This window comes from Triticum aestivum, chromosome 5A (assembly GCF_018294505.1).
Source record: "Triticum aestivum cultivar Chinese Spring chromosome 5A, IWGSC CS RefSeq v2.1, whole genome shotgun sequence".
NCBI classification, from domain to species: Eukaryota; Viridiplantae; Streptophyta; class Magnoliopsida; order Poales; family Poaceae; genus Triticum; species Triticum aestivum.
The window spans coordinates 367,879,935-367,945,625 of NC_057806.1; the positions used below are offsets into that span (position 1 = coordinate 367,879,935).

Consider the following 65,691-nt stretch of genomic DNA (forward strand, 5'->3'; position numbering starts at 1 on the left):
AAATCAACTAAACCATAACCGATCATCACGTGAGATGGAGTAGTTTTCAATGGTGAACATCGTTATGTTGATCATATCTACTATATGATTCACGCTCGACCTTTCGGTCTCCGTGTTCCGAGGCCATATCTGCATATGCTAGGCTCGTCAAGTTTAACCTGAGTATTCTGCGTGTGCAAAAACTGGCTTGCACCCGTTGTAGATGGACGTAGAGCTTATCACACCCGATCATCACGTGGTGTCTGGGCACGACGAACTTTGGCAACGGTGCATACTCAGGGAGAACACTTCTTGATAATTTAATGAGAGATCATCTTATAATGCTACCGTCAATCAAAGCAAGATAAGATGCATAAAAAGATAAACATCACATGCAATCAATATAAGTGATATGATATGGCCATCATCATCTCGTGCTTGTGATCTCCATCTCCGAAGCACCGTCATGATCACCATCGTCACCGGCGCGACACCTTGATCTCCATCGTAGCATCGTTGTCGTCTCGCCAATCTTATGCTTTCACGACTATCACTACCGTTTAGTAATAAAGTTAAGCATTACATCGCGATTGCATTGCATACAATAAAGCGACAACCATATGGCTCCTGCCAGTTGCCGATAACTTGGTTACAAAACATGATCATCTCATACAATAAAATTCAGCATCATGCCTTGACCATATCACATCACAACATGCCCTGCAAAAACAAGTTAGACGTCCTCTACTTTGTTGTTGCATGTTTTACGTGGCTGCTACGGGCTTAAGTAAGAACCAATCTCACCTACGCATCAAAACCACAACGATAGTTTGTCAAATAGACTCCGTTTTAACCTTCGCAAGGACCGGGCGTAGCCATACTTGGTTCAACTAAAGTTGGAGAGACAGTCGCCCGCAAGCCATCTCTGTGCAAAGCACGTCGAGGGAACCGGTCTCGCGTAAGCGTACGCGTAAGGTTGGTCTGGGTCGTCTCGTCCAACAATACCGCCGAACCAAAATATGACATGCTGGTAGGCAGTATGACTTGTATCGTCCACAACTCACTTGTGTTCTACTCGTGCATATAACATCAACATCAATAACCAGGCTCGGATGCCACTGTTGGGATTCGTAGTAATTTCAAAAATTTCCTACGCGCACACAGGATCATGTGATGCATAGCAACGAGAGGAGAGTGTTGTCTACGTACCCAACGCAGACCGACTGCGGAAGCGATGACACGACGTAGAGGAAGTAGTCGTACGTCTTCACGATCCAACCGATCAAGCACCGAAACTACGGCACCTCCGAGTTCGAGCACACGTTCAGCTCGATGACGATCCCCGGACTCCGATCCAGCAAAGTGTCGGGGAAGAGTTTCGTCAGCACGACGGCGTGGTGACGATCTTGATGAACTACAGCAGCAGGGCTTCGCCTAAACTCCGCTACAGTATTATCGAGGAATATGGTGGCAGGGGGCACCGCACACGGCTAAGGAATCGATCACGTGGATCAACTTGTGTCAACTTGTGTGTTTAGAGGTGCCCCTGCCTCCGTATATAAAGGAGGAGAGGAGGGGAGGCTGGCCGGCCAAGGGGGGGAGGCGCAGGAGAGTCCTACTCCCTCTGGGAGTAGGATTCCCCCTCCAATCCTAGTCCAACTAGGATTCCTCGGAGGGGAAAAGAGGAGGAGGGGGCCGGCCACCTCTCCTAGTCCTAATAGGACTAGGGGAAGGGGGTGGCGCGCAGCCCATCTAGGGCAGCCCCTTCTCTTTTCCACTAAGGCCCACTATGGCCCAAATAGCTCCCGGGGGGTTCCGGTAACCCTCTCGGTATTCCGGTAAAATCCCGATTTCACCCGGAACACTTCCGATATCCAAATATAGGCTTCCAATATATCAATCTTTACGTCTCGACCATTTCGAGACTCCTCGTCATGTCCGTGATCACATCCGGGACTCCGAACAACCTTCGGTACATCAAAATGCATAAACTCATAATATAACTGTCATCGTAACCTTAAGCGTGCGGACCCTACGGGTTCGAGAACAATGTAGACATGACCGAGACACGTCTCCGGTCAATAACCAATAGCGGGACCTGGATGCCCATATTGGCTCCTACATATTCTACGAAGATCTTTATCGGTCAGACCGCATAACAACATACGTTGTTCCCTTTGTCATCGGTATGTTACTTGCCCGAGATTCGATCGTCGGTATCCAATACCTAGTTCAATCTCGTTACCGGCAAGTCTCTTTACTCGTTCCGTAATACATCATCTCACAACTAACATATTAGTTGTAATGCTTGCAAGGCTTATGTGATGTGTATTACCGAGAGGGCCCAGAGATACCTCTCCGACAATCGGAGTGACAAATCCTAATCTCGAAATACGCCAACCCAACATCGACCATTGGAGACACCTGTAGTACTCCTTTATAATCACCCAGTTACGTTGTGACGTTTGGTAGTACCCAAAGTGTTCCTCCGGTAAACGGGAGTTGCATAATCTCATAGTCATAGGAACATGTATAAGTCATGAAGAAAGCAATAGCAACATACTAAACGATCGGGTGCTAAGCTAATGGAATGGGTCATGTCAATCAGATCATTCTACTAATGATGTGACCTCGTTAATCAAATAACAACTCATTGTTCATGGTTAGGAAACATAACCATCTTTGATTAACGAGCTAGTCAAGTAGAGGCATACTAGTGACACTCTGTTTGTCTATGTATTCACACATGTATTATGTTTCCGGTAAATACAATTCTAGCATGAATAATAAACATTTATCATGATTATAAGGAAATAAATAATAACTTTATTATTGCCTCTAGGGCATATTTCCTTCAGTTGCAAGCATCCACTGCACATGCACTCACAAGTTGGCCTTTATATCTGCCATTCAGTGTTGTGCCATCTACTGCAAGATAGGGCCTACATCCATCCAAAAAACCCTGCCAGCATGCTTTGAAAGAAACAAACACTCTTCTAAAGCACTCTTTTTGTCTAGTTCTTCCAGCTATTTTGTACTCTACAGTGTGCTTGTCAATGTTAACTACACTTCCAGGAGATGCTTTCTCAACTTTTGCCTTGTAAGTGTACAACAATTGAAATGAGTCAGTCCACTTACCATAAATGTTGTCCAGTGCCATCTGCTTTCCATAGAACACTCTCATGTATGGGACTTGCAGGCCATATTTTTTCTTCAGGTTCTTTTTCAACTCTGTAATTCCAACCTCTGAATCCTCTAAAACCCAATGCTTCACTACATCAGCAACCCATCTGCACTTAGCTGACTTCAGTCTTTTCCTTCTGCTTACACTTGGACAAGTATGTGCAGACTGGTTCACTTTGACCTACAATATTGAAAGTTTAATTACATGTCAGACATACTTGCTGCAATTAATAACTGTAAAATATTTGCAATGTAACTACATATACACCTACTGTTTGTACCTGAAACAATGAGCTATTTCTCATTAAGGAGGCATGCATCCTCCATCTACACCTCTTATAAGCACAATGAACAGTCAACCTGGTAGGATCACTCTTGTCTACTACATACTCACTCTGAGTTTTAATTGAAAATGTAGCTAGTGCATTCCTACAGTCTAAAGCACTGGAAAATATAGTTCCTTCTTTTAAAGAAGGATCATCTCTGTTGTACTGCACATCTGGCCTTCCATCATCAGAATCCTCACTATATCCCATGTCCTGGTCCTCCTCCAACTCATCTTCACCTGGCTCATCAAACATTCCTTCTGGTGGTGGCATATAATCTTCATCCCCATCATCATCTGTCTTCTTGGCCTTCTGTTTTGTAACAAACTGAGGGAAAAGCCTTTCATCCTCATCATCTGTAGGCCAGTCATCAGGAAGTCCCTCCTCAATATTTGAATCAATAGAATCTCTGCTCTGAGTAGGACCTGCATAAATAGGCACTTGCTCTGATGGTGTTCCTGGTACCTGCATAGAGCTCTCTCCTGCATCTGAAGCTCTCTTCTGACTGCTAACACTTGTTTTTCTCCCCTTGGATATTCTGCTCCTACCTCTAGAACTAGTAGATTTTGATTTTCTACCACTGCTCTCTGTCAGTCCTCTTTTTCATTGTATGACATTGATTTCCAATTTGACTGGGAAATTAGCATGAATTCTAACTCAGCATCACATTGGACTGGGACCCAAACTGAACTATCAATATCCCAGTACCTGAATTCAACTACATCATGTATTCCCCACGGGTATTTAGCACAGATATGAGATCTAAACTGCACAAACTTCAGTGTGCTCTCCACTACCAAAGGAAATGAAAATCATGTGTTCCCTGCTTTTGTACCAGCAGGAACTAGAAGAGTTGTTTCCATTCTACAATCCAAACATATATAGTCCACCCTACGAATGACAATGAAAAACAGAAAAAAAAATCGAACCAAATGAGCACTACGAATGCAGATGAACACTAGGAATCAAATCGAACTACAATACGTATAGCAGGCTTCAAATCTGAAAGTACTGCACTTACCCCTTCGGATTTGTGCTCCCTTCATGGCCGCCGCCGACGCCGCAACCACCGTCGACCTCCATCCACAACGGTTGGCTCCGAATCACAGCACGGCTCACATAAAGAGTCAGGTCCACCGAATCTCCACCGTGCCCGCCATTGATCTAGAGTTTTCCATGGTGGGGATCGAAGCCGCTAGGGTTCGAGTGAGGGGCGATTTGGGGGAGAGAGCTAGGGTTAGGGTCGAGCGAGAGAAAGAGCAGAGAGAGAGAGAGAGAGAGTGAAGCGAAAAGGTAAGAGAGGGCCCACATGTAAGAAAGAGGGGCAAATATGTCAAACTGACGGCAAGTTAGCGGTCAAACAGCCTTGACTGGACAGAAACGGAGCGGAGGGGCATTTCTATAAGTGGCACTGACGGCAGAGGGGCAAAACTGAGCATACCCGAAAACTAGGGGCAAAACTGAGTAGTGGGTTCGAGTTAGGGGCACAGATGTAAATGTCCCTTTTTGAAATTACTACGTCCCCCAACAAGAGTTCCTTTGAAAATCAAAGTGTTTATGTGGTTTGTCCATAAACAAGTTATTTTAACCAAGGACAACTTAACAAAGCGTAATTGGACAGGACCTACTAGGTGTAGTTTCTGTGATCGGGATGAGACGATCAAACACCTTTTTCTTGATTGTCCGCTAGCCAAAGTTTTATGGCGGACGGTCCATATTGCTTTTAATATTACTCCACCGAGTTCTGTCAGCACATTATTTGGAACGTGGCTTAACAGGGTAGAGCCCGAGTTAGCGAGACATATTCGCGTAGGAGTTTGTGCCTTGTTGTGGGCTCTCTGGAATTGCAGAAATGATTTGGTTTTTAACAGGACAACACACATTCACTTTTTGCAGGTTATTTTCCGAGCCACGGCGTTGATCCGTTCTTGGTCGCTACTCACTCCGACGGAGGCCAGGGAGCGTTTGGTTACTGGATCTATCTGCTGGGAGATGATTGCTCGGGATATCTTCAACCGGTTTGGATGGCGGTCATGTAATAAGATAGGCAAGTAGTTTACCTATCTCTCTTTTGCCAGCTGGTTGTGGCGTCCTTTATTTGGTTAGTTTGTCTTCTAGCCCTTTTGGCTCCGTGTGAGCTCTTTTTTATTATCTTTTGGAGTTATTAAGACCTTGTCGGAACCTATTTATTTGTTTAATAAGATGGTCGTATGCATCGTTCTGATGCAGAGGCCGGGGAGTCCCCCCTTTTCAAAAAAAATGTAGAAATCGTGTGTGTTTGTACACCTCATCGCACGTGCATGGAGAAGCACTACCATGTGTTTTTATTCATCGCACACGATTTTGTTGTAGGGAATGTGGGTGTTGATTTATCCATCGCACGCAATGTCATATATATGTCAAAATCGTGTGTGTTGGTTTGTAGCCGCACACATTGTCTGTGTCATAATCGTATGTGTTGCATGTGTTCATTGCACGCGCTCTGATATATGCAACCCTGTGAAATGCAATGACCAGAATAGCAGGTTTAGCTCATTATTTAATCGTTACAATAATCAAATTCACATTCCATATCCAACAAATTCACCATAATTTTATATTCAACACACAACACATTTCATATGCAGCAAATGCCCACCATGATTTCATATAATTGACATCATAGTGCCAAAGTATGCAAGCACCAATAATCATGTACCGTAGAAGCACTTCACATGTAACAACTAAAACTTTTGAAAAGTGGCATCATATACGGTAAATACATAGATGGATCTCATATGAAAAATTGCTGAGGCAGAAGGCGAATCTTAAAGATGTGCGCAACTGTAGTGCAACACATGTGGATGATTGCCCGCCCATCCTTCGCCCTTTTGAGGAAGACTTCAATATTATACTGTTGGTGTTGTATGAATATCATCCTTACCTCTTGAGCATACACATGGTTTGAGAGATAATCATTGGTGAACTATTTCAAAAACACTGAAATCAAAGATATTCGTAATTTTCTTGTCTAAATATCCAAATATTGTGTGTAAGAAAGACAAGGTTGATGAGTGTATATATTTTTTACACTCATTCCACCATTGTTTAAAACCGGATATTCATGGATATTCCAAGATAATGACTCTATCATTTTTGACACTTCAATATTTTCTTCGTTCTATGTTCTCTCTCCTAGGATTTTCCAAGTGTGTAAAAATTACCTAAACCTGAAATTCAAGGACGCAATTTGTATGTATATCTTCACACAAAAGCTATGACAGATTTCCCATCAATTCCTCTCGAGGGTGTAGCTCTTTTACCACTTTATCAGCTCTTTGTGCTCAGTGTGAGTCTTCCTTCATCTAGTCACCCCTATAGACTTCTTTCGTTGCCCCATCATAAGAAACTAGACTGCATTAGTTGATTCAGGACGCAAAAAGTATATCACTGATTCTTGTTAATTAGATAGTGACCACATCCTTGTCATAGTTGCCTTTGCAATTTATCAACCACAACCACATCCACATCAAGCTTGTTCTACAAAGAACATTAGGTAATACTTTCCAAAGCATGAGTAATTCTTCACAAGGTGTGGGGAATTAAAAGACAGTGACCAAATAGGTGAGTCGACAATTAAGCACCAGTTTAATCTATAGAAATATATAACTTTATCTGCGGGAAGATGAAAATTTACATAAGTCCTTAATTACTTAGTAGGTTAAGAATATAGTGGTACAAATATTGAACAAGATACTGTAATATTGATTTATGGATAAAATGACATTATCACATTAATTAGTAGAGGAATTATACACTATCATAAACATTAGTTAGTCCTCTTGATGTTCATGTTCATACATACTTTATAATCCGCATAAATATTCATTTCCAGATATTTGGACAAAAACTGAAATGTTATTTCCTCGGATTTATAGTAGCAGGCACATGACTTTTTTTTTTACAAAATCCAAAGAAGAACAATCAAACAATTATATACCATAGTTCCCAGCTTTCACGAAAAGCCCCTCCCGACCTTATTCTGGAGTATGGGCTGGATTGCACGGAAGGCGTACAGATTGCAACATATGAATAGGCTGAATGAAAGCAAGGTTCAAGGTTGTACTCAGTATGGTTGCTACAGATGAATAGGCTGAATTGCACGGAAGGCGTACGTTTCAAGCTAGCAACCTCTGTAGTACAGTTTGTCTGCAATCTTACAATGATAGTGCTCCTTTTCATGAGACCGAGAAGGAACTAAAACCAAGCCACGCCCTCTTTGGAAAAACTGACATGAGGCTAAGCTTATATATGAACCAACTACCACACAGCTAGGAAATTACTCACTCCGTTCACAAATATAAGATGTTTTAACTTTGTGCTGAATCGGATGTATATAGACATATATTAGTGTGTTCGTTCACTCATTTCAGTCCGTATGTAGTCCATATTAAAATATCCAAAAACATCTTATATTTATGAACGGAGGGAGTACTCCCTAACTGTTCCCACTATTTTTCATACCAGAGGGCTTATTTTTGCCAACCTACGGTCTAAATGACACCATAGGAAAATCTCCTATAAGATTCAACTACTACAAAATTCCCATGTCATTTTTTTTAAGGGAAGAACCAATGAAATTCGCGTGTTAACCCCTCATGCGACAACTTGCACTTTAACACTTGATGGAGACCAGAGAGAAAGTCGCCCCCACAGGAGAGGATCGAAATGAATAATTAAGCCTGGTGTTATTTTCAGCACGAGACACTGAATGTTCTCTGAGAACAAATGTCAAAGCGCTGAATGTTCAGAAATTCCAGCATGACACGGTCTTTGGCCTATCTGCAATGCTTGCAAAATCGTGCAGTATCTTCCTGATGCACTAGTAATTCATGGTGGGCAACGAGGTCAAAGCCAAAAACAGCTCCGGTACTTGTTTCGTATTACTGCGAATTACTGCTAAAATGGGTGGTTAGCCACCTTTTTTGCCCCCTTTGTAACTTGATAACAGAATTTTGTTCATATATATATATATATATACTAAGCCTCAAATGGTCACAGCAATGGATAACGCTTTTTTTTTCTTTTCTAGCAGGCAGTATTTTGTGCTAAAAAGATAAAATACTACTCCTAACGTAGCCTTAGAAAACTAGTAACCAAAACATGACAACAACGCAAAAGACAAAATCCAGATTCTTGCGGCCAGGGTGTGAAAGAATATTGGAGAGAAGGCCTATTTCTATTCGGAAACGTCCTCCATATAGAATAAGAGAGGCCTGTGCCGTTCTACATTTTGCAAGGTGGTGTTAGTTACGTGTCATTCTAGTCTCTTCTTATTTCAGATCCTTCTTCTACTTTCCCTCGTCAGATTGCTAATCTCTTATATGCATGTACCAAATTCATCTTGTAGCACCGTTTTAACGTAGTGAACATTCTCTCCTGACGACAATGATACGCAAGGCATCTGACCTTTACATAACAGAACATGTGCGATAATGGCATCATCTGCACAAACGTTAAATAGCCAACGGCACAGGTGATTCTCACCAATTTTGGGTGAACTACTCTAGATCCAACACCACGTGCTGAGGGAGACTACACACGATGATGCAATAGGGCATATGCAGGCTGTCGAGCATTACTGCAGATACTCAAAGTCTTCAGTTATGCCCACCTGAAATTTCACGACAATACACGTCAGAAGAAAGCAGAACCGGTTTCTGAAATAAAATCATCTTGTCGAGGACATGGTGATATGGATTGCTGAGGGTGCAAACAAGCCCACGCTTCTCCCCAGGATGAAGAAGCCAAATCTCAAACTTTATTAGTAGTTGTTACGTGTGACATCAATCGAATCAATCAATCAAAACTACTCTATCTTCACCTTCGAAACACTCAATTCTTTACACACATGTTTCCATCTCCTAGCAAGCACAAACTAGTAAAAGGATGGCAGGAGCTTCTGAATTCTGGTGTCCTATTTGATTATGACGGGCAGCATGGCATGCCATTTATACTCTTAGTTTCTTGAACACTTAAATCGATCAAGCTGTTTCTTGAACACTTAAATTGATCAAGCTGAACACATACGGTGAAGGAGCTCTACTGGACAAAAAGGCTTTGATAGCAATGTATTATAAAAACCAAAGTATTGAAAACTACAGTAATTTAGTCAGTAGGTACACAATACCACAATTTTGACATAACAGAGTATTTTGGAGTATTTGTGATACAGAGGACCTGTTTGGTACAGTGACGTAAAATTAGCTCACTAGCTGTTAGCACTGCAAACAAGCCTGTTTTCTAGCTATTAGCTGGCTAGCCATTGCATCCAGCAACAGACCGGCCTAAGAACAGCGCTGCTCTACCTGGTTGGCCGTATCATGCATAAGAACGCAGAGATCCATGCATCCAGGTAGCTGCGATCCATTGCAACCCCATGTGGAAACATGCCATGCATGGCCTCTAGGTACCAGAGGCAAGCCATGCGACGCCTCGTACAATTTTGCCGCCGAGGGAGAACTCCAGAAACGACAAGGCGGTGGCAATGGCGGCATGAAAGCGAGGGGAATTGTTGCGGATAGTGGGGGAAGAGATAATGATGTGTCCCCTCGTTTTTTTACGGCTGCTCCATTTTAAAAAAAGAGGTCCAGAGGTCTCTTTTTTTATGCAGAGAAAAAACCATGGTTTCCTAAATACCACAGTATTAAAACCGTAGTTTATAGTGGCAACCAAACAGCTCGTTGTAACTAAAACCATGGTAATCTAAAAAACTGTAGTATTCTCATAATACTTAGAAAATACTTTGCTATCAAACAGGGCCTTCACAATTAAGTGGGCAAGCGGCTTTGAGGGATATAAACACAATTCCTCACTTAGATCCACTACTCCATGGATAAAAGATACATGACACAAGCCACATCTAGTCCATGAAGATGGGTTAGTCGCAGCCTTTTTTATGCCTGATGGCAGTCATAAGTTTGTTATGTTATTTATAGGAGAGATAAGCTGCAAAAACAAATAACAGATGGACATGGTTTATTGGCTCATAGTTATAGAGCTGATCCAAAGTTAGCTATCGGGTTATTGGGGTCAGCTGACCCAATGGCTGAGAGCAAATTCCTTTGTAAATATGTGATACTTAATACTCCCTCCGATCCATAGTAAGTGTCACATCTTTGAATTAAGATTGAACTAAGCTTAGTTCAAAACTGCGACACTTGCTTTGGATCAGAGGGAGTATTAATAGCACTCCCTCCGCCCCATAATATAAGAGCGTTTTGACACTACACTAGTGTCAAAAACGCTCTTATATTATGGGACGGAGGGAGTAGATGACAGTGACACCAGTGCAAGGGCAGAAAACGTACCTCCTTGTACATGTGTTCAAGCTGTTCTTTTGCTTGCGGGAATGTAGTTGAACACCATTGTTGCAAAGTGAAGATGTTGTCTGAAGTTTCATTCAAAATGATATTAGCCTAAGTGATGATAGGCAAGCCGAAAGCATATGAACTTCTCACGAAGTTGACAAGTGGAATTACTAGTACCTGTCCATCTGTTAGCTGCCGAATGGGCAACCTCAGTAGCGTCCTCTGCAATCATCACCATACAGTTTAGAATAAAGTAATTTACTGCAAGAACTTAGATGAAATGGGATGTTTGCATGGAAACACGGTCAGAGTGATGTATCAAAACAATAATAGATGTCCAAGTGCCAACGCCCACAGTAAAATTAGGAATGATGGATCTCATACTCATCGCCTCTAGTGCAGATGGATCACTATCAGCATAGGCAGCTAGTTCTTCCTGAAATGAGTACAGAATTTGTTGAGCAGCACATGGCACTGATAAGAACTAATTAAGAGATTAACAGATGTAAATGAACCTTTAACTTCTTATGGCGTAGCTCTACAGCCTTCAGCTCCTCCAAAGCGTCTTCTCTCTCATCCTAGAGGAATGTACATGAGTTGATCTACATCCTTCTTGCACAGCTCAATAGAGGAGATGGAGAACAACTTACAGTGTCTTCCCTGCCTCTTTTCAAGTCGTCTCTCTGCTCAAGAAGCTCCATGTAACGTTTTTTAGAGTTTGAAAGGTCAGACTCCAGCTTGTTGTAGGTAGTCCTCAGCTAAAAACAAATTCAAAGAAGAGGATTAGCCTGAATCTCTATTCTAACATACTAGAAAGAGTACTAATTTATTGAGATTTTTCTACTCTGCACCACTGTTATAAGTCGCCCTTAAGAAGTTACAGGTGATGGACTTAATTCGTATCATCATGCGTTGTCGGTTGTCGTGAAAGTCCAACCATACATACATGCAAAGTCAAAGTTTAATAATGACATTATGCAATGAAAGAAGAGCAGAGTTCACTTTATCATAGAAATACCTGATTTCCGGCACAACTGGGAAGACTCCAAAAGTACACCTGCAAGGATACTAATAAGTTCAGAAACTAGAAACTAGAGGCACATGGATGATAATGTAAGTTAAACAAACAATTGGCATGCCCTCTCTTTGTGATGCACACAATATGCAAAGTTACAGTATGTTCCACTCATGCACAATATCTTGAAGAATGTATCTTAACTAAATCATTGAAGAACATGATAAGTCGATAAACCTTTTGTGAATTAAAGATAGATCAACTTAATGCATATCCTATATGCAAATAGCTACATGACCGGGAATTGTGAAGACAATTATTCTTTTCCCATTCATGCTACACAAACATATAAGCAGAAATTCTACAATAACTGATAAGCAGAAGAACTTACAGAAGTTCCTATTTTGTCTCTCAAGACAAGATCATCATCCACCAGGCTTTGCACAACATCCTTAACAGACTGGCTGATCACTCCTTTTTTAGGACCCATCTTCTCAAGCTCTTTAAGCTGAAAGGGCAAAGAGAGTTAGGGATGTATGAAACACCAAAACATATTGAACAGTCTACACAGAGAAAAAATAACTATGTACTCCCTCCGTTCCAAATTACTCGTCGCAGAAATGGATGTATCTAGAACTAAAATACATCTAGATACGTCCATACTTGCGACAAGTAATTAGGAACGGAGGGAGTACATATTAATGAGTGTTTGTAAGGCAAAAACCAAAAGGCGGCATGCCTGCATGAGCATCCAAACCTAAACTTTAAGTACACTGAAAACAGTTCATCAAAGCACGATGACACTGGTATATAGTTGTATATAGTACTCCATCAGTGTACATTGAACCTACATGTGCAATTGTGCATATTGAACCTACAACTTTAACCTAAACTTTAACCATCAGTGTAATATTGATGACACTGCATCTGCATATTGAACCTACAACTTTAACCTAAACTCTGGAGTATTATACATACTGCTAGCACTAATATATACAGTTGTAGGTTCAGGTATTAATGGTGAAGAGTAGCTGGAAACAGATACTGATTTCTTGTGGAAAATACATAATGTAAGATGAGGTGACAATTTGATAGTTTAAAATCAATACATAGCGCGAAAACAGGAATGAACTGCAGAAATTAGCTTGGCATCTGGCATATCACTAGCTTGCTTCAATCACCAACTTTCCAAAGTATAATTAAACTACATAAAAGACCTGTCAATACATCTTCAAGCTAAAACTTCCACATTAGCACCAGAAAGAAAATAACCCATGAGTTTGTTGCTTCCGAACAAAAAGCAGTCACTGCAAACAGCTAATCTTGCTGTACTGAGGTAGAATAGTATAACGAAATCTCCACAGAAGATCTTACCAGATAGAAGTCTTGACTCTCGTAAAATATTTGAAGCATTTGCTCCCGCTTCTCCTCCAAGGAAAGGCCCCTCTTCTTAGACTAAGCACGGTACGGAAAATAATCAGCTAAACATCATCCATTTATTTATTTACAGCATATAAAGATGCTTGCAGATATAAGAAAAGGTCAGCGCAATTCCAAATTTGTCGTAGGAAATGTAGTCCCAACACAGCCCCATGGCACTGTAAACCCCAACTGCACCCAGCAGCATACCCAGTGACCCACAAGCAACTGACAGTCTGAGATTTGCCGTGGCAGCACGTATGCTACGCTAAACTGAATTATATGGCTGTAAGCTGCAAAATGCACCTTAAATACGATGGCCGGCAGCGTGATAACGGAAAACCTAGTGTCGGAAGGAAGATTCACAGTCCGAAATGTACCAACTTCTCCAATCTAAGACTCCTCAGTGTACAACCCAACTACCTCGCGCGCAAGAGGGAACTTCGCTTCCAGTTCAGCCGATTCACGGACCGAGCGGCTGCCCCGACCAAATTCGGCGGCGACTGGCGCGCGAGGCTGAAGGAAGGAGGCGGGAGGAAAAGGAACTCACCATGGCAAGCTATGGAGCACCGCCGAGCCGGTTGAGAGGGAGGACGGGGCGGCAGCCGGTCGCCGGAGACGGGAGGTTCGCGTCGCCGGAGAGTGAACGCCCGCCGAGAGACGCGAGAGCGAGAGGGGAAGGCCGGGTCGGTTTCGGTTTGCTTCTAGACGAGGGTGCTTTTGGACCCCGGCCTGCCTAGGAATTGGGTTCCTGGGCTGCGCCGACGCAGGCCCGCGGCCCGGGCCCGGAACCCGACTTGTCTCTGCCTCTCCCACCCACGGGCCACGCGGAGCCGAGTCGGCATCATTCCATCGTCTTATTCTCTCTCTCCTCCCCGATTCCCCACCCCCACCCCCACCCATCGCACCAAATTCCTATCTAGGGTTTGGTTCCCCCGTCCGGTCTCTCTCGATCAGGTAACTCTCCCTTGCCATCCGCCCTCCCGCCCGATCCGATCCAGCGATTCGAGGCCTAGCATCTCCGTCGATGAATTTCCCCCCATTTTTTGCGCGCCAAGTTTCGGCTGAATCGGCCGGTCGTTGCTCGTAGATTTATAAATTTGTTGGAATTTTTCTGAGGGGGAGGCTAGATTCCCCTCCTTCCGGAAGTAAATAAATAAGGATGATCGTCTAGGGTTTATTTCGGTGGATTATATGTTCCGTAGACCTGTTAGCTTTTGTGTGACCACCATGGTGGTGTCTTGATTGGAGCTTAAAGGATTGTGTAGCCATGGATAAGGGCCTCTTCGCCAACGACGGCTCCTTCATGGAGAGATTCAAGCAGATGCAGCAGGAGATGCAGGACAAGGAGAAGCCCGCAGCCCCCGCCACCACCGCTGGTGCTGTCTCCTCTGCGCCGGCCAAGCCTGTCAACCCTAAGACGCCCCTTGTCATTGCGGCAAACAAGAGGCCGCTCGAGGTGAAGAAGGCTGGCTCGGTTTTGTCGGGCGGGAAGCTGGCCTTTAGCCTCAAGAAGAACAAGATCCCCATTGTGCCTGTCAAGTTTGGAGCCGAGGAGGACGACGACGATGACGTTGCCGGTGTGGAGAGGGGGGATCATGCGAAGCGGCACAAATCCATTGATGCTCACTCAGCTGCTGCCCCAGCTAGGGTTGTTGGTAATCATTTTGTTTCATTTGCTGCTATTACTGTATTTCTTTCTTATGAATACTCTCTGAGATCATATGCCCTTACCATGGGTAGTAGCTATAAGGGCTTCGAATTTTGACAAATATTTTTGAACATTAGAGATGTTGTATCTTCTATGCACATGTGCACAATTGTGATCAAGATTGTCTCAAATGTGATGAACTTATTCTGAGCTAAACATGTTGGTGCAAAAAACAGTTGTTTCTTGGCTCTTGACCTGAGAATTGCAATACTTACAAAGATACACTGCTTATCTGATATTTTAATCAGCATAGTATTTAAAGCTTACCTGTCAACTTAACTAATAAAATCAATTGACATTGCACAACACCAGTGAAACTCTGCTTTTGCCTAGCCATGCATAAATTAGTAGCTTGTCAAATATGAACTTCAGTCCTCAGCATCTAATATGCTCCAACTGATATTATTTAACTGATAAAATCAATTTACATTGCACACCACCAGTGAAACTCTGCTTTTGCCTAGCTATGCATAAATTAGTAGCTTGTCAAATATGGACATCAGTCCTCGGCATCTGTAATATGCTCCAACTCCTATTATTTAACTAATAAAATCAATTTACATTGCACACTACCAGTGAAACTCTGCTTTTGCCTAGCCATCCTTACATTAGTAGCTTGTCTAATATGGACATCAGTTCTCAGCACCTGTAATATGTTCCAAATGCTATTAGCAGCAGAAAGTTGTGAAGGTTTTGGTTTTTCTTATGGCTGCAGCTTATAGATTAACTGTATCGACATGGCTGGGAAGGATGTTGATTGAAAGGGTTGGAAATATGGCGCTACTGCTACTGCAGTAATTTGCATTCCCTTGTTCACGTGCTTGATATTAATGAGTTCTTAAGTGACATGCAGCCTCAGCACCACCAAATGATATGACAGTGAGGCAGGTTGCTGACAAATTAGCAAGCTTTGTTGCCAAAAATGGGAGACAGTTTGAGGATATTACACGCCAGAAGAATCCTGGAGATTCACCATTCAAGTATGACGGCCATAGCTTTGCTTATCAACGCAAAAAAAATGCTTACATTAAATTTGGAGATCAAAATTGCATCATTAACTATTGCAATAATAAATTCTTAACCTTGGTTATTTGCAGGTTTCTGTTTGATAAAAACTGTTCAGACTACAAATATTATGAGACTCGGCTTGCTGAAGAGGAAAAGGTGCATGCTCAGACAAAGGATGCTCAGGCTTCAAAAATTGGTTCGTGTCAGACAATATCATTACTTTTGGTATCACTTATCATCTATGCAAGTTCTGATGGCATATGCTCTTGGTAAAATGCAGTTAATTCAAGCACTGCAAGCTCCATAGCACATACTGGTGCACACAGAAGCTCATTTGAACAAAGATCTAACTATCAAACGCCTGCTTCCGCTTTATATGGTGCATATGAAGGTAGTTCTTCCCAGGGAAGCTCATCTGGTCATGGTAAGTTACTTGAGGTGTCTTTGTGGATCACTTTCCTTTTCTTAAGCTTGCGTGCTACTCTGGTTTGATTGCTTCCACACTATTCCAAGGTTGGGTACGCATGTTACGTAATGTTCTCTTGAGTTCGCAGTTCTGCTCCGCCAGTTAATTGTCATCTGATTTTCTTCCCTGAGTTTTTTGACATGCTCTGTACTGTAGTATTCATGTGGCCTAATGCATAGAATGGACATATTATGATGTGCCTTTATGTGAACAACTGAACTCTATATCCTGTTATCATCCTACATTATAGTTTTCTTCAGAAGATGATATGTCTTTTATCTAGCAGTTCGATCCTTTTTTCTGTTTCGTAAATTTTAGTTGGTTGATGCTGTCTCATGTTATTACAGGTGGTCAAAGTATGTCTGCACCCTCAGATCCAGTAGCATTGATGGAATTCTACATGAAGAAAGCTGCACAGGAAGAACGGAAGAGACCACCAAGGCAGTCAAAAGACGAAATGCCACCACCTCCATGCCTTATTCAGGGTACATTTTTCACATTTATTGTTCGTCGCTCTGATGCAAGGTTGTAGAGACTTGATATTTACTATTCATCTTTTCTTTCTTTCCAGGTCCTCCTAAGAAGGGACACCACATGGGGGACTTCATTCCTCAAGAAGAACTCGAGAAGTTCATGGCACGCTGTAATGATGCTGCAGCACAAAAGGCTACCAAAGAAGCTGCAGAGAAGGCTAAGATTCAGGCCGATAATATTGGGCACAAGCTTCTCTCTAAGATGGGCTGGAGGGAAGGTTAGTCCTCAAATTGAAAACTAAACACCAAAGTTCCAGTTCTAGTAAATGCCTGTTTGGCATTAGGGTCTTACTTGGCCTGTTGGATTCTCTTTTATAACAAGAAATCCAAATGAAACAATGAATCCCGTATTTCCTAATAATCCATTTGGGTGGCTGGTGAATTGTTAAGTTTATGTCTGCATGCATTCCCGCTAGCCTCCGCCCTGTTGAACACTTCCGCTCAGTGACCTTATTAGTATGATATTGTACTCAATTCAGTTGTAGGTGCTAAATGTAGTTTACTGTGCAGGTGAGGGTCTTGGCAGCGAGAGAAGTGGCCGTGCAGATCCCATTATGGCTGGAGATGTGAAGCAGGACCACCTTGGTGTTGGTGCTATCCAACCTGGTGAGGTGTCATCTGAAGATGACATCTACGAGCAATACAAGAAGCGAATGATGCTAGGCTACCGCCATAGGCCAAACCCACTGGTATACTGCCCAGCCAAGCCATGACCTTCTTCTTTAATGAATGATCTGTTATATACTTTTGTCTCATATATGTTGTGATATTTCCTGCAGAACAACCCAAGGAAACAATACTACTGATACAAGGGGAGGTCAGCTGGGGGGAGACGTAAGAAACCAATTTTGCTGCACTGTTTTGCTCACAGAACTAACTGCTGCTTTGGGAAATGACTAACAGTATTGAAAGCTTTGTTCATCAGCAAGAAGCCCAGAGGTTGATTTATTCAGCAAGTAACTTGGAATGCCACAGCTTTGGGGCTTCCTGGGGTTCTGCAGTAGCTTTGCTGTTTTAGTGTTTGTTTAAGTACTACTACGAATGTGTCCTACGGTGGTGTTTTATGCCAAAGTTGATGTTTCAAATGGTGATGTATTTCTACCTCTGTTGGTGGACAATGTAACTTTGTGATTATGGATTTTCTGCTGGGACTTCCTTCAGTTGATTATACTGCTTCTTATTTTGGCCAGTGCAAAGCGTGTGTGTGGTTGTAGTTGCTGTTGGTTGCTTTTTTTAGCTACTCTGTCAGGGTTTATTAGGCAGCCTCATATTTTGGGTTAAAGTTTGACCATAGATTTATTAACTAATAAAATATAAAGTGTGCCACAGACATTACACTGTGATAACCTCTATCACAGTGTAATGTCTGTGACACACTTTATATTTTATTAGTTAATGTACCATATATATTATATTTTATTAGTCATATAGATGGTCAAAATTTGACCCAAAGTACAGAAGACACAATACACTTAGGCGAATGGAGTAACTTACATATGCAATGCTAAAGGAACTGAAATCTGGGCCCTGAATTTGCGAGTTCTTGGGCACTACGATGAATTGTATTGATAGACGTCATCTGCGGGGAGTGATGTCGAGGTTTTTTTTTAATGAAACTAGCAAACATGTCCGTGCGTTGTCATGGAAGAAAAAATATATCTTCAACACGGGTATCCAACCATCATTGTGGCTATCCTTTATCCCGGACAAACTTGCTGGTTGGTACTTTTGGCCACAACAATGTACATACGTGCAAATGGATGGATTTTCTGAGAGGCTTTATCCTTTTTTGGTGAGTAGAAGCGCACATACACAATGCACCAAGTCACGATGGACTTCATGCGACATCGCCGCTCCATGGCGGTGTCTGCTTGATTTCACCGGGTCCTCAAATCTTACAAGGTGGTGTCGGTGTTGTAGTATATGTTTGACGAGCATGATGTGTGACCCAGCAGTCGGTATTTTTGGACGAAGAAACACATCAACAGAATTACTTTGCGGTACATGCAAAGCCAATTTAGAGAAATGTCTTAATTGATCTGTACACTGGATCAAGTACGTAGCAAGAGCTAGCTGGACTGATTAAAATTTCAGCCCAAGCTGGACAAACACTAATAAGTTTAACCCAAGCTGGAAAAACACTGATTATGACTTTTTAGAAAACTCGCATGACAAATAGGTGTCTTCCTTTCTTTGCCGGGTTAGTTAGTTGCCGCGGGTCGATCTATTCCGATGGTCCATGCATATTGTGGCATTTTGGACTTTTTTATCATCGAATCACTCTCTTTCCCGGTGCGCTCTCTCTCTCTCTCTCTCTCTCTCTCTCTCTCTCTCTCTCTCTCTCTCTCTCTCTCTCTCTCTCTCTCTCTCTCTTACGCATTAAGAACAACTTACTGGTGAAGCTAAGCTAAATCATCATAAGTCAATACTTTAGCTGGCACAAAATCATCTATTTCACACAACATATGTATTCAAGATACTGCTGTCAGTTATTTCAAGTATTCATGGTGCAATTGTTTCAAGCATTTTTCCTAACTGATATTATTAGAGCATACTTACTGAGTCGTATATTTTGGTCCTTTATAAGATTGACGGATATATTTGAACACTGGAAAAAATAATGCATGGCGAGTAACCGGCTAGATTCTGAGATTAAATGGGAGATTGGCAATACCAAATCAATCATCATCTGGCCTTCTGTTTCAATAGCACTGAACTTCGATCATGGCATACAATTCAGTCAGGAAGGCATCTACTTGCAGAATAATATGCATGCATAGGAATGCATCTACTTGCTGAATATATGCAGTCCGCAATCAAAATATTGTATCACAATTTTTGTAAGCAACATCTAAGATTTTGTAAGCTCTGAAACTAAAAGACGAACAAATGCAAGAATTGAAAGATAAAAGAAGCTAACTGGGCATGATGCCATCGGGTTGTATGCCATGCTCGAGGCAGTAGAGCCCCTCGGTATATCTTGCCAAGCTCTCCCCCCGGCCAGCCGTAGAGCAGCCGCGAGCTGCTTTTGGATTCTCCTTCGGCGCCGCCCCAGATCAGCCAGCGGGGAAAGTCGCCGCGCCGCTGCAACCAGCCTGCCACGCCGCCTTGCCTAACGTTGCGTACCCAAAGGAAACCCACCACGGGAGAGAAGGAGGTGGTGGTGTGGCTGAGCAGTAGAGGCGGAGGAGAAGAGGGATCTGCGCTGCAGTGGGCGGAGGCCTGGTGCTCCCGACCGCCACAGTCTTAGGTGGTGCTGTCATGGGCCATGGCCCGGCGCGCTGCTGATGCTACCGTCGCCAGCTCGCCTCGCCGGATCCTGATCCGACCTAAAATCAGGGATAGTTGCTCCTTTCGATCCATTCTCGGTGTTCCTTCGTTTCCTTGTTGGGTTAATTCTTTTTCGCCTCCTTTCCTTGGGTACCCAATTCTTCTTGTTGATCCTCCAAACTGCTTAAGTATATGAACCGGTAGAATCTTTATCTTTACCTTTTTATCTTTACTAGCAAAAATGCCCGTGCGTTGCAACGGGAAAAAAAACGCTATATATGTAGGGGGGAGGGGATTATCACTTCTATATGGGTAAAGGTAAAGGTAGTCCTACCATTTTCAAATTGTCGGCATGAGTGCTAGAGCTATTATCCCAGACATTTTTATGCCCAGATAAATCAAGTACTCCCTCCGTCCGAAAAAGTGTGTCCCTCAAATGGATGTATCTAGCACCAAGTTAGTGCTAGATACATCCATTTGAGGGACAAGCTTTCTTGGACGGAGGAAGTACTAATGATATCACTTAATTGTACCAATAATATACTTATGTTACATCACCCAGAAAAATATTATGGTAAAAAGGAACGGATTGAAAAATAATTGGTTCGCAATCATATATGCATGCAGGGGATCAATATTTTGCTTCAAAGTTCTATGAAGAGTTTGTGGATCATGCCTCATTACATTCAGAAGAAGAAAATCTTGTCATCTGTAGGTGGGCGCTAGCACTCTGCAGGAGTTGTACCTTCGAGATTCATTTCAAGTAAAATTCAGAAGTGCAAAAACAGATCTAACAATAGTCACAGTACAACTCCAGCTTCCTCGTTTGTTAACTTGCCGTTGTTCTGATGTAGATTTGGCACCAGCCTCTCTAGCAGAAGGAAAATCCATGTCAATAATAGACTCTGAAAACTCAAAGTACATACTACATGAAATCCTTCTGAAGTGTGTTTCTGCTTCCACAATAATAATAAAAAATTCTACTTAAATGAGTGTCAAAAGGGATACTTATTGTAGATTACATGAGGAGCCAATAATTGTTTTTACCTAATAGAAAACAACATGTAGAGAATATTGTGTCAATAAAATCAATCCTTGGTGATTCAGAAATGGACGATGAACTACACGTACATGATGGACCCTAGACTACCAGTGTGACACTTGATGTTGGTTGTGTTGCCAAAGTTACAACAGAGTTGCTGCTAAATTGGTACTCCACATAAACAAAGTCCATCATTGCTGCTAAACTGGTAATCCACACGAACAAAGTCAATCAGCCATGTACCAAATTTATCTCTGAACTGTAAGTACGCGAAGGACACAAAACCTACTACGAAAACATAAGTGCCGAGTCATCTAATTCATACTACTACTTAGTCTAAGGTGATAAGAGTAATGGTAAGTAGCCATTGCTGGGAGATGTGATTTATTGTTGCATACTACATTGTACATGAACATTTTACAAATGCTTATAATATATAAACATCAATTTATATATATCTACATGGGAGCATTTCAGAGAACACATGGTGAGCATGAGTGTCTCACAAACCTGCAGCTTCCTAGATTTCGATGTCTCATACATGGTGGTGGGCAGAAGCTGCAGCATGTTACTCCTTAGCTTGGGGGCCCTGGTCATGGAGGACCCTGCTGGCCAGGGGGCAAGAGGGAAGCAGCCAGCAACACCCACGTAAACCTGTAGCTTTGCATCAAGGCGCCTCTCATGCCAACTACAACAGCAAATTTTACAGAGTTGGAAGCGGGTAGTGGAGGCTTACTCACATCAATCGGAAAAAAGGACAAAGGACGTCGGATCTTGATGATGGGTAGCTGGGACCGATGACGCGCCTGGACAACCTGAGGCAGCAGCACAATAGCTCTATCGTGTTGGCGTCTGGACGTTGATCCCTGGCACCACGGTAAGAAGGCAGGAAGGAGAGGGAGCTCCCAAAGGGCGACGGCGACCTGAGATCCCTCACGTCGGCAGAGCCGTCGACCTTCACGAACCAGAAGTGATGGAGAAGCAGCATAGTAGTACAGGTCAGTGCTTGAATGGATACTACTGAAATATGCCCATGGGATCCAAAGAAAATAAGACATTACCAAACAACATATACGGGTTGGCAGCACATAGGGACATATTCAGGAAATCAAGCATGTGATTTTCTTAGAGCTAGTAAATTAGTGATGTTATTCTTCGTACCAAAATTCTGATCAGCAAAAGTATTGGGCCAGCTGAGAAAATGGAGACTGTTTAACAAATAGTAGCATTATACATGTAATCTAATAAAGATACATTGCAACAGCTTTGCTTCTCATAGCAACATCTTTGCTTAGTTAGATAGTGGCAGTGTTTGTCCGCCTTTCAATCAATATACCAAATATGCTTACGATTAGCATGAAGGGAAATACTCACATCAAAATCCCATTCACTATAGAGGCCAGGATCATCTACATTCCCCCATATGTATGCATAGTCGATCACTGTATCCCGCGAATCCTGCAAATCCGAAGTACTCAATCCTCTTTTCATGGAACAGTCTAGTGAAGAATTGCTCTCTAAGTGCCAAACGAAAAGTGGTCTTTCATGATAGAACAAAACCAATTGATAGCAGTTTTATCTGTGTGCTCCAAAACAGAAGGCTCAATCATGAAAAGGGGTGTCAGGATAACTGATTTGAACTAAACATTCCACTGAATTTTGCAGCTCGACATGAATCCGGCTACCATGAGCTGAAGCAGAGACGTAGGCCGGCGAATGGACTTACGGTCAGTGAGATGCCAACAACTTCCCTCACATACTCTTCTTCTTCAAATGTGTCCAGCACATCGAGCTCCCCATCAGTGATCCCCTTCCAAACCTGCAGCGTAGACACATGAATAGATTTCCACTTGTTCTGCACTTCAACCGTTCCATACTGACAGTACTCGCAATTGTTCACATCTTAACTTGCAGTGGACAAACTAAGAAATTAACACCAAGTATACGGGATGTGTGTGCGTGGGACGCTCACCTGGGAGAGAATCGCCGCGAAGGACATCCCCGACGGCAGTGTGAGGTCCTGCACGTCTTCACCGGCGCCCTTGTCGTCGCCTTAGCTGCCCTCTCCTCTCTGAGCGGACAATAGTCACCGGCGCCGCCGCAGGTGAATCCCCTTCCGCGGCCGGGAGCGCCGGGAGGCCGAGTCGGTCGAGGACGCAGAGGAGGAGGCCCTGTCGGCCTTCGGGGAGTTGTTGGCGACGTGGGCGGTCCCGTCCATCGAAAAGGGGCCCGCTGGAGTTGAAGCCCCGCCGCTGGACCTCCTCCCGCGCCTTGTAGATCGCCTCCATGTTGCCCCCGGAATAGGATCCGGCCCCTACCTCGCCTCCTCGACCGAATCTGGCCGGAGATTGCCGCCGCCGCGCCCGGCATCGTCTGCATCGGAGCCCCATCTCGCTCGGAACTGGCGAGGAACGCCGCCGCCATGTACTTGGACTTGAAGCTCCGCCGCTGGAGCTCCTCCCGCGCCTCCTAGATCGCCACGGCCTCGCCTCCTCGACCGGATCTGGCCGGAGATCGCAGCCACCGCGCCGGGCATCGTCTGCATCGCGGCCAACCTTGATCTCCACCTCGTCTCGCTCGCTAGCAACCGAATAACAAAATGCAGGGTCCTTTTTGTAAGAACGACGTATATCATAGTATCCACTTAAACAGGGACTGCGGGTTGAATTCGAATAAACTGAAGGACTTTTATGCAAAATCGATAGCGACGACGGACGGGCAGAAGCACTCCGTGCTTTATTAGTAGGGAAAGATTTTTATTACGTCGTCGGATTTTTTTACAGAAAAGTCCTGCTGTTTCTGAGAAATTAACCCGCAGTCCTTTCTTAAGTGAGAAAGACGTTTCGTTCAGAAATTTTACAAATAAAACCCTGTAGTTTCACGGATTCAATCCGCGGTCCTCTTTCTCCCTCGCTTCCCGATCCCAGCCGCCAGGAGGCGCCCCACCCCGCACGAGCCTCGATCCGGTGCCGCGAGCTAAATGGGGGCGGGTGCGACGTCTTGCTCCCGTGGCGACGGCGTCCTGCTGATCCAAAGAAAGATGGAGCCAGGGCATGAGGGAGAGAGGAAAGAGAGGAAGGAGAAGGGGCACAAGGTGAGGGAGGCGGTCGCCGGCGATGGCAGCTCCGGTGACCGGCCGACGGGCAGGGAGGTGAGCTCCTGTTGAGGCGGCGGAGCTCGATACGAGCTAGTTCGTCCGGATCGAGCCTTGGCTTTCCCGAGGCGCGCGGTTGCGGGCTTGGATCTGGGTGATTCTTCTCCCCCGCCCTCCCTCCATGGCCAACGGCACGAGGTGCAGCGACCTCTTCCGCCCCCCGCCATGGCTCCTCTCTATCCCCCCACCAGCACCCTCCTCACCCCTTCCCCACTCCCGGCTGATCCCCAAGGCTGCCCCCTCCCTCTCTCATTTGATCTGGTCTGGACGATCACTGGACCGAGCTCGATACCACACTGCCTGTCTTGGATGGCCGGAACATGTTGTTGGCCATCTCACACTCTGGTTGCAGCAATTGGATGTGCCCTGTGAAACCTGCAACATTTGAGCATTGCAAGCGGCGGTATGGCAGTCTGAATCCTGACGTTCTTGGGAGTGCAGGTGAGGACAATCCTAATTTGTTAGCTCCAGACAACCGACAAAAGAATATTGGTTTCCATTCCCGTGCCAGTTTTCTACTGCGTGACTAGCTTGCAACCTTCGAATAATCTTGTTAGTTCTAATAGGTTGAGCGTTTGTTGGAAATAGGGGACTGAGACCCATAGCTCCTTAAAAAAGGGTGTATTTCCTCTCAATCACTGCACAAGCAAACAAGTACTTCCTGGTTAGTTGTATTCGTTTTGTTATATTTATGAGAACTGCCTTTTCAAACAGGAGAAGAACGGCTATCTTGCTTTTCTAAAATCAACAGGAGCTCAGTATGGAAAATGTTGGATATTCTCGAAGAAATACTTGCGATGAAGGGTAGCCATTGTTTGCATGCTTCCTCCCTGTGTAAGAATTTCATAACTATTGTATTGTAAGTATTGTGGTTAGCTTTTTTTTGGCACATCCATAAATAAACCAATTTCTGTATAATAATTTAGGGTGCATTTGGTTCCTAAGCCATCCTCTCAAGCTCCCACTTCGATAGTTGTGATCCTTGGGTCTGCGAAGCCAGGTTTGCAGAAGAAATTGGGGGGCTCAAGTCTGCAATCAAGGGAGCCTACATGGTGGTCTCTGTTGTTTGAAGGCAAGGTGCTCGGGAATGAGCCACTGGCTAAATCGTTTGGTGATCTCAAGGATGTGTGCTCTGATGTGGGAAACGTGGTCGACGACAAGCTCTGACTACTACAGGCTCCAACAAGTTAGAATTAATTTAGTTGTGGTTTTATATTGCAAAACACGGTGAAATTAGAATTTATCCGGGTTTCTTTGTTTAGGTGGTGCTGTAGAAATAGCAATGTCGATGCTACTGTCAATTGTTTTGTTCAGTTCGTACGTGCTACTAAAGATGCACTCGATCTGCCTTTGCTCGGTTCCTGAAAATTGCTACGTTGATTTTGTTTTGAATTTGCAAGCATGTAGATTAAATCCAAATGTCCAATGATAAGAAAATATTAACCTTTTATCTATAGAAGTGTACACCGAAATATCACCGATTTGCCAAGACTACAGATTTTTGTTATTATTTTTGTTAATCGCATTAGATAATTACGGCTATTTGGATTAGTCTTCAATCCTAATGCTTTGAAAATGAAAGCAATAGTTCTATATACCTTCTAATCACTGGGGTTCTTGTGTTATCCTTCCTAGAATTGTTTATTATCTTCAATCTTTATCTTCATGCTTCTATTCTGAACCAATAAACTTGAACAGCTACAAGAAGCATCTTTCCATGGAGCTTAAATACCTTTTCCAATACATAGTTAATCAACCGACGAAAGGATTGGGTATTGAGCTTCTTGTACTTGAGGTTTGTTGTCTATGTCGAAACTTTCTTGCTGTCTGAAGTTTAAATTGATGTACCATGTAGAAACTCTTCAGCAAATGGCAAATGTACAGTACACTAAGAACATGACTGATGAACAGGATGCTATGTCAGGAAGTGAAACGTTGTGGCTTCAAGGAGTGAAGTAATTGGATTGGGATCATGGAGTAAATCAAACGAGGATGCAACTCATGTTCGTGTAGGTGAGACACTTATTAACTCTGTAGCAAATAGTTCACATGGTACAGCTAGCTGTGGTGCAGAGGGTAGATAGTTTTAGTACTCAGACTTTCAGTTGCTGCTAGCTCTACTCTGCTGTCCTTTCGTAATGGCAATGTAGCAGCTGTGTGATACGTTTGCAACACGGAGTCTTCACTGCATATTACCTACCGGAACCGATATGTGTTTGTCGACATAAAATTCTAACTTGAATTTGCTATTCAGGTGGCAAATCCAATAATTTATGTAGTGTATTTGCATTTTGCAAGATAATTTGGCTGCCAAAGTGCTACATCGTATCTCACTGGACCTATTGAGTAAGTGGTAATTTTTCATTTATATATCATTCAAATTTCTATATGCACTGTTCATAGATTCCTTGCATTGTTCAGTTACCAATTTTCGTAAGGGTCATACTTATTGGACCATGGCACACCCTGCCAATGCAGGTTGCTTCCATGACCATACTTCAAATAGGGGTATATTAGTTTGTCTCTCATCATCAACTTTGGACCCTCTTTACGTGTGCATTTTTTTTCAAAGCGTACTCGTACAAAATAAACTGTATTGGTTTTCAGTTTATATCTGTCCATGGTTATGCTCACATCACAAATTTTGACAGCTAGACAGTTCCCGAGTTCAGTCCAACCGAAACACTGCATTTATCTTTCTCGATGAGTATGGCAGAATCCAACATCCATTCAACCCTAAATTGGGGCTCCATGGCTACCAACCGATGGAGCAAGAATGGAGACCACCCTCTCCTCCTCCAATTTGGAGCTCCACGGCCGCCATTCAACAGGCGCTGCCGTCGTTGCCTCCTCACCGCCTCACCTGGGAGAGCACAGGCGCCAACATCACCCACGACCCGCCACATGTTCGGTCAACAAGCTGTAGTTCAATTAGGTCTGTTGCTCCTCTTACATGCAGAGCCTGGGGAGATCATGGTCTTCTCTCATTCTCTTGTGAATAATATATGCACTGTAGGTATGCGAAAAGAAATATTGTATTGCTTGGAAAAAGATATGCGAAATTAGCAGGCATCAATTTGGCCATGTTTACAAGCTATTAGATGTGCATTTTTAAGATGCGGTAGTCATACTTTGTACTGGAATTTGACTAATAATTCTATTGCTTAATGCCTTTCTATTCTTTCTCATTTGAACCATAATGAAGATGATACGGTCAAATTATTTGAGGTGACCCATCCTGGTTTATTTTCTCATTGTCATATAAAGTGCCAAATATTAATATTCTACATTTGCTGCCAATATTTTAAAAATTAGCTTTATTTATTTATTGTTGTGCATCTTTTTCTTTTCTTGAGATGCTTCTATATATATTTGCTGCCCATGACCCTTTTGTTGGTTACTTAAAATAATCGACATGTTTTTTTTCTATACCTCACTCTTTCTTGGTGTTCCTGTTTTCCGTAGAATCAGCATGGTATATTTCATAGTTGATGCAGTTATGCCGTTGTAGGCGTGCTTTTCTGGTACAGGGATGAGAGTTCTATTTTTTTTAGAACATACAGTAAGGATAGTTCAGCAGAAACTTTCACAAAGTAATAGTGATGTATTGCCTATGCCCGTGATATTGTTCCAACTTTCAGGAAGTGGTATCGAGGAACGTGTTTCTTGATGAAGGATCAAAAGCAGATAGTTGAAGTGGAACATGCAAAAGTATGAAAATTCGTGGGCAGTCTGCTGCTTCTTTTAGGGGAGGTGATGGTGGTTCCTTTATTGGTATCAAATAATAGTTACACTGTTTATGAGATTACATTGAGAAAAGCTCAGGGTTCATTGGCCCAATTACAGTGGTTTTTACCGTAAAAACAAAAGCTAGCTAGCTCTTGTGTCATCTCATTCGCTTCTCTTCCATGGTGCTTGCATTTGATCTTCCAATTTGATTTACAATTTAAGCATTAGTTTGTGAAGCCGATGGATTGATGAAGCGCATAGGGGTCGGGGGAGAGACACGATGCGAGAGAGAAACTTTAGCGCTTGTTTCGACGCACATTCATTCCCCGCCCTTTCTCTTCAACGAAGCACATACTTATACGTACTCTAATCTAAGCATCACAGAAGTGAATTATAACTTGGAAACTGTTTTAAAAAAATTCTATAGGGATAACCCATTAGTATTTGATTGAATAACTTTGAAGCAGTTACTATTTTGAAAATAGGAAACCGTGTAGAAATAGAAGGCGGCAATCTTCATCCATGTTTTCTTAAGGTCCTGTTTTCTCCCGTTGCATCGCACGGGCATTTGTGCTAGTTGTATCTAAAGAAGCGAGGGTTTTTTTTTTGAGAAAGATCTAAAGAAGCGAGGTGGGACAGGAGAAGAGGTTCTGAGTTCTATCTAAGCTCCCACTTGCCTGGTTCATTGCTACACCGAAACAAAATCGGCCCAGTTGAACGTTGCTTAGACAACGTACGGCTTATTCTAGATGGACAAATTTTTAGTACCACCTCAAATCTATACCTACTAATAATACCACCTCGAATGTAGAAAATAATATAGGTGAAAAAAACTGAAAGCGTAAATTTACGGAAAGAAGCGTATTGTGACGGTAAACCCATAGAGTCAACCCATGCTTTATTATTAGGAAAAAAGATTGATATTGTTACCTTAACCAGCGTATAGTGATATAAACAGTCAGGTCTAGAAAATATTCAGGAGCTCTTGGGTAATATTAAATGTAAAAAATATCCAAAAAAACTAAGATTTTGGGATATCAACCAGGGTTCCCGATCTACTTCCGTGTGAATTTTCTTGAAAAAATACCAGGAAACGTATGTGTGGTGAAGGAAATACTGTCCGAACAAAAAATCCATCCAAATAGTTTTTTCTACACATAGGAATTTTTTGTCTTTTTGCCACGAATACTTTTCCTGGTAAATTTTTTCAAGAAATTTCACACGGCGTTAGGCTGGTCTCACGGAGCAGCGCTCACTGTCCGCTTCTAACGGTGGAAGGATAACAGGCCGCTGCACCATGGGCCTGCTCTGGCTCAAAGCCCTTCCCATAACAAACCACCATTTTTTTAATATGAAAATTATTTCAGTGGCTTATATAATCAATATGATTTAATTTCTATCTATTTAAAGAAAAATCACAGATTCAAACTTGGAGCACTTGGCATTGTTGGCAATGAAACAATTTTTTTTGTTTATGTAATGAAATTATTTCAGTGGCTCAATCTCATATATTTTAATTTTCTATTCATTTAATTGCCAATCTCATATGTTTTTTCATTTAATAAAAAATCACAGACACACAGATTCAAACTTGGAGCACTTGGCAATGAAACCATCATATTTTATTTATGTAATAAAAATTATTTCAGTGGCTCAATCTCATATATTTTAATTTTCTATTAATTTAATTGCCAATATCATATGTTTTTTCATTTAATAAAAAAATTCAGTGGCTCAATCTATATGTTTATTGAAAAATCTGACTATCTTCCCCGCAAAACAAAACAAATACGAACATGCTTCCAGTTGACAAATACAAATATTCAAACTCGAAGCACTTGACAATGAAACCATCATATTTTATTTATGTAATGAAAATTATTTCAGTGGCTCAATCTCATATATTTTAATTTTCTATTCATTTAATTGCCAATCTCATATGTTTTTAAATTTAATAAAAAATCACAGACACACAGATTCGAAGCCCTTCCATAACAAACCACCATTTTTTAATATGAAAATTATTTCAGTGGCTTATATAATCAATATGATTTAATTTCTATCTATTTAAAGAAAAATCACAGATTCAAACTTGGAGCACTTGGCATTGTTGGCAATGAAACAAATTTTTTTGTTTATGTAATGAAAATTATTTCAGTGGCTCAATCTCATATATTTTAATTTTCTATTCATTTAATTGCCAATCTCATATGTTTTTTCATTTAATACAAAAATTCAGTGGCTCAATCTATATGTTTATTGAAAAATCTGACTATCTTCCCCGCAAAACAAAACGAATACGAACATGCTTCTAGTTGACGAACACAAATATTCAAACTCGAAGCACTTGGAAATGAAATCGTGATATTTTATTTGATTTAGTGATTTCTTTTTCAGTGGCTCAATCTCATATGTTTTTGTTTTTCTATTTGCTGAAATTATTTCAGTAGCTCAATTTATTTGTTTAATGTCTATTCATTTAATTTCCAATCTCATATGTTTTTTATTTAATAAAAAAATAAGTTAGTAGCTCAATGTCATATGTTCAATTTCTATTCATTTCATAAAAAACTAAGTATCTTTATCACCAAAAAATAAATACATTTGAACATGTTTCCACTTGATAAACACACATATTCAAACTTGGAGCACTTGGCATTGAAAAATATGGGCCTTTAAAGAGAAAAGTATACTTTTCATTCCTCAACTATTGGCCGAATCTACATTTGGTCACTCAACTTTGAAACCGGATAACTTGCGCCCCTAACCACTGAAACCGGACAAGGTTCATCCATGGTCTCGATTTTGACTGTATTTGGTGCCAACTCACCCTGGATTTGACCATACTAACTCAAAATCATGTTTTTTTTAAATCCAAGGACTTCTTTGAAATGCGTACTTTCTTCAAGTACGTATATTTTTTAAAAATCATGAACTTTTTTGAGATCTACATATCTTTTTCAAATTCGTCCATTTTTTCAGATCCGCGTACTTTTTCCGAGGTCGCATATTTTTTTCAAATCCATGCACTTTCCAAATCCATGAACTTTTTGAAATTCACATACATTTTTTCCAAATCCATTTATTTTTTGATGTTCACGCTTTTTTTTCAAGTTCATGTATTTTTTTCAAATTCCCATATTTTTTCAAGTGTGTGTACTGTTTTCAAGTTCATGTAATTTTTATAAATTCATGAAGATTTAAAAAACACATGTGCATTTGAAAAAAAGCGAACTTGGAAAAAGTACACGAATTTCAAAAAAGTTCATGGATTTGAAAACACATACGTGAATTTGAAAAAGTACATGAATTTTAGAAAGTTACAAGAACTAGGAAAAGCACATGGATTTGAAAAATTAGGTACATTTTTAAGAAGTTCACGAATTTTCATAAGTATGTGAATTTGAGCCAACACGGCCAAAACGGGAGTGTGTCGGCACCAAAAACAGTCAAAACCGAGTCCAGGGATGAACTTTGTCCGGTTTCAGTAATTGGGGTGCAAGTTTCCGATTTCGGAGTTGAGGGACCAAATCTAGCCCCGCAAAAAAGAGGGACCAAATCTAGATTCGGCGAAGGGTTGCAAAACAAAAATTATACAATTCTAATCTTTAAATGATGATTTGCAATTTTTTACCACAAGTTTGCCATAAAAGACCTGTGCTGGCCCTCCCGGGCAAAAGTCTCCCACATGCAGGTACTATCAATCTCAATAAGCGTTGGTGGGTCATAGACATCAACAAGGGTAATGCTCATGTTATTACGGATAACACAGGGCTTTCCATCCAGTGAGACCAAAGCAGCCACGGCTTCAAAAGACCATGAGGTGCTCAGATGGCGTGTATAGTCCATGAATCTTGTCCACAATCCCGTGTCTGTGTGTTTGCATCATAAACTATTACTGTAGCTTACAGGTGTCCCGACAATCCACTAAACAAAAACGACCGTTAAAAGAAATGATCAGAATCCATAAGCCTGCAACCAGTTCATTACAAGTGGTTGATCACATGTTTGATGTCAGCAGATAGACCTCGCTCACAATCTGGCTGTGAGAATCATATCCTTATAGAAATATCGCTTTTGTAGCATATCTGGGGCAGGGTGCCACTTGTTTGTCTGAGTATTGTAAAATATAACATGTCTCGTAGATCTTCTTATTGAGTCTTTGCCATGAAATAAGTACAAATAGCAGTCACTAAGAACCGCGCAACCAAATCCCACGGCTTCCGAATACTTTGGTGGAACTGGAGGAAGCGACTTCAAGAGTTGATGCACTAGATCAAAGGCATGCCAAGATACGTTCTGATCACGACCCCTTTTGAAGACATGAACCCATTCCTCTACCATGCCAAATTTCTTCCGCAGTGAGTAATAATAATTCCCGTATAAAAGTCGGCTTCATCTTTTACAACCTAAACGAAGATTATGCCATTAGGTGCTTGACTCGAGGAACTCGCATCAGACATGAAATAGCCAGTTCATCAAGAAGGCCACCCAACAGTGGCGCCTGAGTTTGGCACCTCTTGTATGTTGTGGGAATTGTACCATGTATTAGTCATGTGCAAAGGCACATATATATGATGTACAAGAGGTGGGCCACGAGGAACCTCCTGACAGGCGATTAGGATTTCGAGGGGAAAAAGCGGCGCACGACCGATCTCGATCGGCGGGGCGTGTCCGGGGCAGCGCTGGGATGGACTCGTCCGACGCTGGCAAGGAGAAGGCAGGCGCCCTCTCGCCACGGACGGCAAGGGCATGGCTGGAGGAGGCGATGGGCAAGATGGATCTGATGGAAGAGGAAGCCACGCCGCTAGTGATCGGCGATGTCGACAATGATGAACCGACGATGTGGTCACTGACAGGGAAAGTTCTACATCGACACAAGTTCCACATCCAAACGATCTGCAATGCTCTTCGTCCTGCTTGGGGGAACCCTAAAGGCCCGACCTTTAGGCCGGCGGGGGAAAATATTTTTGTGGCGGAATTCACCGCTAAGCGTGGTCGCGATCGCGTGTGGGTTGGCAGCCCATGGCATATCAGTAAGCACGCAGTCATCCTATCCGAGTTCTCCGATTGCATGAAGCCTTCTGAATTACAATTCGATAGGCTGTAGTTGTGGTCCAGGGTTCCTAACTTGCCCTTCAATCTTCGGAACAAAAAACGGGGGCTGTCAGTGGCAAAACAAATTGATAAGAATGCTCAATCAGTGCAATTTGATCCAATGGGAGGATTTTTGAGGACACGAATCACAATTGATGTCAGGAAACCTTTGCGAAGGTGGATCCTCATAGATTCAGCGGCTAGAGGCGGCCGTGATTGGTATGACATACAATATGAAAACGTCCCGAACTTCTGTTTTTCGTGTGGTTGCTTGGGTCACTCGGATCTGCTTTGTCCGATGCCGGGGACTAGAGATGAGAACGGCGACCTCCCCTTCAAAACTAGTCTCCGTGCACCGGAAGACAAAAAGAGGACATCTTCAAATGGGAACTCGGGGGCGAGTCAGACTAATGCAAAATCAAGAGGAGGAAAGAATGAAGTTCCTGAATCCAGCTCTACGCGAGATGGCAACCCGGAGGTCACCTCGCCTAAGAAGAAGAATACTAATGGCAGGAATAAGAGGAAAGGTGGCCCTCTGAATCAGGTGTACAGAAAGGTGATTATGCCCTTGCTGACAACAGAAGAACATGTGGAAACCCACACCAATGCCTTAATCCAGCGTGATCCTGCGCCAGCAAGTGGAGAGGACAACATTGAGGGCGCAGAAGAAGAATGTGCGCCAAAAAAGAAAAGAGATACGCCAATGACGTCAGAGAACTCGGTAGGTGCTGCTAGTCAGCCCTGCCAGTCGTAATGAGCTGTTTGAGCTGGAACTATCGGGGGCTTGCAAACCCCGAGGAAGTTCGAGAGCTTCGCAATGTGGTGAAGAAAGAAGGGCCTGAGCTGGTTTTTGTTATGGAGACAAAGATCACAGGTAATCGAGTGGAGGATTTGCGGCATACTCTAGGGTTTGTAGGCAACTTTGCAGTGGATAGTGACGGTCTTAGCGGAGGTATATGGTTGTTTTGGTCTAAAGAAGTGGATGTGGAACTTAAATCTTACAGTAAGAGCCACATTGATGTTTTGGTCCGGGATGGCTTACCGAGCTCAAATGCATGGAGGTTAACGGGGTTTCACGGAGCGCCGAGAGCAGAAGACCGTCATCACAGCTGACGTTTTCTAAGAACCCTACATGCCATTCCTCATGCAACATGGATGTGCATAGGCGACTTCAACGAAACTTTGTATCAACACGAGCACTTTAGCTGATCAGCGCGCCCTGAGAGGCATATGAGAGATTTTCGGGAAGTCACCAGTGAGTGCGTGCTCCAAGATTTGGGGCGGTCGGGTGTTGCTTACACCTGGGACAATCATCAGCCTAGAGACGCAAATGTTAAAGCAAGGATTGATAGGGCCTTTGCCAACGATGAGTTTAGGCAGAGGTATGATCATACGCGGGTTCGGCATGTGTGTGCGGCGGAGTCCGATCATTGTTTTGTCATTGTTGAGTTCAGAAACCACGCATTCTCACAGAGGCCGATTGGAGCCAAGCAGTTCCGTTATGAAAATGTTTGGGAGTCGCATCAGGATTATGAGCCTTTAATAGCACAAACCTGGCGGGAGCAGACCCGCAATCCTGGACTGCAGGGCATCATGGACTCGTTGGGGGCTCTACAACATCAGCTTGAACCCTGGGGAGCCCGCGAATTTGGCATCCTGACAAGAACTGTTCGTAACCTTCAGAAACGACTTGACAAGCTACGTCAACACTCAGTGGGGCGAGGCCCATCAAACGAGGAGATAAGCATCATGAAGAAACTCATAGAAGCCCTTAGGCTCAAAGAAGTCTAGTTGAGGCATCCCGAGTTCCGTGGCTCCGTGACGGTGACCAGAACACGACATATTTTCAAGCACAAGCTAGACGAGGAAAACGCACCAACTGGATAGTTGGTCTCAAAAGAGAGGATGGCTCTACCTGTGCAAATGAAGAGGAAGATAAGGCAGAAATCCAAGCATTCTACCAGGCACTCTATATGACAAGGTGCTGGAGACACTGAAGCGTTATTATCGCATGTTCCAAACCGGGACACACCGGAGATGAACGAACTGTTATGTAAACCGTACGAGCCACTTGAAGTCCACCGAGCATTATTTCAAATGGCGCCTTCCAAGGCGCCGGGGTGGACGGTTTCACGGCAGGTTTTTTCCAGCGTCATTGGAAGTTGCTACAAGATGAAGTAACTCAAGCGGTGTTGGCTTTTCTCAACGAAGGTGAACTACCAGTGGGGCTCAACGACACGTCAATTACACTGATCCCTAAGGTACGTCACCCCCAGAGTATCTCACAATATCGTCCAATATCACTCTGCCCGGTTCTATATAAGTTGGCAGTCAAGGTCATTGCCAACCGACTACGCCTCACTACAAAAAAGACATCCGTGACATTTTGGGCCGAACAAATTTTTTTCTGTCATACTTATGACACTTCTATGACGATAATTGTGAAAAAACCCGGTATCATCATAGATGTGGTGGGCTCCTACTTCTATGAAAAAAATCATCACAAAAAATGGGATTTTCGTCCTGGGCAGGCCGGAGACGTACCTGCATGACATTCTTTGGGCCATCCATGACGGAGAAAATCATGGTAGAAGCAAGGGCGAGGAAAATATCGGGGGAGTTCCCTGTTATGGTGGGTGGTCGGGGGCCGAGCGACGTGCGTTTCTCTCGTACGTACGCGTGTGTGTGCGAGGCGTTGGGCTCTAACTGAACCCGAGCGAGGCGTTGGGCTCTAACTGAACCCGAGCGATTGCACTGCAGACTACGCGTTACTGAACCCGAGCGATCGATCGATGACTGTTAACTGAACCCGATCGAGCGATTCCTTCGCTACTGCTGCTAACTGAAGCTGATCGATGCTGCCTCTAGATGAACAGTGAGCGTTGTTGGGGGTTTGGATGAACAGTTCCTGGTGGGGGTTGGATGAACATGAACCCGTGATAGTAGAGGCCGTTGCCGCTGGATGAACAGTACCCCGATCGATCGAGCCGGTGGATGAACAGGACCCCGTGAAGGGCTGGATGAACATGACCCCGTGGAGGGCTGGTTGAACAGTAGCCGATGGAGGGCTGGTTGAACAGTAGCTAGTGGAGGGCTAGATGAACAATAGACCATGGAGGGGTGGTTGAACAGGACCCCATGGAGAGGGCTGGTTGAATAGTAGCCGGTGGAGGCTGGATGAACATGAGCCCGTGGATGAATAGTCGTAGGTGGAGGCTGGAGGAGGTCGACGGTGGATAAACAGTAGCCCATGGAGGCTGGAGGAGGTCGACGGTGGAGATGAACAGTATCCCGTGGAGTCCGTTTTGCGGTACGCCACACCCCTCCTAATGAACAGGACCTCCATTTCGACCGTAGCGCTCCAACACAAGTCCATTTCCCCCATTTTGCGGTACGCCACACCCCTCCCGATCAACAGGACCCCGTTTCGACCGTAGGAGGTCTGTTTCCTCCGTTTTGCGGTACGCCAGACCCCTCTCGATGAACATGATCCCGTTTCGAACGTGGCCGGTCGAACACAAGGCCGTTTCCTCCGTTCTGCGGTACGCCAGGCCTCGTTTCCATCGCCTGTTCCGTCCAAGCCCTCCCGATGAACACGATGCATTCTGTTGCCTCCCCATGAATACGACGCATTCTGTTGCCTCCCCATGAACATGACGCATTCCGTTGCCTCCCCATGAACACGACGACGATGTTGTTTCTTCGTTTCGACCCAGCCATGTACACGAGCCTTGGCCGTACGTATGCGCAAGTAGGTGTTCGAGACCCCTCCCGTATGTACACATACGTGGCCAGTCGAACACAAGGCCGTTTCCTCCGTTCTGCGGTACGCCAGGCCTCATTTCCATCGGCTGTTTCGTCCAAGCCGGTTGGCTTTCGATGAACAACACATGTTCCGTTGCCTCCCGATGAACACGACGCATTTCGTTGCCTCCCCATGAACACGACAACGACCCAGTTTCTCCATTCCGACCCAACCACAACCATGTACACGAGCCCTGGCCGTACGTATGCACGAGTAGGCGTTCGAGACCCCGCCCGTATGTACGTACGTGGCCGTATTTACTTTCTTGCACCCTGTCCGCTGTACGTACGTGTACATGCTACGTGCACGCCTCTACTACCACACATGCGCGCCTCTACATCGACCATACACGTTCGCGACCAGAATGACAACGCTACGTATGCTTCGACCAGGTGGGTCCCGACTGTCAGGCACTACCTTGCATGCGAAGATGTAGCTGGTGGGTCCCAACAGTCAGGGGGAAATGTTTTTTTCATGAAATACGGTGGCTCGTCCGGTGGGTCCCTGCTGTCAGGTGGAGCAATAATTATTTTCCGCGTAATAAGGAGGCACTTCCTTGCTGCGGCCGTGGACTCAGCTGTCAGCCTCTCGATGTACAGTACTCTTCCAATAGAAGTTGGTCATTGACCACATTGACTACGCCGCGCCGAGAGCACCAAGGCAGTGGACAACAGCGAGGCCTAGGAAGGGGACGACGTGGAGCCGGGGAAGACGCGACAGTGGATGCCCACGCGGAGAGGAGTACGATGGTTCACTGGTTTGGCTATGGTGTGAGGATGCCGTCGCCGCAGGGCCTGGCCAGCGGTGGGAGTAGTAGGGGGTTGTGAGGCCTCCGTGGCAGCACAGCCGGCCACGGGAGGCAGTAGTAGGCGGCACGACCCGCACTGCTTTGGGAGGCTGGAGCAAGAAGACCAGAGGTTGAAGAAGCACGACGGCCGTTGGATGGACATCGTACGGTCACAGTAGTTAGAATCGTTTATATTGACTAAGTTGACAAAGCCCTCGATACGCGTCAACTTAGTAGGCCCATAGGTCAGCCTCCGAAACGGTGCGCCCCAGATGTCAGGGGGAGGAATCATTTTTTGGGCGGGTGAAGCTAGAATATCCGAGATTAAAGAAGAAGCACGACATTCGTTGGATGGACATCCAACGGCCACTGTTGCTAGAACCGTGTGTTGACTATAAGTTGATAAAGCCTTGCATGCGTGTCAAATTTTTTTAGGGGACGCGTCAACTTAGTAGGCCCACAAGTGTGTGGCAGAGAACTTATAGCCCATTTGAGATTTGTAAGAATGTACAACCCATTTTTGAATTCTAGTGGAATTTACTACAGCCCATTTACAGTTTGTTAAAATTTGAGATTTGTAAGAATGTACAACCCATTTTTGAATTCTAGTGGAATTTACTACAGCCCATTTACAGTTTGTTAAAAGTACAACCCATTTTCTAGCTAGGACAACGATTAATAATTTCAACCAAATATGCAAAACATAATTCAATAAAATTTCCCACATTTTGATGGGATCTGAAATATTTTTATCCCGAAATTTCTAATCAGATTAAATACAATTTCAATATAAATTTGTCTTACGTAAAAATCCAACGAAACATTGCACGCGCAATAATTAATGAAATTAAAATTTTCAAAATCCAAAAATAATATTTTATAAACTAATTACGTGTTTGGTGCATTTTTTATAGTTACAACCCAGTTTTTATAATTACATCCCATTTATTATTTCTTAAAGCCCATTTTTTTGTTAAGCCTAATGCATCCCTCCTAGGAAAGATTTGCAGCCCAGCGGGGCGAAGAATAACAAGTTGACCTTGCCTGGGTATTCCTCAAAAAAAAGTATAGCCGGGCTAGCCATTTTCAGTTTGAAAAAAATTAATATCTAGGCTGGATATCTGGCCTAGGCTAGACGGGCCACAGCCTACCCAGTTAATACCCTGCTCTCCTCTGAACAACAACGAAAACATCGCTCAAGAAAAACTCTACAGTGCTCACACCTCAAAAACACACATATTGCTCGAGCTGCTTGGTCCCAGCTATCGGCCGCTCCTTGTGCAATTCTCTCGTTTATTGACTACATGGGTTGACAATGGTGTGGGACCATGATGTCAGGAAACCAGGAGGAAGCAAAAAAGATATAGTTGTACATAATAAGGAGGCACTTGCGTACGTACGGCCATGGCCCTAGTGGGTCCCTACTGTCATCCAGTCAAAATAAAATCATCTCCTGAATCCTCATGTTCATTGACCATGTTGACAATGCTCGGCGCCACGGCGAGCGCAACAACTCCAAGGATGACGGAGAGGGCCTCGCGGGCCCTAGGGATGGTCTGATACAGCGCCCGCTGCTCATTCAGGAAGCCAGGATCATCGGACACCTATGAGCACATTCGAGAGACTGAGACGACATGAAACGGTAAGGCTGCGCTTGGGAGCTCTGGTTTATTTCACACCTATATTAAGATACAAGTGTAATTTACTCGTCATCGGAAACAACGCGTAAAATACATGCATAATGAAACCGAGGGTCTGGGGTCTGTAACGAAAACTGACGAGTTACACGTGTAATTTGAGAGACAAGTGTATATTTTATTAGTCGAAATCGACCAACCAAACGCTTCACCCGAGACCATCTTCAAGTGTTAGTTTTACAAGCGGTTTTGGTTGGAAAACGACGATCCAATCACGGCCTAAGATGATGAGTTGGTTGGAAGATCATATGATTTCACCTCTAACCTACCCGAGTTGTCGTATAGGCTATGAATGAAACATAAGACAATGAACTTCTTAAGCACAGAAAAAACAGAAGAGGATGATCTTCTTAATATGCAAATCATAAGCATTAGCTCAACATGCAAAACAATATGAAGCATTATTCTCAGGAGGCATGGTGAACAGCTCGTGATGCCGCATGCCACAGCATTCCAAGCTCAACTTTGCAATCAAACTCACAAGGCCTGTCATTACATACACAACATTCAGAACAAACTCTTAATATACCTTACACAAGCCAACATTCATGTGACTATGCATCTCAGCGGAGTAAATATTTACTTCTGAACTAAAGACAGGAATAGGAAAAAACGATCAGCGTTGCTCACATCATAGGACGTCCCACTCAAAAATATCAAATGCATGTCTTCTGGCTAACATCAATGAGCAAAATTTGACAAGGTTTTCCAATTCCAATATATTAAACTAATGTCTTCTTGCTAACATCAATGATTAAACTTTGACAAGCTTTTCCCATTCAAAATATGTAATGCCTATGATTGTGGAATGGGCAGGGTTTGTCATCTGATAGTCTGGTGGCTCAAGGTGACAACGAATGATTAGAGAACCATTCAATGTATTGTGCATTATGAAGTATTATGGAGGACACGAACCATCTGAACATTTTGTGCTGTTCCACTAAAATTAAGCTGACATCCCTGTGGATTTCGTATTTATATGTTGCAAGAAAACAAAGACACATCAGCACACACATGAATATTGGCCCCAGTGTCAACCCACCAATCGGTGGACTAACAAACTGAAAGTACGGTAAATAGATTACCATACCCAGATGCCCCATCATTGTTGCTTAGAATGATATTGACGGACTTGGAGTCCTATCATGGCTTCTTGTACTTGTTTGGGCACTTTTTGCCCAGTGCACTCCATGTGTTGTAGAGTTGCCTATGCTCTCTGCAGACTAGCCATGTCACCAGTGTCTACTAATACTCTGTAAAGCTTCTCAATCATTCCTTCTATAATGTAGCGCAAACAGTGACTGCTTCTTTCTGCAAAGTGGTAAAACCAACTAGACCCACTAATGCAATAGTTTGCCTTAGACACATTGGCTCCTTTTGTGCAATTCAACTAAAATTAAAGTCGGAATAAAATCGAGATTTAATTTTGATATCCCTGTAAGCAACAATAGGTATAAGGGAAACAATTACTGAGAAATAACGGTTGATGACTTGTACTTCCAGAAGAAAAACATCTACTGATCTACCTTATCTTAATGGGAAACAAAGCAAGCGAGTAGCAATTCTCCATCAGTGTGATTCATTCATATTAACCGAGACATTATCTTAACAATGCCTTGTTTCAACATGTATAAAGAACGACAAAGCAGAAAAGTACCATTCCTAAAACAATGCGACTGATTCATTTTAACCGAGACATTATCTTAACAATACCTTGGTTAAACATGTAGAAAGAACTACAAAGCAGGATAGTACTATTTGTAAACACTGTGACTGATATATAATAACAGAGACATTATCTGAACAATACATTTCTTAAACATGTGCTCCGGCCGATCCCTAACAGAAATGGTACTCCCCGCCGATCCCTAACAAGTGGTGCAGTTTTGAACTAAGATTCAGTAGTTAATTCTAAGGAAAGTCGATACTGAAAGTCGGTATTGACCTTTCAAGACCAAAATTTGAAACAACTCGTGAGGAAGACCTAAAAGAGATCTCAACACATATATGGAAATCCGGTCTACAATAGCAACAAGTCGAATGGATATCCCTGTTTTAACTGAGGCAAAAAGGAATCAATTACTCGCCAATAAAGGAGGATGAAACATGCGGCCACAAATATGGTAATCCCGCCAATCCCTAACAAGTGTTGCAGTTTCGAACTAAGATTCAGTAGTTAATTCCGAGAGTGGCATTGCTTAATTTTACCAGCGGCATTAGATTAACAAAAAGCATAAACAGTTCCAGGGGAGAGTGGGCGCAACAACACCATGTGCTTCCATCTACTTATAAAGGGGGTGATGCAGAGTTTTTTTGTAACAAAGAAACAAGCATCATGTCTGGGTTGGAACATTTTTTGCCCACTCAATGGTAAAAGACAACAGTTCAATAGCTTCAATTCAACATTTATTCAAAACAGTACCAATACAAGTAGCACAACATCTCAAAGCACGCTGCAACATCATGTGGATGAAAGTTGGTACTGACCTTTCTTGACCAAGATTTGAAACAACTCGCGTGGAGGACTTGAAAGAAATCCCAACACATATATGAAAATCCATGATCTCCTTTTGTGCAGTTCCACCAAAATTAAGCAAAGTCGCCGGCGTGCCATTCAAGTTGAACTGCACAAAACACTCTTAAAACATAAGTGTTTCGTGTAGCGAAGCAAAATGTCGCAATAGCAACAAGTTGAATAGATATCCCTGTTTTAACAGAGGCAAAAAAAGAATCAATTACTGGCAAAATAAAGGAGGATGAAACACGCGGCCACAAAAATAGTAATTCCGCCAATCCCTAGCAAGTGTTGCAGTTTTGAACTAAGATTCAATAGTTAATTATGAGAGTGGCATTGCTTAATTTTACCAGTGGCATTAGATTAACAAAAAGCATAAACAGTTCCAGGGGAGAGTGGGCGCAACAACACCATGTGCTTCCATCTACTTATAAAGGGGGTGATGCAGAGTTTGTTGTAACAAAGCAACACGCATCATGTCTGGGTTGGTTCCATTTTTGTTCACTACTTAATGGGAAAAGAGAGCAATACAATAGCTTCAATTCAACATTTATTTAAAACAGTACCAATACAAGTAGCACATCATCTCAAAGCACACTGCACAATCATGTGGATGAAGGCCTGTACTGACCTTTCGTGAGACAACCAACATAAAATACGAATCTACCAACACGAATAGGAAATTCAATCTCGTTTTGTGCAGTTGCACTGAAATCAAGCAAAGTTGCCAGTGTGACATTTAAGTTTGCTATAACAACAAGTTGAATAGATATCCATGTTTTAACAGAGGCAAAAAAGGAAATAATTATTGGCCAATAAAGGAGATGAAACAAACGGCGACAAAAAGAAGCATCTAACTTATCTTGATGGAAAACAAAGTAGGACAATAGCATTTCTAAAACGGTTGCATTGATTCATATTAACAGAGACATTCTCTTAAAACAACATTCATTAAGAATGTAATTTACTTTTAACAGTGGCATTGCTTCAATTTTCCAGCAGCATTCTTAGATTACCAACAGTAAAATAGTTGTATGGGACATGGGACATGGGAAATGCCAGGACCATGTGCGCCCACACGTATAAATGGGTGATGCATTGGTCCCATATTTGTTCTCTTTGAACCTTTTTCCTATGTGAGGGCAGCAAATCTAGTCCTGCACAAACTACCCGACCCCTAGTTTCTTTCCCTTTTCAACAAAGAGATCAGTTCCTTATAGACGTGTGTACTGGGTTACCCCTTTTTTTCCTTTTTGACCAACAAAGCGGCTGGGTAGCCAGTCTATACTACTTTCCCTCCCTCCTTTCCTCATTGAACCACGTCCTAGATTCATGCTCCACCCCACCGCACCCTTCTTTCCTCTTTGAACCAAGACCTAGATTCGACTACAGAATTGAAAAAGATCCGCATGCAGCTAGAGCAATGATAGTTTCAAAGAAACTTATACCTTAGGGTCGTCGGGATGTGGCAAGGCGTGCGGCGAGAGGCCCGATCTGCCCACACCACATACAACAGCGAGGAAGAAGGGGTCGGTGGTCCTCCCGCACAAGCGCTGGGTGAAAGAGAACAACGCAGCCGACAGTGGATTGCCTCCCTCGCCGAAGCCGATAGAGTGAACGCTGCACTTCCTCCCCTTCCCAGTGCGACGGGATCCGGACGCCTCCTTCACTAGCTGTGAGGGGGGAGAGAGAGACAGAGGCCAACACAGTCTTGTTTAGATCTGGTGAAGAGGGTGACTGGGTGAGAGACTGTGATTATAGCATACCTAGGAAAGGAACACTGAGCCTCCAGCGTGTATATATATGTAGTGCGGCGAGAGTGTGGAGAGTGCAAACTCTAGTGAACAAGCGCTGAGGCTCCAGCTTATATAGTACTACATATATATTGTAGTACGGACTGAGCTCTGGTGCCTTAACTGCACCTGCTTTTGGCTGTATGATAGGTGGGCCAGCCACATTTTGGGCCCACCTGTCATAAACCCAAAGGCAGGTGCACTAAGTCAATGAAGCTGCGTCCATATAGTACTCGTGTATACTACTAATATATAGTGGAGTGGTTTTCTTATTCTCTCCATAACAATCATTTTAAGTTGTGTAAGTACGAAACAGAACTCTTAATTTAACATGCTAGTGAATAAAACTACTACTTCCGATGAACTAACGATCCACGTGTCCTGGTCGTACTTCCTGTCTGGGGCGTGCGGTACACTACCCTCTCTTAAGTGAACAACCACACATGCGCCAAATTATCGGAAACATGTGAGAGTGTGTACAAATAAAGAATTTTAATTTCAATTATCAGAAAGGTTTGAGAGTATGTACAATTTGCCCTCTCTCAATAATTATGGTTTGTTGTGTTCGACCTAAACTTGGTCAAACTTTACAAAGTTTGACTTCAGTCAAATCTAATATGCGGAGTAAATAAAAAATGGAGGGCTACTACGTCCATCCGAGTTTTAGTCCACACAATTTTTTAATCAAAGTTAATGGTTGGACAAATAAAATTACAGGGGAGCTGAAGACAAAGTTGTGAGAAGGCTTAGAAATCAATACAAAACTTATGCTCTTAGTACCAACGTCGATCCTACTTCGAGGAAACATTTGGTTCATAGCCAATTGTGTGATAAAATTGCACCAATGTGAAAGATGACTGCGTCTCCAACGCAACCAAGCAAAGAGCACTGATGGAAGACAACTTGTTTTTCGTCAAAAATCGATCTGCTTCACCAGCCGACGCAACCATGAGGCACAACCATGAGCATCGATAGGTCATCGTGGTGATGCGTCATCCATTTGGCATCAAGTTTGGGCGAGGCACCTATGAAGTTCAACAAATCCTCACTGCGGTCTGTTTCTTCTCATTAATCAAGCTCGAGGAAGGAAGAACCACGTGGCAGAGGACAGTGAGGTGGAACAACAATGGCCATCCAATTTTGTGCAGTTCCACTAAAATTGAGGAAGGCATGTCTGGGTATGGAGATACGCATCGTTGTTTGCAAAAATAAAAAATGGATATAGTGTTGTTACTTTGTTTTGGCAGTGGTACAAGATTAACAATGACATCTCAATTGTCAATAAGAATTAATGAAAAGTACACCAACAAACAGAAGTATCATGATTATCTTGATGGGAACTAAACCAAGATACCCGAGAAAAAAAGCATTTCTTCATTTAACCAGTGATAGTATTAGATTAGCAGCAACAATAGGAGCATATGGACAATTACCGCACAACCACCATGTACTTTTTGTCGAAACAACATGTATACCTCCACCGAGTCATAAATCAGGACAACTTTTTGAGTGGCATTTCCTCTATAATAGTAGGTGATGTTGGACCAGCCGATGAACCCTAGCTACTATACATGGGGAGCTGGGGAGTAGTCGCATAGAAGAAAACCCGCATTCAGCGACCTGGGGAGCTGGACAAGTACAAGAAGTTATACCTCAGGTGGGCGAGATGTCGCTTAGGCGGGCAGGCGGGATCTGCCCACACGACGGCAGTGAACAAGGGCGCGGAGGACCTTCGACTGTGCCAGAGCCGGCTCTGAGAGGACGGTGCGCATCGGCTTCCTCCATCGCAGACGGCGACAACGTCAACGTTGCACCTCCTCACCTCCCGCAACAGAAGAGATTCAACCGGATATGTGACCACCGATGAGGAGAGAGATAGAGTGGACACTGTCATCTTGTTTTGATATGGAGAGGGTGAGAGAGAGAGACGCGAGAAACCCTATCAAACAAGAGGCTATATATACAATGGAGTAAAAAATCTCCATAGCAATGGTTTTAAATAGAATACGCGTGTTCCAAGAAAAAAGAAGCAAAAACTGGCGGACAATTTTTTAACGTATCAAGAAAGAAAACTCGATCAAAAACACGCCCCCGCTTCTAGGTCGCGAGAGTCGTCGCGCACACACACATAGACATAGACATGCATCTGAGGATGGCTGGGTAGAACTGAATACGGATGGTTCCTTCTTGCCAGAGAACGGAACTGCTGGTACATGCATGATACTAGGGATCATGGGGGTGCTATAATTTTCTCTTCATGTAGAAGCTTGTGTTATTGCGTGAACGCACTGGAAGCAGAATTGTTAGCCATCAAAGAGGGTTTGTCGCTCGCATTGTAGTGGAGTAATCTTTTTTTGACCCACACACTGTAGAAAAATCGTTCTACGGTAAATTATATTAATATAATGAAGTACATGGGGAGTCTAAGCTCCAAATATCAATATCGAGACCGACTGCCTTGAAGCTACGCATATGGTGAGGATTAGGAATGAAGATCTTGATAGATCTCGGTTTGGTTTTTTGGTGCGTGAGATTAGATCGCTCATGGCACTCCGAAATACTTGTATTGCTGATGTTCGACGAACCAACAACATTGTCAGTCATACTTTAGCTCATTATGGTAGGATTAGTGGTCGTATCGCTGTTTGGCTAGATACAGGCCATGATGGCAATGTCGAACTTTGTAACTCCGAGTGTAGCCTGGCTACGTGAGTAATACAAGTTTGTTCCCGCAAAAAAAAGACATAGACATGCATATCCGTGTTTACGTAAAATTCCATCTCTATCTCCAATCATATTTCTCCAACTGGCACATTATTTACGTTGTTAATTATACACGCAACAATATTAACGTACACAATCTCTTGTTTGCGGGCATGCGGACTGCTGCCACGCCCGCTCCTGACCAACCCGAACCCTCTTCATCACCCGCGTGTGCTTCTCGCCCGAAACGGTCAGTGCCGCATTCATGCCCGGCCAGAGCGGACGCGACCTCTCACTGGCGCCGGCATTGAAGCGGCGCACCGTCCGAGAGAGCGTCGCCCGCGCTGCTTCCCGGTGCATGCGACTGCTCCGTGTTCAAAGGTTGCAATAGCCGGCCACAACATGCATGTATAAAGTTCATGGGAGTCCGTGCTACAGCTAGCTATCCTCCCCCAACTCGTCAATCTCTTCCAGTAGTGCTAGTACTCCATGGCGCGATCCATCGACAAGCAGGCGGGAAAGTTATCGTATACTCGGTTTGCGGTGAGTGGCATGCCGAGCGACCGTGTGGGGTCGAGCCGTGGAGGAGGGTGAGACACGAACGCGATAGGCATGATTTAAATGTTGGTTTTGCTCGATGGCGCGATCCAACGAAATGAAACGTTAGTTTCTCTCCGTTTCCATTTTTTCTCTGAAAAAATGGGAACTTTCCTCTCCATTTTCATTCCTACTCCAAGGTTGCCCCGTTACAACACTCCATTAAATACAAAGGAAAACTAACACGCATGCTGATGCATCTCAATGATTCACAGATCATAGCCAATATTTACTTCACAACTAAAGACAAAAGTTATGAGAGCATGTACAAAACAAAAACTACTGATGGGGTCACTACGACTTAAACCCTAAACCCTAAACAAGATTTAATTTCCCGGCGAGGTAGAACCTGTCGACGGAAAGACGGCTGGCACCCTCGGATCATACGATGCTTTTGTGCAGTTCCACTAAAATTGAGCTGAGCACCCTTGATGGCAAAGATATTGAAGAAGTGTGATTAGAATAATAGTACTGACACTAGTTCATGAGACATAAACTCATCACAAATAGAAGCCGGTAGAAGTAGAGAAAGATCGACATGGAGATGGAGCTAAGTGGGGAGCTGCGGCAGTGGAGCAAGCCGGCTCCAAAAGGAAGATGTACTACCTAGGGCGTCGGGCTGTAGCTAGAAGGGCGGTTGGGACGCGACATCAGCCCATACCACGGAGACCCCCGATTGGGATGCACCGACTGTGGGTTTTCTCCCTCGCTGACGTCGACCGCGACTATGCAGAACATTGTTCCCTTCCCCCAGCGGCGGGATCAGGCCGGATATGTGACCAGCGGTGTGGCCACCGCCGTTCTATGCTTGTGAAGAGAGCAACCCAAGCAAGCAGGCTTGTAGCTTAGGCTCCTGCTAGTGTATATAACTATATATAGTGGTTTTCTTTTTCTCACCATATCAACCATTTTATATTGCGTACGTGTCATTGAAGAGTGAAAGATGGTTGCTTCTTCTGACTAACTTACTGTGTGATTTGACTGCTCCTTAGTGCCCCCTACATGTACTCCCCCTACGTGTATGACCGTTCCTGAGTCTCACTTGTACTTATCTCTATTTTCTTGCATGACACGTGAGTAGATAGGATGCGCATAGAGGAATTTTGTTACTGCACGTTGTTACGTAGTACTATACTACTAGTACCTACTCCCTCCTTCCAGTTCACTACTGGTACTCCCTCCATCCTGGCTTATTGGTCTCCTTTGTACTCAATTCGTGGGCCCGTTTTCCTCAAGAAATTGTCTTTACCAACATATTAATATCGGGAATGCATGCGTGAACAACGAATGATTAAACCTTGCATGCAACGTTTTGACAAAGCATTGACTTATGAACATGTGAATGTAAGGGACTACAACCTCGTGCATGCATGCAACAGTCACACATACACATGGACGCAAAAACGCGCGCGACGTCCTAATGCATGCATGTCCGAGCACACGATGAAACACACACGTTCGTGCTCAAGTTCTCAACCTACACGTGCATGCACACACATACTCAGCCAGGGTGAGCTAGTGACCGTATAAACACCGGAAAATGTATATATTGAGCGCAATGAGCATATTATGAAGTCCACTAACCGTATTTTTACAAATATATAGTGACAGATAGTGTATTTATCTCATTTGAAATTAAGCCATATTAACCGGAAAGGAGGCAGTATGGACTAGCATTACTTTGCTGTGTCCCGTTAACTTGCCGAACAAGGAGAAGTTTGCGGGATGGGAGAAGCTTACGCGCGGTGGCTCGCAGGAGAAGGAGAAACTTTTGACTAATGCAAGCTCTCCCTCGCTCAGGCGGTGGACGTGCAATAGTTAATTCGGTGTCAGATTGCCAGAAGCATACACTATGCTAGTATTAGTATTATTGTCCGACTTCCCGAAGAGGCAAATAGCCAAGCGCAAACTTTACTAGTACTAGTACCACTACTATAGAGGTATGCACTATACTATACTAGGAACCAGATGGAGGAGAGTCTGCACTCTTATTATATTTTAAAAATATGATAAAGCAATCTTCAACACATTTGGTTCTCTTTGAGGTTTCTCGCATGTGATAATGGAAGTTGATTGCATGGAACACTCGCCACAATTCTCGCTTAATTCTGGCTCAGATCCTTTTACAAATAGGAGCACTCGGTAATATTTCCTCTTTTTTTGTTATTCAGCATGTAAACAGGTTAGCAAACCTTGCAGCGCATCTTTGTCCGAACCGTGCTTGTTGCACTTTGAATGTGGCCGAGAGCTGGCTTGATGAAACACCTCGCTTCACTACAAAAAAAAGACACATCCGTGGCATTTTGGGCCGAACGAATTTTTTTTTCTGTCATACATATGACACTTCTATGATGATAATTGTGACAAAACCCGGTATCATCATAGATGTGGTGGGCTCCTACTTCTATGACAAAAAATCATGACATAAAATGGGCTTTTCATCCTGGGCGGGCCGGAGACGCAGCTGCATGACATTCTTTGGGCCGTCCATGACGGAAAGAACCGTGGTAGAAGCGAGGGCGAGGAAAATTTCGGGGAGTTCCCGGTTACGGTGGGAGGTCGGGGGCCGAGCGATGCGCGTTTCTCACGTACACGTACGCGCATGTGTGCGAGGCGTTGGCTCTAACTGAACCCGAGCGAGGCATTGGGCTCTAACTGAACCCGAGTGATTGCACTGCAGGCTACGCGTTACTGAACCCGGACGATCGATCGATGGCTGTTAACTGAACCCGATCGAGCGATTCCTTCGCTACTACTGCTAAATGAAGCCGATCGATGGGATGAACAGTGAGCATTGCGGGGGGAGGGGGGTTGGATGAACAGTGAGCGGTGGCGTTGCCTCTGGATGAACAGGACCCCGTAGTGTGGTGGAGGGCTGGATGAACAATAGACGGTGGAGGGGTGGATGAACAGGACCCCATGGTGTGGAGGGCTGGATGAACAGTAGATGGCAGGACCCCGTGGTGTGGACGCTGGATGAACAGTAGACGATGGAGGGGTGGTTGAACAGTAGCTGGTGGAGTAGCGCACGGTGGAGGCTGGATGAATAGGAGCCCGTGGAGGCTGGAGGAGGTCGACGGTGGAGATGAACAGTATCCCGTGGAGTCCCGTTTTGCGGTACGCCACACCCCTCCTGATGAATAGGACCCCTGTTTCGACCATAGCGCTCCAACACAAGTCTGTTTCGTCCATTTTGCGGTACGCCACACTCCTCCCGATCAACAGGACCCCCATTTCGACCGTAGGAGGTCCATTTCCTCCGTTTTGCGGTACGCCAGACCCCTCCCGATGAACAGGATCCCGTTTCAAACGTGGCCGGTCGAACACAAGGCCGTTTCCTCCGTTCTGCGGTACGCCAGGCCTCGTTTCCATCACATGTTCCGTCCAAGCCCTCCCGATGAACACGACGCATTCCGTTGCCTCCCCATGAACACGACGCATTCCGTTGCCTCCCCATGAACACGACGACGACACTGTTTCTCTGTTTCGACCCAGCCATGTACACGAGCCCTGGCCGTACGTATGCGCGAGTAGGCGTTCGAGACCCCGCCCATATGTACACATACGTGGCCGTATTTTCTTTCTTGCACCCTGGCCGATGTACGTACGTGTACATGCTACGTGCGCGCCTCTACTACGACACGTGTGCACCTCTACTACAACACGTGCGCGCCTCTACATCGACTAGTATGTACGTACACGTTCGCGACCAGAATGACAACGCTACGTACGCTTCGACCAGGTGGGTCCTGACTGTCAGGCACTTCCTTGCCTGCGAAGATGTAGCTGGTGGGTCCCAGCAGTCAGGGGGCAAATCGTTTTTTTGCCCGGACGCACTTCCTTGCGTGCGAAGGTGTAGCTGGTGGGTCCCGGCAGTCGGGGGGCTGGTGGGTCCCAGCAGTCAGGGGGGCGAATCATTTTTTTTTCGAACGCACTTCCTTGCGTGCGAAGATGTAGCTCGTGGGTCCCAGCAGTCAGGGGGCGAATCATTTTTTTCGCGAAATACGGTGGCCCGTCCTGTGGGTCCCCGCTGTCAGGTGGAGGAATAATTATTTTGCGCGTAATAAGGAGGCACTTCCTTGCGGCTGCCGTGGACCCAGCTGTCAGCCTCTCCATGTACAGTACTCTTCCGATGGAAGTCGGTCGTTGACCATGTTAACCACGCCGCGCCGAGAGCACCAAGGCGGTGGTCTGGACACGGCGAGGCCTAGGAAGGGGACGACGCGGAGCCGGGGAAGCCACAACAATGGAAGCCCGCGCGGAGAGGAGTACAAGGGTTCACTGGTTCGGCTGCGGTGTGAGGCTACCGTCACCGCAGAATAACAAGGGGTGTGGGTGAGTAGAGGGATGGCCTGGCCAGCGGTGGGAGTAGTACGGGGCGGTGAGGCCTCCGCGGCATCACAGCCGGCCACGGGAGGCAGGAGCACGCGACACGACTGACACTGCTTTGAGCGGCTGGAGCAAGAAGACCAGAGGTTGAAGAAGCACTATGGCCGTTGGATGGACATCGTACGATCACTGCATCTAGAATCGTTTATATTGACTAAGTTGACAAAGCCCTTGGTACGCGTCAACTTAGTAGGCCCACAGCTCGGATTTGGCAGAGAACATATAGCCCATTTGCGATTTTTAAGAATGTATAGCCTATTTTTTTAATTATAATGGAATTTACTACAACCCATTTATAGTTTGTTAAAAGTACAGCCCAACTTCTAGCTAGGACAACGATTAATAATTTCAAACAACCGCTCAAAACAGAATTAAAAAAATTCCCACATTTTGATGGGATCCGAAATATTTTTATCCGAAATTTCTAGTCAGGTTAAATATAATTTCAAAATAAAGTTGTATTACGTTAAAATCCAACAAAATATTGCGCGCGCAACAAGTAATGAAATTAAAATTTTCAAATTCCAAAAATAATATATTTTTCAAACTAATTATGTGTTTGGTGCATAGTAACTGTCCAGTTATTATAATTACATCCCATTTATTATTTCTTAAAGTCCATTTTCTTTTTAAGCCTAATGCATACCTCCTAGAAAAGTTTGCTGCCCAGCGGGGCAGAGAATAATAAGTTGACCCGGATATTGTGTACAACCGTCGGCCCAGTTGCATTGCTAATGTTGAAAAAAAGCTATTTTTTATACACACATTTTTTGTATAGATAAGGAACATTTTTTATACACACATTTAACAATTTTTAAATACATGATTAACACTTTTTAAAAAATATTTTTTAGTTAGCAGTGGGCCCACAGCAAGAGGAGGAGGTCACAATACACATATTTTTTAAATACATGATTAACACTTTTGCAAAAACAATTAGGCCACAGCGAGCCAATTAGCTCCAGTCGGCCCATAGTGGGCCGACATGACCCAATCAGTCCACAGTGGGCCGACAGGGGTCAGTCGGCCAGCTGTAGGCCGACTGGAATCCAATCGGCTTGCTGTGGGCCGACTAGACCTAGTCGGCCTGCAGCGGGCCGACGGTGTATTATTTTTGAAAAAAATTTACCCAGCATAATATTTATGAAAATTATTTTAAAAATGTATTATTTAAAAAATAGCGAAAAAGGCCTGTGTAGTACAGTACAACCTAACATGGTTACTCAGCTCACATTCAGCGACGCCGGAAAGGCCCAAACAAGGCTTGTGTACAACTTTTTGAAGTCGGTGAGCTCAATTAATAACTTAAGAAAAAAGTTAGATTATAGTGGAACCTAATTAAAAGCTGTCACGAGCAAATAAATAATTCAATGGGTCCCACTTGTGCGTGTGCGTGTGTGTGTGTGTGTGAGAGAGAGAGAGACCCATCAGCCGATGCTCGTAAATACATCTTTCAGCCATATGCATTGCTGATGCTCAGTAAAAACTTATATAGTTGACACAATCATATAGAACATCATAGCACACTGAACTTGCATATAAAAATTTCACGCAGGCGACACAATCAGGATGGAAGCAGTGGATCGCTACGGGAAGGGCTATGTTGAAACCAACGAAGTCGTACATAACGGTTCATCGTCTTTATCAATGACGGGGAAATATCTTGAATGTTGTGCAAAGAAAACAGACACACAACACAATAAGTTCTCCTAGCACATTAAGTTGACGTACAACCCTTTCTAAAAAAAGTTCAGATACAAAATTAGAATAGGTCACAATCAAATGTACTGGCATATCAGTGCTTCACACCCATAGCTCGAATTTAACTAGTATCTGACAAGATTCAGTTGTTACCTCAAATTAGAGCACATCCAGGCAGCCAGCCCTGCCTCTTCTCCCAAAGAAGCAGTGGCCTCCGCCGTGTGATGGAGTAGGCCATGTGCCATCCATCGTTCCAAGCAACACGAGGAAAGTCTGACGTTGACTCCTGTAATGGACGTCGTCGACGGACCCTGGCACCAGCGGCGGCGACAGGACTTCGATTGATGGATTGACCACTTCTTCGACATGCACGAACACTCGATACAGGTACATCCCTAACGTGGTCCGTGGCGGCCTTGGTGGCGACGAATAGTACAACCCCGGTTCCTGCACCGATATCTTAACACCATTCACCTTCGGTATGGTGGATGGCTTCTTCATCCATGCCATAACCGTTAGAGCCCAGCTGTCTGGAGGAACAAACATACTTACGAGCTCACCTCCAAGGTCATTGATAAGCTCGTTCATGGACTCACTGTTCCAAGCACGTCGAGGCATGCCGTGGAAGGTAAGCTTTGTTAAAAACTCAAGCTCAGAGGGCACCGAGCCCCATCCTGGGTGCCACCGATCAAAGCTCACCAGCGCGCCATCGCAGAAAAAACGCCAGGAAGATTCGAACACACAACTGCAGTCGAAAGTTGTCCGGAACCTGACAAAGAAATCAGCCGGTGGCGGACAGACTTTGACAAGCAAGTCACTTATTTGGATGCCGTGCGCAATGACAAGAGCTTTGACAAGGTCATCCGGCGAGACGGGAGGCCGGTCTCCGTTGATGGTTACCATCAGCACTTTGCCGGCAAACTAGTCGTCAAGCGCCGCCATGCCACTGTTGAGCGATAGCACGCAGCGACCGAAGGCAGGACGGACCTCAGGATCTCCGGCTCAGAGATCCGCATTGACTGGCGACATGATAGTGCGCTTGAGTACGGGGAGTACATGAGGGGGATTTGGGGGAAATAGAGTAGGAATCAAGATTCTCGAGGTGGGGGAGGGGCAGGAGACTGCGGATGAAAAGGTAGCATGGATTTCGAGCACGCGCCAATATGCTCTCGGTGCGCAAGCGCACGAAAACACCGGTGGCACCCACATGTCGGCCTAAGAGTCCTTATTCATTCTTTTTTGGAGAGCCCGACCTTTTTTTTCAGGATCTTTTGAGAGCCCGGCCTGAGAGTCATAATTGACCTGTTTGGCATTGCGTTACTACTCGGCCCATATTCAACGACACCTCACTGGCCCAAACAAGTGTACATCATCGAAAAGACACTGAGCTCAAATTATATAACTTGAAAAAGGAGATATACTCTAAACACTGGAGAATGGTGATGCCCTTATTGAGCCCACCAGTAGTTCGAGACAATAAACAGTTCGAAACAACGATATATACAACATTCAAACACTGACTAGTGACTACTACTGACATAAACAGCAAGACATGATAGTTCATAAGAAGTCTTGCTACATCACCAAAACGCACCCATCTCAGCGCTCAGACTCTCGTGATCCAGACGAGAATGACATTCTAAACAAAAGCAACTATTACATAGTAAGAGTGACATAGACGAGGATGACCAAATGACAAGGAATATGCATAACAAAAGAAAGAACTACCCATCCAGAACCAGCAGCAAAGACAACAAAGTCATTCAAAGAGATGATCCAACACCATCATAATTTGCAGCCCCGCTTCAGCGACCAGTGATCCGGAGACACCAGTACTCCACCCTTTCGATGCAAGAGCCCAATTACCTATTAACCTGAAGGCTCGAACCACATCACTGCATGTCGTAATTGAGACATCCAAGGATCAAAGTTAATCCGGATGCCTTTGTCATTCTCACCTTCTTTTGGCTGCAGGCTGTATCTTTGACAATCAGGGGAGTTTGCTCCTGAACTCCTAGGGCTCGCTGTGTAGACACAGTTTTCCATAGCAAACAGAGCCTCTCTGCCATCAAGGTCCTTGCCAACGGTGATCTCCTGGTTAATCGGATAATTGAGTCCGAGAAACAGAGAGTGTGAACCAAGGCTGTTTACCCGCCTCCAACTAAAAAATCCTAAAGGCCCCAACAAGCTGGTATCCTGCTCATAGACGTAACAACCACTGTCCGGATACTCACGTATTACACGGTGCTTGTATACAGTGGGGTTTTTGCAATATAACTTTTCCGGCTCATGTGTCCGAATGATCATCGGTCTTTTGCCGTCGTCTGATCGAGCGAGGAACCAGTTGTGCTTCCCTGTTTTTGGAAAAGGAGGTGTGATAACAAAGGGCAGTAACTGTAGGGACACTACATCATATCAAAAAGGACATGCATTGTTAATGTAAGATCAGCATTGTTCAGAGTATGAGTAGGATAATGCAAGAAACAACATTGATATGTCCCTGTTGGAACTGGGAGGAAAATACAGGGAAATGTATACTGGGTTTGAAAATATAGAAGTGCCATGCATGGTTATACTCATGTTATCTCGCAATCAATTCTTCACAGGAAACTACCAAGTCATGCATGTTATGTAATCATGTTCTGTCCTCACAAACAAATTCTTCAAGGTAACTAACAGACCATGCATTGTTATATACTCGTGTTCTATGGGCAAAAAATTTGTGAGGATATTATTCTAGCCATTGATTGCTGAAGGGCGAAAATAGGTATGTACACATGGTAAGCATTGTAGGATTTCACTACTTCCAAATATAGAGTTCTCCATATGCACATTTACTTCCCTAATGTATGGTTAGATGAAACCAACAGTGTGGTGCATGTTTCTACATCATGAAAATGAGGAAACTAACATGGCCATTGATACACACTCATATTTAGTACTAGTATATAGATTACTGTAAAATAAGGATAATATCCATATATTCCTAACCATTTGATTATTCAGGGTACAAATTGGCTGTAATGACATGGTCACAATCATATGAATTAACTCATTCCAAATATAGCTGATTTACGGCGCCTCTAATACATTGCCATAGTTCTACTCAAATTTTGCTCAAACAGAGATATGCCAATCATCACAAAAAGTTCAAACAGTGTCATGGCGTCATCATTAACATGAGAGGAAACAACTTACACGCGCCGTCCCAGCAATACGCGGTGCCATCTGCTTTGTCGATCGCGTAGATGATGCCATTGTGTTCAATAGCATCACAGAAGTGTGTATCAGCTTTGACGATGATCCACTGCGAGCCGAGTTGTCTCCAGCTAAAGAAGGCACCGGCGTAAAGATAGGCGAGTCCACGGTTGAACAAGGCAATTAGCTTGAAGTCTGTGTAATTCACATGTCGTGTGGGCACTTGGCAGATTACAATCTTCTGCAAAACAATGTCCGTCCAACTGACGTAGTAATCTAGATGACTTGGACCGCGATGGTAATACTCTATATAATCCAACGGAGGAAGGATAATCTCATGGGAGGTCTGGAAGTTTGCGAGCACCAACTTTTTACCGTCTTCTCTGAAGGCAGCCATCCAATGGGAGTTCATGCCAACCCAGTACATACCTGCCAAGAAGTTTCGGGCGATGGTGATCGGATCGATGTCGAGGGAAATGATGTACGGCGACCCACTACATACCTGCAAAGAAGTTTCGGCTAATGGAGATCGGATTGAAGTCGAGGGGCATCATGCACGCCTCCATATCATGGTGAGCCAACCTCGTAAGACCAGATAGCAGCAAGCAGGGTGTCTTGAAAAGCTTAGGCCTCGCTTCGACGATGGCCGTGTGCATGTCCCTCGAGCATGCAACCAGCCGCAGGGCGCTCAACATATCCATACACGAAGAACAGAGGTCGAGGATGTCACTGGGGAGATTGCTCCAATCGCAACTCATATGGATGTTGCACGGTTCGCGTTCGACCACGGTGGAGTTTGGAAGGGGGCTTGATTTACGGGGGAGAAGGATGTCGGTGCTGGAGCGGCTAGCGAGGGAATAGTGGTACTGGGGGAGGCGAGTGAGGCGACGGCACACGGGGGCACAGTGAGATGGAGACGGAGAAGGAGATGGAGATGGAGTGGTGCTATGGGAGCGGAGAGGGAGACGAGGTGAGGCGCCAATGTGCTGTACAGCAGCGGTGATAGATTGCACTGTGCACAGGGTGAGGCTGACTTTGGTAACCCGAACACATCGCCTGGACTAGTGTCAGGCGCAGGGTGTTGTCACTTCACTGTGAGGACCGGATGAATAGTATTTTGACCATCAAGTGTACCACAGTTGTACTACTACTACTAGTAGGTACATGAGTACTCAAGTATTGTATAGCGTAAATAGGTCTCCCGTGCTAGCATGCCTGTTCACTTCATCGTTCAAGTATCATCCATATTGTGAGCAGAACCAAATTCTCGTGCATGCCCAATCAATGCTCTGCTGCGATGCATGCAGTGGTCGTTCTGGTGCATCAAGGATGACATGCAGATCGTTCCACACTTGAGAAGAGGAAAATGGAAAGGTAGAACGCGGCAGCAGAGGAAGAGAATGCTGGCTAACGAGGCTGGGAGGGGATCGAGCAGGAAGTTAATGCTCCACGCCTATAGGTTTTGGGAAAACCTGATTTTCATAAGGTGACTTATACTCACCTAAACGGAGGGAGTATTCCTTAACCAGAGAATGTTGTGTCTCCCACTCACGCGCTCAAAAAAACTACGACACATTTTTTATATGTTTGCATAGGTCCCACCTATCAGGAAGGATGGGCACGTACACGAACATGTACGACTCATCAGTCTACCCGCATAGCCTTTTCGTTTAGTCTACCTAGCCGTCTAATCAACTGCCCGCACGCCACTTCTCCCATTTACTTCTCCATCGAAACCGATTCTCCTCGGCTTCTTCACCTCCCCTTCGTCTTCATTTGCATCCAAACCCCACTGCGTTCACATTGTTTTAACCTCTTTAAATAATCATCTACTACTTCAGTTAGACTAGCCATCTAATCCTAATTCTCCAAACCATAGCCCTCCATTCCAGCGGTTCCAAATGGCAATAGAGATCGAGATGCAGGTTTTTAGCGTCCAACATGTCCTCGTCGAAGGCTCGATGCGCATAGTTGCCACCGTCACCGTCCACCCAAGGGTTGTTCAGCAGTGGATCAACAATGTATCCAACTCCCTCGAAAAGGTAGAGACGAGGGTCATCGGTCTCGATGCAGAGTACACGGAGCATGCCCCTGGGAAGATCCAGCGCGCCGCCGTCCTTCAGCTGTGCCTCGAAGATGATGTTTTGGTGTACCACATCATACACTCGCCCTCCATACCAGGTGAGCTTCACGATTTCTTGTCTCGGGAGGACGTATACTTCTGTGGGGCAACCATCGAAGGGGACAAACAGAAGCTGGAGCCGTACAACCTTGATTTGAATAGCATCGCTGACCTACAAACCAGAATCAAAATTCCTGTAGAAGTTTGTGATAAACAGACACCATCCCTATTCGACGTAGCAAATTTTGTGCTTGGTACAAATCTTCAAAAGGGTGACGAGACGGTGGCATTAAGGTCGTCTGGATGGGAGAATTATCCCTTGACGTATGAGCGGATAAAATATGCTGCCCTCAATGCCCGTGTGAGTTTCGAGATAGCTGCAAGGTCCAAAGAGCTTGTTGCGAAGGCGTCTCCCATAGAGAATGAGAACAAGAAGAAGAAGAAGAAGAAGAGAAGAAGAAGAAGAAGAAGAAGAAGAAGAAGAAGAAGAAGAAGAAGAAAATGCTGCACCAGCAGGAGGGCATTATGGATGGATGAACTATTTCCTCTCTTGTAAAAAAAATTATTCCCTCTCGGTGTATATTGATATAGATGGACTATTTCGATGGTGTGCATGTCTTTGGAACAGAGTAGTAGCGTGGGTCTGCTTGACTATAAGGAACTATTTATCTGCATATATAGCTTTCTCTGCTACTCCTTCCAGTGATCGGTATGTAGTGCATGTGTCCGTAGACATGACAACTTGTCCATGGAAGTTCAACTATGGCGACCATCACGTTTCATCTCGCGATTCCCACGATGCCTCTCCAACCCATGGCACCACGCCCCCCGACGTGCGCCTCACCCCTCTCGGCCGCACCGCCCCTCTGCCTTTGTGTGCATGACATGTGGGCCACCTAAAATGCGGCGAGCATCAAGTTTCTACCACAGCCACCCGCGATTCCCACGATGCCGCTCGAACCCATGAAACCACACGTTCCCCGACCTGCGGCTCACCCCTCTTGGCCCCATTGCCCCTCTGCCTACGGGAGCATTACATGTGGACCAGTCACCTATCGGGTCCACATGTTATTGAATCAAAGGTAGGTGTAGTAAGGCGCTGAAGCTCAGTCCCGATGGCCCTGAGAGGGAAATGTAACTCCTGCGCCAGGGCTTGTGGTGCTCCTGCAGCACAAACTCGTGCCAAACTCGAGATTTGTTTCTTTACTATACATGCACAAAACGATTTAATGAACATTGTAATCTCAACATGTGATGGGGAGCTCTAAATTTGAATTTGAAACTTATAAAACGAAAAGATTCAAAACAAATAAACGAGGAGAGAGGGAGATATCGTAGGATGTGTCCCATAAAATAAGTCCCCTGGTTTGTCACCGCGAAGATGCGGTTAGAAAGGAGCACAGCGTCTTCCTACTTGTACGGCAACAAATCGGCCGCAGACAGCATGGTCCGCCTTTGACCGCCATGTGCAAGGTCCGTGCTATCTTATTCAATCTCACCGTGGTTCCATCATACCAATTCATGCAGTGGCCCATTGCATGGCTGATCCCAATGTTGGACAAAGGTTCTACAGGAACGGTTTCACCGTTGTAAATGTTGTGCAAATTGATGTTGGTACCCTCCCGTACATATGCAAGCCAATCTCCACTCGCACCGAGCCTAACCTGTGAAACAGTCGGCAGGGGGAGAATTAGGAAATGGACACGGAAGTAGTCTTTAGAATGCATTTACTACGTGATCAAACTCATCTTACCTGCTCATCGGAGGAAATCCAAGTGCCCCTCAACGTCGGCATCTCAAGGGGTGTCAACTTGCAACTACGGCCACGCCGCGCTGGAGAGACCCCCAAGGAAACATCCTCGTGCGTTCCGCGGAACATCAAGATGCATTTGTATGAGTAGTTTATCTTGTGAGAGAAAAGGATGAACGAGGGAAGGCCTCTAGAGATAGAGATGGGCACTACTACTACCAATGTGTTGGCCCGTGCGTTGCAATGGATCCAAAGTAGTAGAATAATACTTGTTCACGTGCTTGAAATATAAACACTCTAGTTTTGATATACATGTGTCAGCAGACATGACAGCTTGTCCATGGAAGTTGAACCACGGTGACCATCACGTTTCTTGTTTCTACCACTGCCACACCCACACGCGATTCCCATGACGCCGCTCCAACCCACGGCACGACGTCCCCCGACGTGGACATGGATCCTTTGATGTGGCTATCACTGCCTTGCCCTACCTTTCCTTCTCTGACATGTGGGACCCACGCTTATGGGTCCCACATGTCAGTGACAGAATGGTAGGATTGTTCGCGTCAGGGGATCCTCATCCCCCCGACGTGCCCCCTCATCCCTCTCGGCCCCACCGCTCCTCTGCCTTTGTGTGCATGACATGCGGGCCAGCTGAACTGCAGCGACCATCAACTTTCTACCATAGACACACCCGATTGGACGCGGTTTGCCTGCTCCGCTGCTGTGCTCCGATCCGTACTCCCGCACCATCGATTTTTCATCCAGTGGCTGTGACACATTTCGTCCCGGGAAATCAATCCTCAGCTGGAGTACTTATGTACTATAGGTAGTACACGCCGGTGTGGCCACCTACGCCTCATAACGCCCCGACGCCCAACTGTGGCACCCTCGCCACGGCCACGCCACCACCGGTCGGTTCATCTCGAACGAGTGAGTCGCGAACCACGCCACCACCATGAGAATGACATGTGGGCCAGCCGCATGTAAGGTCCGCATGTCATTGACTCATAGGCCGGGCAATAAGCCACTGAAGTTCGGTCCCGTGGGCCCCGAGAGGGAAATGTAACTCCTGCGGCAAGCCTTGTGGTGCTCCCGCAGTACGAGCTCGTGCCAAAACTGGAATTTGTTTCTTACTACTACTCCTACCAACTAGAACTAGTAAGGTACACGTGCATTGCACGCATGAGATTCTGGTGGTTTGTGCATTATGGTTCTACATGTGGAGCTTTCTGGATTCTAACATGTGGCAAAAGCTCGTGGAATGTAAGGTTAGACAAGTTTGATTAACTTAGGTGAGTGTTTGGTTCAAGCCACATCTTAGGCAAGCTACAGTAAGGCCCCACATGACATACACACAATCTAAGATGACTTATTCACCTAGACGGAGGAAGTAGTGTTTCTAGCAAGATGGCCGCGCGTTGCACGAAGTTGATGGAAAAGGTAAGCATAACTTATAAATTGATGGATGGAGTACTAGTTATAGTGATGCTTATAATTAAGCAAAGGGATCGCACATGTCGGTATTGACTGGAACGAGAATGCAACAACACAATAAGAATTAAGGACACGATGATGCGATCGCAGTGGTGGTTACAGAAGGCAAGAAGAAAGATGGATCCATGAATGTACGACCTCCTCCTCCTCAACTTAGTGCGCCGGGCCACCGACCGGTGGCTAAGGAGCGGCGGCTTTTGTGGCGAGGTCGAGGTGCTTCTCAACAAAGGCATCCAAGGCTTCCAGCCGGTTGAGGAAGGCCAACGTCATAGCGTCCTCACTGGCCTTGTAGATACCTATGTACACTATTTGCTCGTACACGTGGATGTGTAGGTCGACAAATTCTTGCAGGGCGAGGCGCCTCGCGGCGAGCGTGACCTCCAGGTGGACATCCTTCGTGGCGTCGGCGGGCAGTCACAGGGCCACCAGTGCTTGAAAGAGGTTCCGGCCATGGAGGCCGATTAGGGTGGCAGGCAATGAGGAGCCCGGGCACGCGGGCTGGAGGAGTACGGCGATGTCGTCCGTGAGCTTCTTGATGACGGTGAACTTGTTGCTAGTGTCAACAATCATCTGGTCCAACTGAGAGTTGTAGTTGGCATCGACGGCGGCCATCCACCTGCCGGTCTCCAACACCGTCTGGAGACGATCCTCGGCGCCATGCCGCAGGTCGGCGTCGTGGACCATCTGGCGCAGCCGCTGGCCGCTCACGCGCATCGCCGCCATGGGTCTGGAGTGAGCTCTTTTGCGCTTAGTGTAGGTGCTTAGGCAAATGCTTAGGTGCATACGATGTGGTAGATGCATTGGAATGGAGAGGCACCTTTATATAAGGGTAATGAGGGCAAACTGCGTTGCATTCACATCGTGCAGCCTCTTTTCCTGGACCTCCTCCCATTACTTCCCTCATGCATTAATTGAAGGAGGATGCATTGGCCGTTCAACATATCGGGAACCGCTACTCCCTCCCTCGTCTGCATTAAAGCCGTATCGGGAACTGCGCCGCCCGCTGTCAAATCGAATACTCCCTCCATCTAGGTGAGTATTAAGTCATGTTACGAAAATCACTCGTTTCTTCACATTATATACATACAATATATATGGCCAACATCATATAGCCAGCAGTTTAGTTGTCAAAGAATTTCAGGGTGCTTAGTTTTGTCAAAGAATTCCAGGGTGCTTAGTTTTATTTGAGGGGTGGGTTGTGCACTTATGCTGGACACCATTATTGTGACAATCCTTTTTAATAGTACTACTGTACAAAAGTGGAATATATACATTTTTTAAAAGGCTAGAGGGCGGGGCAGTCTAGCTCGATCGGTTTCACGAGAGGCGAGGGCCGTTGTGATTTGCCGGCTCATTACTGCTGTCAAATCGAATAGTACTGCGCCGCCCGCTGCACGCCCGGCGCCTCCATTAAACCCCTCCGTTAAACCCGCATGCAAACCGAGAATCCTACTCCGGCCACACGTCCGTTCATGAGCGGGCCGGAATTAAACGCAACACCGGCCGAGCTCCTCCCGTCCGCCCTCAATTTAAACGAGGCCAGACACCGGCCAAGCTCCTACCGTCCGCCCTCTATTTACACGAGGCCAGACAGATAGCGGGCAAGAATCGCACCCCTTCGCCGCTTCCCCATCTCCTTCTTCACCATTTTCTCCACTCTTCTGATGGCTTCCGATGGCTTCCGATGAGCTGTTCACCGGCATATTACCCGGCTGGGTGGCCCGCCAAGCCCTCCGGATACGGGCGAGGCCGCTCGGTGCTTCACCAACCTCGCTTGGCCCGACGGAGCCAGTTGCCACCCCAAGCAGGTGTGTGGTTCAGCAACTCGCTGCTCAAGTTCAGCTCGATGAGGAGTGACGAGTTGCTCCACGCCGGCACGACGGCGAGCACGCCGGTACGGGGGCTGTCGCTGCCGCGTCGTACCGCGCCACTAGTGTCTGCGGTGGCCGCGCCTCCCATGTCTGTGGGCGCGCCTCCCGTGCCTGCGGCAGCGCCATGTAGGCAGAGACAGAAGCCGGGTGCATGGAGAGCGACGAGAAGGTGGCCAACTTCTCCGTGTCCGCCGCCATCATCAAGGAGAAGTAGAACACGGGAGGTCGCCGCCACTTGGGACCCATGAAGGCCACCGCCGAGGCGACGACCGCGGATTCAGGTGGTTTCTTTGCTGCTTCATCTCTTCCGAGGACCTTCATCGACCCCGCAAGTGTCTGACGGACATGAGGAAGACAAAGGGATCCGCGGGCGGCCATTTAGAACTAAAATAAGTCTAGATACATCCATTTCTAGGACAAGTATTTCCGGACAGAGGGAGTATTAATTATACAAGAGAGCCGGATTGGCACCTCTTAGTTCATGTAAATGTAATGAAATCCATCATGTTTATATGAAGATCCGCCTTTTTATACGAAATCCTTCATGCTTATATGAAATCAGTCCGTGTTTGCACGGATTTCATCTGGTTGATTAGAGTTGTAAAAATGTATGCCGCTGGCATTTGATGTCGTCCTCCGCTTAAGGAAGTGGGAGGAAATTTGCCGGCTGCCGTTGGAGATGCTCTTTATGTTGGTGACATCCAATCCATTTGAGTTAATTGCCTGTATGATTGTCCCTCTATAAAAAGTTAATCGCATGTACAGTGTACACGTGACTTGCAGGGTGGCTACAGCTTCGTACAGAAAGTTAAAAAGAAACAAGTCCATCCTTAATCTTGTATTCTAAGTACTCTGTGGGTTCCACTGTTAGTACAGTAGCGAAAGAAGTATATATTAAATAAGTAGAGTAATATATAATATAAAAATATAAAGTTAAAAGACAGAATTTGAACTCATGTCATCGTGTTGCGAGCATCCAACGTTAACCAGCCCAGCACATTTTTGTTGTAGACCATGCTGGAGATATATCTCCATGTCTACTCTTATATATACTCCATTTGTTCTAAATATTTGTCTTTTTCAGATTTCAAATGGACTACCACATACGGATGTGTATGTAGACATATTTTAGAGTGTAGATTCACTCATTTTGCTCCGTATGTCTTTTTAGGAAGGGGTCAGATTTGTCCTTGATTTATTTATGAGGTATCCAGATGGCACTGCACCGCCAAGAAAAGAGGGTAACATCAAAATTATGGACTACTTTTTTGAGTATGTTGGTAAGGTCCGGTCATAGTCACTTGTTGAAATCTCTAAAAAGACAAATACTCCCTCCGTCCGGAAATACTTGTCATCAAAATGGATAAAAGGAAATGTATCTAGACGTATTTTAGTTTTAGATACATCTCTTTTTATCCATTTTGATGACTAGTATTTTTGGACGGAGGGAGTAGAAAAAGAGTTGGTGATGATGGTGTGCGTGCCATCCTGCAATATAGGCCGTCAGATTTATATCTAACGGATAGGAAAGAAACTATGGCAATTTTGCAAAAATATACCCACACGTCTCTCCACGTTCGCAAATAAGGCCTTCCCTCATTCAACCTTTTCTCTCACAAGATAAACTACTCATACAAATGCATCTTGATGTTCCGTGCAACGCACGGGCAACTAGCTAATTTCTTTTAAAATAGTTGCTGCGATAATTGGGTTGAAGTGATATATTTTATGTCTGCCCCGAATGATTTCAGATTCACTAGTAGTAACAAAGAAAAGGTTGCCTTGTTAATTAACGGAAAACAGGGTGAAAACTATCACATGAGGCCGGTAAAAACAAGGCACACTGGGTTTAGCGTCATCGTCACTACAGCTGTGCGCGCGCGAGAAGTCTACATATCGAGGGGGCTACCGAGCGAGGCACCGAGACACAATGTTTGAGAGAGAAACCAATTGACAGATTATGATCAGATCGAGTTGTCACCCTT

The 65,691-nt window shown here is 44.6% G+C and overlaps 2 protein-coding genes, 1 long non-coding RNA gene and 1 pseudogene across 10 annotated transcripts; 2 read left to right on the forward strand and 2 right to left on the reverse strand.

The window, feature by feature from the left end:
• Positions 1-8,834: 8,834 nt before the first annotated feature.
• LOC123103417 (meiotic nuclear division protein 1 homolog) lies at positions 8,835-13,984 on the reverse strand. Its single transcript, XM_044525002.1, has 10 exons — positions 13,822-13,984; positions 13,227-13,307; positions 12,244-12,360; positions 11,856-11,894; positions 11,488-11,595; positions 11,353-11,415; positions 11,222-11,273; positions 11,015-11,059; positions 10,838-10,917; positions 8,835-9,141 (listed from the first exon to the last, which is right to left on the reverse strand). The coding sequence occupies exons 1-10, from the start codon at positions 13,822-13,824 to the stop codon at positions 9,106-9,108; spliced, it is 624 nt and encodes a 207-aa protein (XP_044380937.1). The 5' UTR covers positions 13,825-13,984; the 3' UTR covers positions 8,835-9,105.
• Positions 13,985-14,113: 129 nt separating this feature from the next.
• LOC123103416 (SURP and G-patch domain-containing protein 1-like protein) lies at positions 14,114-18,157 on the forward strand. 3 transcript variants are annotated; one of them, XM_044525001.1, is made up of 9 exons: positions 14,114-14,228; positions 14,540-14,929; positions 15,836-15,962; positions 16,080-16,186; positions 16,271-16,414; positions 16,804-16,941; positions 17,028-17,207; positions 17,500-17,678; positions 17,769-18,157. In XM_044525001.1, the coding sequence occupies exons 2-9, from the start codon at positions 14,542-14,544 to the stop codon at positions 17,793-17,795; spliced, it is 1,290 nt and encodes a 429-aa protein (XP_044380936.1). In that variant the 5' UTR covers positions 14,114-14,228; positions 14,540-14,541; the 3' UTR covers positions 17,796-18,157. The 3 variants fall into 3 exon arrangements, with proteins under 3 accessions (XP_044380936.1, XP_044380935.1, XP_044380933.1); XM_044525000.1 differs by having other exon boundaries at positions 14,118-14,228; positions 14,530-14,929; XM_044524998.1 differs by having other exon boundaries at positions 14,153-14,929; positions 17,769-17,823; positions 17,915-18,157.
• Positions 18,158-24,183: 6,026 nt separating this feature from the next.
• On the forward strand, positions 24,184-27,705 carry LOC123103418 (uncharacterized). 6 transcript variants are annotated; one of them, XR_006449814.1, is made up of 6 exons: positions 24,184-24,896; positions 25,170-25,289; positions 25,382-26,250; positions 26,367-26,468; positions 26,710-26,801; positions 27,107-27,705. It is a non-coding gene; the product is annotated as an uncharacterized lncRNA (long non-coding RNA). The 6 variants fall into 6 exon arrangements; XR_006449816.1 differs by having other exon boundaries at positions 25,382-25,641; positions 26,154-26,250; positions 26,710-27,705; XR_006449812.1 differs by having other exon boundaries at positions 26,710-27,705.
• Positions 27,706-31,814: 4,109 nt separating this feature from the next.
• Positions 31,815-32,938, reverse strand: LOC123101315 (F-box/kelch-repeat protein At1g55270-like; annotated as a pseudogene).
• Between the last annotated feature and the right edge of the window lie 32,753 nt (positions 32,939-65,691).

Coding starts and splice junctions, on each gene's coding strand:
- LOC123103416 (XM_044525001.1), top strand. CDS start 14,542: ATGGATAAGGGCCTCTTCGCCAACGACGGCTCCTTCATGGAGAGATTC. Junction 16,942..17,027: donor ACCTCCATGCCTTATTCAGG/GTACATTTTTCA, acceptor CTTTCTTTCCAG/GTCCTCCTAAGAAGGGACAC. Junction 17,208..17,499: donor TAAGATGGGCTGGAGGGAAG/GTTAGTCCTCAA, acceptor TTTACTGTGCAG/GTGAGGGTCTTGGCAGCGAG.
- LOC123103417 (XM_044525002.1), bottom strand. Junction 12,361..13,226: donor AGAGTCAAGACTTCTATCTG/GTAAGATCTTCT, acceptor TTGCCCTTTCAG/CTTAAAGAGCTTGAGAAGAT. Junction 10,918..11,014: donor GGCAGCTAACAGATGGACAG/GTACTAGTAATT, acceptor ATGAAACTTCAG/ACAACATCTTCACTTTGCAA.